The 71,232-nt window shown below is 46.1% G+C and overlaps 2 protein-coding genes and 1 non-coding gene across 3 annotated transcripts; 1 reads left to right on the forward strand and 2 right to left on the reverse strand.

Annotated features, from left to right (window-relative positions):
• Nucleotides 1-8,529: 8,529 nt before the first annotated feature.
• Nucleotides 8,530-11,719, forward strand: EPOP (elongin BC and polycomb repressive complex 2 associated protein). Its single transcript, XM_055579985.1, has one exon. It carries the CDS (start codon nucleotides 8,953-8,955, stop codon nucleotides 10,090-10,092), a length of 1,140 nt encoding a protein of 379 aa, XP_055435960.1. The 5' UTR covers nucleotides 8,530-8,952; the 3' UTR covers nucleotides 10,093-11,719.
• A 3,889-nt stretch (nucleotides 11,720-15,608) lies between these two features.
• TRNAW-CCA (transfer RNA tryptophan (anticodon CCA)) lies at nucleotides 15,609-15,681 on the reverse strand. The gene has a single exon. It is a non-coding gene; the product is annotated as a tRNA-Trp (tRNA).
• Nucleotides 15,682-35,176: 19,495 nt separating this feature from the next.
• Nucleotides 35,177-36,319, reverse strand: LOC129651273 (60S ribosomal protein L22-like 1). Its single transcript, XM_055579986.1, has one exon. The coding sequence runs from the start codon at nucleotides 36,313-36,315 to the stop codon at nucleotides 35,947-35,949; it is 369 nt and encodes a 122-aa protein (XP_055435961.1). The 5' UTR covers nucleotides 36,316-36,319; the 3' UTR covers nucleotides 35,177-35,946.
• Nucleotides 36,320-71,232: the final 34,913 nt, after the last annotated feature.

The raw sequence follows: 71,232 nt of genomic DNA on the forward strand, positions 1-71,232 counted from the left end.
TAAAAAAATTAATTACTAACAGTAGTCATATAGGTAATGGGTATATGGGAGTTCGTTTCACTATTCTCTACTTCTCTTTAGGTTGAAATATGCATAGTAAAGATTTTAAAATATATGTGAGTGCCAGTTATGTGGTAGTCACTGAGCTAAGGCAAAATCTAATGTGGCTCTTGGAACAGAGTGTGATACGTTTCAAGGGAGAGGAGAATAGTACTAATAAATGAATAGATGAGAAGCTTTGAAGGAAAGGTATACAGGTCTTGAGTGGGAAATGGTGATGAAAACTGACCTGGTCACGGTCTGGAGTGGTGGGGAGCAGCTTCCTCCCAGGAAGGAGTGAATGAATCAGTGGAGCTCTGAATAGAAGCAAGTGCGGGCCAGGCACAGGAGAAAGGAGGAGGGTAAAGTGTATGGTCAGAGGGAAACATGTGTGCTAAGAGAGCTGAGGGAGCTGGTTACTGGGGCGCTAAAGGGGGAGGGGTCTGAGTGGCTGAAAGGAGAGTGGACAGCACAGGAGAGCTAGAAGGTGAGGGAACTGGTCCCCTTGCCCCCTGCCCCCCCAGGAGGACCTGTGGGAGGGTTGTCGGTTACTGCTGTACCCTACCTGTGAGCCATTTAATGGCTTCATTCTTCATCCCAAAAGCAATGGGAAGCATCAGCAGGTTTTGAGCAGGGGTTAACACAATCCAGTTGGGTGGCTATATACAGGATATGGTAGGATGTGGGGGTCCTGCCAGGGAATGCCAGAATGGAGGTGGGGATAAGCAGACCTGGGGTGTAGTGATCACCTGACACCAGGTGCCAGGGTGCCACCTGGGTTTCTGACTGTGGGAGGGGGTGGAGGGAGGAGCCGTACACTGAAACAGGTTTGCCGGAAAGCGGAACATGTGGCAGATGGTGTGAGACAGGTTGGGTCTATGGGGCTTTTGAAATGCCTGAGGTGGAGGCCAAGAGGGCATGGTGTGTCTTGGTCAGTGCGGAAAGGCTGGTTGGTACTTGCGCAGCGGACACAGAGAGAGAAGAGGGACGTTCTGGACAAGCCTTAAGGAACCCTGCTGTTTGCTTGGGCCAAGGAGGGGAGAGGGAGCCTGGGCTGAAGACCGAGTGAGAGGGAGCAGCTAGTGAGGCAGGAGGACACCAGGCAGGTGCAGCACCCAGAAGGTGAGGGACTAGAAAATCCCTGGAAAGAGGAAGTGGCCGATCATGTGGGAGGTCAAGACGGGAGGGCTGAGGAGAGCCTGCCAGTTTTGATGAGATGGAGGCCACTGGAACCTCAGCAAGAGCTATTTTGGTGGCCAGTGGGAGTGGAAGCAGATGGAAGCGGGTTGAGAAGGAAGTGGGAAGTGCAAAAAGGAAGACAGTGTGTAGACAGCTCTTGGGGGAAGTTTGACTGTGAGGGGGTGGAGAGATGGGTGGGGTAGGGACTCTGGGGTCAAGAAGGAGATTTAGCTCCCTAGTGGGACAGACACGCTGATGGAGTTGGTAAGAAAAATAATAAGGGGTGCCTCTCAGAGGGCATTTGGCACTGGACCAATGCCAGTCCCCCTTCAATTTAGCAGGAGGGAAGATGTTGATGGCGGGTAGTTGGCAGCACACGGGTAGGCACTTGCTTGCCTCTGGTCCTTGCCCTCAGCGCTTTCTCAGCTGGAACTCTCCCATGCCTCCTTTGAGTACTTTTGTTTATCCTCTAAGAGCCTAAGTGGTAGATTACTATCTTCTGTGAAAAGACTTCCCTCTTCCACCACCACCCTGCCTCTATCAGTCCAAGGACCATGGTTGTCCATTGATCACTACTTCCCAGATTAGCCTAGAATGTCCATCTCTCCCACCAGACCCTGTCTTTATTGCCTAGTTCCTAGCTTAGTTCCTAGGGTCTAGTAAGGGGCTTGCTACAAGGGAGGTCCTCAAGGAATGTGGAGGTGAATAGATAAATGAACTAACTACATGCAGACATGCAGAAGAAGTCTAAACAGGAGGAGCGCAAGCCCAGAGTAATGAGGTGGAGGGGGAAGGATATGAAGCAGGGATGGAAAAGGGAAGAAACAGGAGAGGGGACAAGGCTAAGCTACTGCCAAGAGCTCTTGCATTTATCAACGGCTTTTATGAGCCATGCACTAAATATATGGGTTTCTCTTTTAATCCTCACAATATCCCCAGAAGGAATGTTGTCTGCTGGCATGTTACCTGGCTCCTCCTAGTTAACTAGAATGTATCCTCGAGGTGGAGTGGAGTTTGTCTGTCTTGCTCACCACTGTGCCTCCAACAAAAGCACATAGATAAGGTGTCAGATGAAACATAGGCTGTTCAGGTAAATTTGAATTACAGAGAATAGCGCTTGCTTCAGTAGCACATATACTAAAATTGAATTATAGAGAAATAATTTTGTTAGAATGTGTTTTGTATTTTTGTGTGTGTGCTAAATTTGGCGATCCTGTACATAGTAGATGCTGCTGCTGCTGCTGCTGCTGCTAAGTCGCTTCAGTCGTGTCCGACTCTGTGTGACCCCATAGACGGCAGCCCAACCAGGCTTCCCCGTCCCTGGGATTCTCAAGGCAAGAACACTGGAGTGGGTTGCCATTTCCTTCTCCAATAGTAGATGCTAGTAGATGCTTAATAAATATTGCTGAATAAACATTGCTTATTAAATGACACCATGGGGATGCAATCAGTAAATTCCAGACAGTGGGAAATCTAGATGAGAGTAGGGTATCTTCACTGAATGGGTAAGTTTCAGGGAGAATATAAAGGAGAGAAAGGAGGAATGTATAGATTAAAAAAGAATTAAGAAACATATCAACCACGTGAAACTCTTCCTTGGATCCTAGTTCAAATAAACTAAATAAATTGTAGAGAAAAATATTTTAAGATATTAATAATTAGAAATTTAAACACTGGCTATTTGATGAAGTTAAAGGATGACTTAATTCTTTTTAGGTTTGATAATAGTATTGGGGATTTTATTTTCAAGAGTCTGCTTCTTGTAACAATATGTACTGAAATATTTTGGAATGAAATCATATGCTATCTGAAATTTGCATCAAGATAATATAGAATTATATTCTCTATCTTACTTGTGGTGCTTATGGGTATATTCATTTGTGAAAACTATTCATTCAAACTATACACCTAAAATGTGCATTTTATTATATGTAAATTGTACCTCAGTGAAGTTGGCTTTTGAAAAATGGGAGAAGAGAAGGAAATGGATGAGGATAAGGATGAAACAAGACTGGCCATCAGTTGATTAGTTTTGAAGTTGAGTGTTGGGTACATGGAGGTTCACTATATTCCTCTGTAACTTTTGTATGGGTTTGAAAGTTTCCATAATAAGTCATTTTTTTAATTGCATAAAGGAAGATGCTATTTTGGGCTTCCCTGGTGGCTCAGTGGTAAAGAATCTGCCTGCAGTGCTGGAGCCTCAGGAGATGGGGGTTCAATTCCTGGGTCAGGAAGATCCCCTGGAGAAGGGAATGGCAACCCATTCCAGTATTCTTGCCTAGAGAATCCCATAGACAGAGGAGCCTGGCGGGCTACAGTTCATAGGATTGCAAGAGTTGGACACAACTGAAGCAACTTAGCATATATGCATTTCTATTTTACATACGAAGAACTAAAGCAGAAGCTGAGACTTCCCTGGTGGTCCAGTGGCTAAGCCTCCACACTTTTAGTGCAGGGGGCTCAGGTTTGATCCCTGGTCAGGGAACTAGTTCCCACGTGCCACAACTAAGACCTGGTGCAGCCAAATAAATAAAAAAAATACAAACAGAGGCGCAGTAACTTGACCCCAGTCACACCACTGGTCAAATGAGGAGTCTGGAATATGAAGAGACCCATTTGACTTCAGAACTTTCGCTATTAACCTCAGCATGTTTCCAGAGCGAAGTATAGATGTTGTCTAAGGGATGGTACAACCCTCTTGGTTGGCACAGTCTGACTTAGGGAATTCTAGAAGCAAGATGAACAAAAATGGTGGTGGCTGTTAAGTAATGGGACAGGAAATGGCTTCCCTCTTACATTCATCACCTGGAGGCAGATGGACTGTTATCAGCATCCACTTGGGACCCAGATGACTCTGACATTAGTCGGCAGCCTGAACTCGGGCAAGTCACTTAAAATCTCTGTCCCTTATTAATAGACATTTTGACGATTTCTTTAAAAGTTAAACATAAATTTACCCTAGGACCTTGCAATCCTACTCTTTATTATCTACAAGAGACATGAAAACATGTCTGCACAAAGACATGTACACCAAGGACTTCCATACTCCGAGTGCAGGGGGTCTGGGTTTGATCGCTGGTCAAGGAACTAGCTCACACATGCCACAACAGAGAGTCGGCGTGCTGCAGCTAAGATCTGGCGCACACAAATAAATAATAAATATTTGAAAAAAAGACTTGTATGCCAAAATTCATAAAATTATTTATAATAATAAAAAAGGAGAAACAAGCCAAATGTGTTTGGATCAACAAAATGGGGTATATCCATACTTCAGCAATAAAAAGGATATTTCAGCAATAAATAGGAACAGACTACTAATATATGCTACAACATATATTAACCTCACAACAGTATCTTTTTGTAAAAGAAGTCAGATGCCAAAGACCACTTAGGGCCTTTGCATTTCTATGAAATGTCCAGAAAATGCAGATCTATAGAGGCAGAAAGTAGTTCCCTGGGGTGGGAACAGGGAGGTACTGCAAGAGATCCTGAGGGATCTCCCAGGAAATGTAAATTTTTTTATAAGGGAAAAGAAAAAAATATAAAATCATAGTGAGACATTAACATTTTTCTGAGAAAATTTTATCAAGTGCAGAAAAAAAAGAAAAGGAGCATCTTGAATGATGTCATTAATAATTTAAATATAATATATTTATATTTATTTTATTAATAATTTTTAAACTCTTGCATCTCACACATTGTCATTAGATTTCCATAGGACATTTAGAAAAGCTGGAAAAAGATAAACATTACTAAATTTCAAAAAAGCAGAATTCTTTTTTTTTCTGTGATTCAGTTATACATATTCACATATATTATTTTTGAAATTAGGGAATGTAAAATTGAATTGTGATGGTTGTATAACTGTAAATGTACTGAAAATCATTGACTTGGACACTTAAAGTGGGTTCTGGATAGTAAGTAAATTTTTTAAAATTAAAACTATCTACCTCATGTGTAGTATCTCACACCAGTCAGAATGGCGATCATTAAAAAGTCTACAAATAAACACACACTGGAAAGGATGTGGAGCAAAGGGAACCCTCCTACACTGCTGGTGAAGATGTAAACTGGTGCAGGCACTATGGAAAAAAGTAGGGAGATTCCTTAAAAACTAAAAATAGCATTGCCATATGGTTCAGCAATCCCATTCCTGGGCATATATCCAGAGAAAACTATAATTTGGAAAGATACATGCACTCCAGTGTTCATAGCAGCACTATTTACAATAGCCAGAACAGGGAAGCAACTTAAATGTCCATCAGCAGATGAATGGATAAAGAAAGATGTGGTATATATACACAATGGAATACTACTCAGCCATAAAAAAGAATGAAATAATGCCATTTGCAGCAACATGGATGGACCTAGAAATCATCATACAAATTGAAGCAAGTCAGAAAGAGAAAGACAAATACCATATGATATCACATACATGTGGAATCTAAAATATGTCACAAATGAACTTATTTACAAAACAGAAACAGATTTTAGACATAGAAAACAAACTTATGGTTACCAAAGGGGAAAGGAGGTGGGGAGGGATAAATTAGGAGTATGGGATTAGCAGATACAAACTACTGTATATAAAGTAGATAAACAACAAGGTCCTACAGTATAGCACAGGGAACTATATTCAATATCCTGTAACAAACCATAATGAAAAAGAGTATGTACATGTATGTATAACTGAATCACTTTGCTGTACACTAGAACTAACACAACACTGTACATCAACTATTACTCAATGAAAAAAAGTTGTTGTTTAGTCGATAAGTCATGTCCGATTCTTTCTAACCCCATAAACTGCAGCACGCCAGGCTTCCCTGTCCTTCACTATCTCCCGGAATTTGCTCAAACTCATGTGCATTGAGTCAGTGATGCCATCCAACCATCTCATCTTCTGTTGCATCCATCTCCTCCTGCCCTCAATCTTTCCCAGCATCAGGGTCTTTTCCAATGAGTCACCTTTTCACATCAGGTGGCCAAAGTATTGGAACTTCAGTACCTCATAGAATTATTATGGGGATTAACATAAAGTTCTTAGGACAGAGATTGGAATGACATCAGTACTATAGAAATTACTATTCCCCACTGTACCTTCCTCTGGGGAAAGTGGGCAGGTCCCCCACTCCCAAATCCTTGAACACAGGCCTTTGGATGAGACTCAGATGAGCCACAGAAAGGGAAGCCTGGCATCCGGGTCTTGAGGGGCCCTTCCTATCCCTTATTCCTAAGAAGTCAAACGGGGTCCTGTATCCAGCCTCTGGGAAGGAGGACAGGTTTCTGAAGAAACTGGTCTCCTCATCCAGGCTGAGGACGGGGTCGAGTGTCCTCTACCGTAGGCAACAGGAATTGCAACAGCTGGGTCAGCCCACACATCATTTCCACTCCTGATAAGGTTTGTGAGGAAGTTACTGTTGTGTCTTTTCACTGATAGGGACACGTTGAGACTCAGAGTGCCCAGGTAACCTGCCCAGAGTCACACAGCTGGCACCCCTGGTCCAAGCCTTCCCAGAGGTAGGAAACTCAAGCCCACTGGTGGGACCCAAGCCCACTCCCCTGGCATCTTAGCTGCAGAGTGTGGAGTAGGGTCAGATTGAAGCACATGCACCCTCCTCCATAAGCAAAAGAAATTTGGTATTGCAGTCTCCAGGGTAAAAGTTTTCAGCACTGTCCACCAAAAGAGACAACTGTGAAGATCACCATCCTTCCAGAACTTTCCTCCAAACCTTTCAGGATCCCAGCATCCTCCCTCATGGCAACTTCCCCGCAGACTTCTTCTATAGAAGATGCTAAGGGGTGAGTGCTTCAAGCAATCGAACATCACGGCCCCTTGTTCCTCAAATGCTAGCCTTACCTTGGGATCTTCACCTCCAGCTTCTGCAAAAGGGTTGTAAGGGAGGCAGAGCTTTCTGATCCCTTTCTGCCCAAATGTTATGGGATAACATGTCAGGGAAACAGTACTTCTGTTGTCATCACCAGAAGGACCAGGATACAAGCTGCATTATTTGTTTCCTTACAGAAACCCTCTCTTACCCTTGCCGGGGAATAAGATATTTCTCTTTCTGACCACCCATCACCCCCACACAAACATACCCTTATTCCATGTCATCGTATCAGTCTCTCAATATTTCTGGGGATGGGAAGCAGTCCAATGACCCTATTTTTATCAAGAGAGTAATATTCCAAGGATTCATTCATTCACTTACAAATATTTATTGAGCACCTATTAAGTCTGGGCACTGTTTAAAGCACTGAGGCTGCAGAAGTGATCAAGACAAACTTCTCATTAGCTCATTTCCAGACTAATGGAAGAGGCAGATAATAAAGAGAAATACATTCACAGATTTTCATATATTAGTGAGCTCTAACGCGAAACAAGGGTAAGAGGATGGAATGTGCTGCGGGTACATGGTCCTCCCTTAACCAGGTTTTTAATGGAATTCACTTTCTTTGCTTTACTCTCCCTAGGGGAGATAAGAGTGAGGGTCTATGTATCTCCTCCTAGGGTCCCCTCAACCTATTTTGGCAGTTCAAGCCTCACAGGGCATAATCTTGGGATTTGAGGGGGTACGGCAGAGCCAGCCCCTCAGAATTTGCTCAAGGGGCCGGTTATAAGTTAAGTGAGAAATGGAAACAGGTACTGAGAAAGTCTATTTATCATCTTTCGTGGGTGTAATGATACTCCTCCTCTCCAAATTTAATTCTTCCTTTTTTCATCTTGCACACACACTCACTGAATTCCTAACTATTCATTCAACGTTTTTTGAGCCCTCTGTGTACCAGGCACTGTTCTAGGCGACCGAAACAGAGAGGTAGGGAATGTTCTCTGCCCACAGGAGTCCTTGCTGTGCAAAGCTGCTAAACAACCTCTTTTCATCTTTTCTTTTAACTTCGCTTTGAGATTCACCTCTGTTTGACTCACGCAGCCCCAAAGGGGTAGATGTGAACATTCCCATTTTACGGATGCGAAAACCATGACTGCTGAGGGAAAAAATGAAGTGCTTTGCGGCTACTAAACACTGGGACGCCACTGCGCCACGTGCAGCGGCGCATTTAGCCCATCGATATCCCACCCGCGCACGCACCCTCCTTCCCTCCCTCCCAGCCGCCGCCGCGCCGGGTCCACGTGTGTGTGTCTGTGTGCAGAATGGGGATGGGGGCGGTGCCGCGGGAGGGGTGGGGTCCCGGCCAACGTCACAAGCAGTGCCGCCCAATCAGCGGCGGGCTCGCGGCCCCGGCGCTGGTATTGGGGCAGCGAGGGGGCAGTTCTCTATAACGCGGTCTCCGGGAGCCAGCGGGGAAGAAAGAAGCCGAGCGGGCGGAAGGCGCCCTCCCCGCCGCCTGGGCCCCGGCACCGGGTGCCGGGCCCGGGGTCCTTCCCGCCTCCTGCGGCCGCCGGCCGCTTTGTTTTCCCAGCCTCTGCGCTCCGGGCAACTCAAGAGGGGCTCCCGCCAAGGCTGCACAGGGCTCGCGGCGGCAGGAAGGGCGGCCGACCGCGCCGGGACTCACAGGGACCCAGGAGTCCGGCCGCCGAGAGGGCCGCGTGACGAGATCGAAGAGGGACCCGGAGCTCCGTGGCCCACGGGTGCGGGCCGGGGGCGCTAGCGAGCAGAGACCTCCCCGTCGAGGGGGGGCGATGTTCCCCTCGCCCGTGGGCTCTTCGGGCAGTCAGGGCATCCCGCCGCTGGGACCAGGGCCCCCTCAGTGGGCACCCCCCCGGAAAGTTCCATGGAGACTCTGTGCCCCGCTCCCCGCCTCGCAGTGCCGGGGTCCCCGCGAGGGTCACCCTGCTCCCCCACACCCCGGAAGCCGCGTCGGGGGACCCAGGAGTTCTCTCCTCTGTGCCTGCGTGCCCTTGCCTTCTGCGCCCTTGCCAAACCCCGGGCGTCCTCTCTGGGCCTGGGGCCTGGGGAGCTGGCGCCGCGGGCTCCGGTGCTGCTGGGCCCTTGCGCCCCGCTGTGCACCGGCGGCAGGGCCCCGGATGGCCTGAAGCACCTCGCGGGACAGGCCGGGCGGTCCAGCGATCCCAACTCCCCGGCCCGCCAGGATGCCGACGCCGCAGTGTGCCGGGGCCGCGGCGAGGAGGAAGAGGGCGGAGGCAGTTTCCCGCACTTCAGCGCTCGCTCCGGCGTACCTCCCGGCCACTGCCCGGCGCCCCGGCGCCCTCGGGAATCTCCGACCAGCTCCGTCTCGGCTCCGCCTAGGCCAGCCCTGGCTCTCGACTCTCAGCCTGGCCCCGCCGCTAGCCCGCATCAGGAGCCAGGTTCTCGGCCTCCGCCGCCACCTGCGGGCCTCTCTTCTGAGCCCATGGGGCCTGGGGCCGCGCCGGAACCGCCCCCGCCGAACCAGACGGCCCTAGTCGATGGAAACCCTCCGAAGGTCGCCCCCGAGGCACCGGCCTCCAGCCCCTCGACGGCCAGCGAAGCTCCGGCCGCGCCCGGCGATCTCCGCCAGGAACATTTCAATCGTCTGATCCGCCGCTCGAAACTGTGGTGTTACGCGAAGGGTTTTGCCCTCGACACTCCGAGTTTGCGCCGGGGGCCCGAGCGGCCCCCAGCTAAAGGGCCCGCCCGAGGAGCCGCCAAGAAACGCCGGCGGCCGGCGCCCCCCCAGCGCAGCGCGCAGCCCCGCCGACCTACCCCGACGCTCCCCACCACGAGCACCTTCAATCTCCTCGACTGCTTCCCCTGTCCCCCGGCCCTGGTGGTGGGGGAAGACGGAGACTTAGGGCCGGCATCCTCGCTTCGCCTCCAGGGAGACGCTAAGCCCCCGCCTGCCCACCCGCTGTGGAGGTGGCAGATAGGGGGTCCCGCTGTCCCTGAGCCCCCCGGCCTCAAATTCTGGGGAATCAACTTGGAGCAGCCCTGAGCGTGAGACCTCTTCTGCCAAGGGGAAAAAGTGGGGGCCACCGCCAGACTGCGGGCTCGAGAATAGAGCCTCATTTCTCACCTTTGCCTGTCCTCTCTAGGTTTTATGGGCTGTGGTCAGAAGGACCTCAAATGACAGTGATCTTCAAGCACCTAACTGGTTGCAGTGACACCCCCTCCCCCTCATCCTTTGGAGAAGAACCAAGGCCTGGAGTCGGGAGAAGGCTTAACCGAAAAAGGCTTAAAGACGTAGATTCCAATCCCTCCCCTCTTGCATCTCGGATCTCTGGGGGCAGGGCCTTCACCCCAGGGGGAGTCGAGGAGGCTACAACTCAAAGAGGAGGAAAAAAAAAAGAGGGAGAGAGACCTTGGTGATGGACAAACCGGTTGTTTCTGTGGGCGAGCCTGGGGATGGGTGGGGGCTGTGGTGGGGGTGGGGAGGTGATTGGCAGCTCCCTGGGGGCATCCTCTACCCCCACCATCCAGGCCTTTAACCCTTCACTCCCCTCAGGCCTTCCCTAGCCTCCAAGCACCACTGTAGCCTTCATGGGGACTGGAGCAGCTTAGGCAAGGGTAAGATCACGCTCTCCCGGTTCTTTCCCTAGGGTCCCCCCAGTCAAGTGACCCCTTGTTACCGAGGTCTTCATTTTCAGCCACCAGTCTTTCCCCTTTGTCCAGTTTTGGAGTTTCCTTCAGTATTCCATTTGCTTTCAGGTTATAAGATCTGATGGGTAAAAGAGGACACCCCCACCCCACCCACCCCCACCCCTGCCATGAGTCTACCACCTCCTCTAGTTTAATCCTGGTATTAAGAGGAGCAAGGCTGAGGAACCTCCTGCCCTTCAGAAGTACAAACTGCCTGGGGAAGGAGACCATCCCAGGGAAAGTAATGGAAGGTGGAAGAAATCAATAAAATCAGACCAAACAAGTTGCCCTTCCTTCCAGGTCCTCTCCACCGGTTAAGGATGGAGGGCGTGGAGGTGGAGGGCACGCCTAGGGCCATTCTTTGAACACCCAAACTCAGCCTCCTTCAAGGCTAGAAACAAGACAAGCTGCTCTTTGTGGAGGGGGTAGATGAAAGGGCTCTTGGCCTAACCACAAGGTCCAGTGGGGTGTTTGAAGGGGCTCAGTTTGAGTCTGGATGGGAACTGGGCTGAGGAACCTTTAGCATTCTCCCCCCACCCAACTTCAGGCATTTCGGGAGTTGTCAGGGACCTGATGGATCCGAAAGAGGCAGGGCCGGGGATTAGTTTTGAGGTCAGAAGTTCTGTTTTCCTGGGGGAGGGGAGGGAGTCAGAGGGGAGTGGACTTACTTTCTCCACCCAGGTGAGGTCTGGGAAGTTTAGCTCTTAGGGAAATTCCAAGTTTAGGTTTGAGGGGAACCTGGGGGTTGCCGATCTGCCCAATAGTGAGGGATCCAGTGACCCTTCTGCCCACACTAGTGAATATTGTTTTTTTCCCCTTTTCCCCCAAGAAGGGAGGAGGGAGGAACAATTCCCATATATGATACTGGGGAAGGACTTGTCTCCTTTTCTGTGAAAATGCTTTGTAAAAAGTTGTTAATGTTTGCATAGAGCAGATTCTTGAAAAAAACAAAACAAAACAAAACACTGTTTTGGACCACAAAAGTTTTGTTTGTTTTAAAAGCTGTCTCTTTTCATTTTTCTTTTGCTGGGGGTGGGAGTGGGGGTGGGGTGGGTGGGTGTGGGTTGGGCAGTGCTCTCTTTCTCCTCAACATCTGGCCTTTATGAACCCTGCTGACCTCCCCTCCCCCTCCAGCTGTGTTGTAGGGAGGAGGGTGGGGGAGTGCCTTCCATGCCTGTGCTTCAGGGGTATCCATCTTAACTTGCCCCCCAAGAATGGGGAAGGCCGAGGAAGAAGGCAGATGTGAGGGGTGGGGAGAGAGTCGCTGTGAAGAGGGGGTGGGGGTGTGCGCAAGGTTTGCAAGGAGAAATTGAGAAAGGCAGACTCCAGTTTTTAAAGAGCTCCTCGCTTTTTGTCAGGTCAGTTTTGGCCCTCTCGACCAGCCTGGGTGGGATGTGTGACCTCTGGGCGAAGGAGAGGAGCGGTGGGTCACGAAATACTCTTTGGGGACTCTTCTTTGAGGAGTGGGCGAGGATGCTGTTCCTTTGGTTTTCCTCCTCCTCCAAGTCAAAATATTAATCTTCACCCTGGAAGGGGGCTGGGCAGTGAGTTAAAAAACACACCTTTGTCCAGACCTGGAACTCCTTGCAGAATGGAGACTCTCAGAAGTACCCCTAGAATCTTTCTAGTCAGTTTAGAGAGTAGGGAACTATGTTAACTTTCCCTGGGCTGCGGCAACAAACTGCCAAAACCTTGGGGGGCTTGAAACAGCAGAACTGTATTCTTTCACAGTTTTGGAGGCTACAAGTCCGAAATCAAGGCGATTGCGGGCTGTGCTCCCTTTGGAAGCTCTAGGGGAGAACCCTTGGCCTCCTCCAGCTTTGGGTGGCTCCAGGCTCCAGGCGTTCCTTGGCTTGTGGCTGCCTTCCTCCAATCTCTGCTTCCGTCTTCACACGGCCTTCCCCACTTCTGTCTCTTGTAAGAACACTTGTCATGGGATTTAGGGCCCACCTGGATAATCCAGATGATCTCTTCTTGACGACTTTAATTTAATTACCTCTGCACAGACCCTTTCTCCAAATAAGGTCACACTCACAGATTCTGAGGGCAGTGGAGTTCCGTCGGGGACTTAGCTTTTTCAGCGCCTCCATTCAGCCCACTACAGACACTTAAGTCCCAGGATGGAGAAACTTGCTCAGACTTCCCGGGTAAAGGAAGCGTGTGCTGGGTTGGTGTGGGGCACAGCCCCACTAGAGCTGGGGCCACGAGCCTCCCTGAACTGGAGCCCTTGCTTTCCTCAGGTTGAAACAAGGATGCCGGGACTCTCCCTTCTCCTAACAGAGGCGGGGTGGGCGGACTGTCCCCAGGAAGGCCCTGAGGAAGCTCTCCCTCCCTCCCTGATTTCCTCCACTCTCACTCCGGGTCTCTCTCAATGTCTCCAGCCCCCACTCCCTCCCGTCTTTCCGTCCTTCCCCTCCCCCAGCTCTACCACGGGCCACCCTTGTTTTTGCCTGGATGTGGAGGTTGAAGGGTCTTGACTTCTGCCTGGGTCTCTAAGTTCCCTTCCTGGGTTATCTCAGGTCCTTTAGTCCTAGAGGGTCTCTACCTCTCAACAGCTTTGGGACCCGGTGTCTGCCCCTGGGCCACCTGCATGACCCTGAGAGGGGGCGCTTCTTTCAGTTTTCTTTCCAAGGCACCTTGCCTGCCTTCCCCTTAATCCTGCTCTGCTCATCATCACCTCCCTCCTCCTGAGAGCCTCCCACTGCCCCACACTCTGCCTCTTGCCTCTTAAATCTTTGCAGCTTGATTCCTGCCCCCGAAACTGCTCTTTGCAGGGTCACCCATGACAACCCCCAATCACACATCCAATGGTTGCCTCTCAGCCGCCCTGGCCCCTGAATCACTCCATGACCTGTGGTGCTGCTGGACGTGCGCCAGGGTCTCCTGACTTTCTCCAAAGTTCCTTCTGTCTTCCTGGCCGCCTCATATTCCTCTGTCCCCAGGAAGCTTTAATACGAGGCAGACCTGTGACATCTGCCCTCTGTCCCCACATCTCCCCACATGACTTTTTGTCTTCTCCCAAGTCTTTCACTGGCACAGGCATAAGTAAGTGACTCCCAATGACTGTACCTGCCCCTTCCCTCCAGTCCAGCCCTTCTCCTGAACTTTGGTGCCATGTCTCCGCATGGACGCTGGCAACTCTCACTCACGGAGCTCATTGTCTCCACTCCCTACTCACATCAGTCCCCAGGTCAAGTCCACTTCTGGTTACAGCTCTCCTTATCATCTCAGCACTGTGAATTCTTCCCTGACTTCTCCCATTTGACCCACTTTTATAAATTTCCAAGCCTCCCCCTGCTTCTAGCCACACCACAGAGCCATCAAAAGGAGCTTTTAGTTGCACAGGAAAAGCAGGACACATGGTCCCCTCCTTAGGATGTGTATCTCTTATTCTCTCCCTCATGGTGCGGCTCCCACGAGTCTGGTCTGGACTCTTGCCCACCGAACTAGTTTCTGAATCTCTGGTTCTTCTCTGATACCCTCGGATCATGTTACCTTCTTACTCAGTGGCTCCCCTGATTTTATTAAATGCAGCCTCCTTGGCCTGTCTATTCTGTCTGATTTGGCTCTAACTCCCTGTCCAGCCTATCCCTGTTACTTTACTTTATACACCGTGTGGTCCATCACACCAGAATGCCCTTCCTTCCCCAGCCACCCACTCTTTCTCTATTTTCATTTCCCATGTACGATGCCATCTCCTCCATGCAGTCTTCCTTGATTCGTCTAGTTGAATGTGATCTGTGCCACTGCTAGACCTTCTTCATTCTTTTGTGTCTGGGGAGAGGTAGTAAAGTGTGGTGGAAGAACATGGGCTTTAGAGCCAAACACTCCCGCTTTTCCTCTCCGTGGAGAGCCGGAAGCTAGTCGGGCTTCTCTAAGGGAATCACCTTTCATTTCATTGCTTTGACCTTCACTGAGAGTCATTGACATGAAATGGCGGCCACTTGGAAACCACTCCTGTGAGTAAAAACTTCCCAACAAGACACTGTTCAGTATGCCAAATCCCCCTACGAATTTTAAGATAGAATATTAGGGTATTGATAAGGTTCTAATTGTGATTTTTATTGCACCCTCTACAGTTATCCCGTGTATCTTGCTTCATTTTATTTAGGTCCTGTACATCGCAGGCACCTAACGCATTCTTGTCCAATGCAAAGTGCATATGGCCAGTGCAAGTTGGGAAGCCTGCAGTTCCAGAAATGTCCACTAGATGCTGCTGTCTGCTAGCGTGAGAAGGAGGACAGAGGCAGGCGAAGGCTGGGTGGGGAAGGGCTCGTTCTTCCAAGCAATTGAACACCTCCCCGTGCTGGGGCTTGGGAAGAGAGATGTGGAAGACTTGGCCTCTGCACACAGGAACTTAGCCAGGGGATTTGCAGGCATTATTTTGCTTTTATAACAATAGATAGATATTATTATCTCTGATTAATAGATAAGGAAATGGAGGCTCAGGAAGATTAATCAACTTGCCTGAGGTGGCACAGCGAGTGCAGAAGCAGAGTTTCACTCTGAACTGTCTGCTTGGGTTTTTCTGAATAGAGATTATCATAGCAAACACGTACATGGCTTGAGCCAGGTACTGTTCTAAGGGTTTTATACTTAGTCACTCATCTAATTCTCAGAACACAATGAGGTAGGTACTATTATAATCCCCATTTTGCAGATGAAGAAACTGAGGTACAGAGAGATTGAGCCCACACAGCTACAGAATTGTGCCCTTAGAGTTTGTGCTCTTTTAAAAATTTGTTTATTTGGCTGTGCCAGGTTGCAGCACATGGGATCTTCAGTCTTCCTTGAGGCGTGCAGGATCTTGAGAATGTGAAATCTTTTTAGTTGTGGCATGTGAACTCTTTAGTTGCAGCGTGTGGGATCTCGCTCCCTGACCAGGGATCGAACCTGGGCCCCCTGCACTGGGAGCAGAGTGTCTTAGCCACTGGACTACCAGGGAAGTCCCTAGAGTTGGTGCTCTTAATGACTACCCTGCTGCTATGTTTCAACACCCCAGTGGCAACCAGTTACAGACTCAGGGTGGTCCCCCACCATTTGGAGACCTTTGAGCTCTGTGCCAGAAACACAAAGACACACAGCCTACCCCATGGAGCTTTTCGTTGCACGGGAAAAGCGGGACACATAGTCCCCTCTTTAGGATGTGGGCTGTCCACAGACATGCTGGGCGACTCTACCTGAGTGGATTACACTCTCTGGGCTTCATCAGAAGAAACTGTAGCAGAAAGTGACTGTCAGACACAGGAGGGCTGTTATTCATATTTTTTTTGCAAAATGATAGTACTTAAAAAATAGAGGTAACGTTATCTACTTTTTAAATTTTTAAAAATTTCCTGGCTGTGTTGGGTCTCCATTGCTGCTGGGTCTTCGCAGCTACGCTCTAGTTGCTCAGGCTTCTCACTGTACTGGCTCTAGAGCATGTGGGCTTCACTAGGGCACGGGGGTTGCACATGTAGGGTCTTCCTTGAACCAGGGATCCAACCCATTTCCCCTGAACTGGCAAGTGGATTCTTAACCACTGCCCCTGCAGGGAAGTCCCCAAGGTGTCTACTTCAAAGTGCATTAAAAAATCCAGCTTGATTGATATTTACACATGGATATACCTGTATGATCACCACCCAGGTGTAGATTAGCAACATTTTCCAGCCCTCTAGGAAACTCTGCCAGTCAATAATCACCGGAGATAATCACCATGCTGCCTCTATTAACCAGAGATTTATTTTGCCTGTTTTTGGCCTCATAGAAATGGAAGGCACTTTCTGGGTCTGGCTTCTTTTGTTCAACCTTATGCATGTGAGCTTCATCGTGCTGTTGTGTGTGGCAGTGGTTTATTCTTTTCATTGCCGTGCAGCAGGATTTCATTGTATGAATATTCTACAATTGATGTATTCTGTTGATAGATGTTTGGGTCATTTCCAGTTTTTAGCTTCATGCATCAAGCTGTGCAGCACAGTTTTAAATGAATTGGGAGAGACAGTGAAGAGAGCTAACATTTACTCAGGCATTAACTGTCCTGGACAATGGGCTATGAACTAGAGATAAGAAATGACAAAACTCCCATATTTTTCTCCCCAAAGCTCACAGCTTAGGAAGGGAGAGAGATGAGTGCATAAACAGTCATAGGACAGCATGACTAGCATGGAGATGGAGACCCATGTGGCTGAGGGGACAATGGAGCACTCAAGGAGGACTTGCCAGAGGAGGAGGTTATGTGAGTGGAGGCATGAAGGGTAGGGAGGAATTCGTGGCTTGAGTGAGTGGGCCTCTTGAACAGATCATATTGCCTGGAACACAGGGCTCATGTGACAAGCAATGAGGGCAGTGGTGAACAAAATGGTAGGGTCCTGACCTTCTTGTTTGTGTGTGTATGTGTGTGAAAAAGACCAATCATCAATAATCATGCAGCTGAGACAAGTGTGAAGGAGATTAGTATAAGAGGCTGCACCAGGAGGGCTTGCCCTGGTCAGGGAGACAGAAGAGGCTTCTCTGGGGGAAATGAAGCTTGAGATGAGCTTGGAATGATGGCTAGAGGTTAACAACAAGGAGAAGGAAGGAAGAGTGTTCCAGGCAGAGGGAACAGAATGGGTAATTGTCCTGGGGCTGGAGCAGGGAGCAAGGGTCATCAAAGAGCCAGGTATAGCCAGGGCTGAGTCAGGGGAGAGGGTGGGCAGAGGCAGGTACGGTCTTGGAGGCCAAGGTAAGGATCCTGGCCTGTTCTGCCAACACCAGGAAGATAAGAGATGGGTTTTAAGTAGGGCTGTGACAATCAGATTTATGGTGTTTGGAGAGGATCACTGTGGTGTTGGTGGGGACAAAGGGGGACAAAGGCAGGTGTAGGAAGGCTGGTGAGGAGGCCACTGTCAGAGTCCAGGCAAGAGATAATGGTGGCCAGCCTTGGGAGGACGGATGTGGGGGGATGTAGATGTGGAGTGAAGTGGATGCAGGTACAACTGACTGGATGTAGTGAGGGTAAGACCCGGGGAATGAGGGAGAGGGAGGTGACAAGAGCAAGTCCTGGGACTGTGGCTTTAGACGCTGGGTTGGCAATGAGACAGGAAATGCTGTGCTGGGTGAGAGCAGAGGGAAACCTCCTGAGCTCGGGTTTGGGCATGTAGAGTCCAAGGTGCCTTTGAGCCATACAAGTGGCTAGATGGGTCTGACGGTCAGAGAAGCGGGCAGGGCCAGAGATGCACTCATGTGAGTCACTTGGGTGTCCTTGGGAATGGAGGTTGGGAGGCTGACTGGGGGCTCTGGGAAAGACTAATAAGTGGGAAGAGAAGAGGGCTCAGGACTGGGAGCCTCACGTGGCACTGGAGAATGGTGTGAAGTAGGCAGAGGCAGGGAGATGAGTTTGGAGCCTGTGAGAGAAAACGAGGGAGTTTGCGAGGAGAAGGAGAGGAGAGGCCTTTATAAAGCAGAATTGTAGGCCTTGGTGATGGGTGAAGTGTGGGGTGAAGGCAGGAGGAGTCTAGCTTGAATCTCAACTTTTGGCCCTGGTGCCCAGGTGGGTCTGCTGTTCAAGAGAGAGGTTTGGGCTGGGGATAGAAGTGTTTGGAGTCATCAGTGTATGTCTGAACAGGAATGATCAGGGAATGTGTGTCCAGTGGGAAAGATCCAAGAATAGAACCCTGAGCGACGTTAATTAAGATGGCAGAAAGGATTGGAGGGGCGCCACGGAAGCTTTGGCGACCCCTGCTGGTCATCCACCGAAGTCTGCGCCCGGAGGCTGCTCAGGTGGACTTGCTTCCCAGTTCCCCCCTGCCAAGCCTGGCTGTGTGATTTCACCCCCGCAGTGGGAGGCCAAGGGAGGCAGTGTGGGCCCTTCTCTGCCCCGGCTGTAAGACTCGAGGTATATCCTCCCTACATTCCCCTTCTCCTTCCTGAGGCTGGAGCCCCACAGGGCGGTCACCCAGTTTTGGTCTTGAGTCACTGGTAAGCCCTAGGGGGCAGTGCAGCAACACCACAGAAAGAACCTACGTCTCCAAATGACTATGTGAGGGGAGTTCCTCACTGACCTGGAATATTCACTCAGAATGTGAGCGAGCCTAACATTTTTTATTAGGCTAACTAGTTACATTAGCTGGGTTAGGCTAAATTGTATTAGCCTATTTAAGTTGTATTAGTTAGGCTAAACTCCTATAACAAAGTGACCCAAAAGAGACAGCAGCTCAAAGAAGCTAAGGTTTCTTTCTGTCTCTGGTGGTTCAGCCAGTAAAGAATCCGCCTGCCAACGCAGGAGACCCCGGTTCAATCCCTAGGTCAGGAATGTCCCCTGGAGAAGGGAATGGCTACCCACTCCAGTATTCTTGTCTGGAGAATTCCATGGACAGAGGAGCCTGATGGGCTACAGTCCACGGAGTTGCAAAGAGTCAGACACCACTGAGCGACTAAAGTTTTCACTTTTTCTTTTCTCACTTTTCAACCTAACTAGTACAACAGAAAAAACAGAAAGCCTAACGAATACAATATAACTTATCCTATCTAATAAGAGAACCAAGGGGAAAGTGCATCAGGAAAGAAAAAGTGGGAAACCGTGCTGAATGCTGCCTCTGCGTGTGTGCTTCGTCGCTTCAATCATGTCCAACTCTGCGTCCACCACTTTGTGACTAGCCTGCTAAGTTCCTCTGCCCATGGGATTCTCCAGGTAAGAATAATGGAGTGGGTTGCCACGTCCTCCTCCGGGGGATCTTCTTGACCCAGGGATTGAACTTGCATCTCCTGTGGCTCCTGCATTGCAGGCAGATTCTTTACTGCTGAGCCACAGGGGAAGTCACACAAGGATCAGCTAAAATAAGGGATGAAGAACATCCACCAGCTTTGGCAACCAGGAAGTGACTGATGACTCTCGTGGCCCCTTCCAGTGTAGCCCTGGGGAGCGGGCTGGGGGATGGATGAATGAAACAGGCAGTAAAAAAGTAGATTCAGCAAGTTTAGACATCTCTTTGGAGGAAGCTGGATGTGAAGGAAAGAGATGGGGAAGGATCTAAAAGGGGACTCAGGATCAAGCATGATTACAGAGGACCTGGGGGAGAGGGTAGGGTTAAAGATGCTGGAAAAACGATGAATGAGGGAGTGGGGCCTCTGCTGACGGGGAGGAGCTGGGACCCAGAACTTGGTGACAGGGCAAGAAATGTGGGTTCTCAAACACGTGTGTGTGTGTGTGTACATGCACATACACGTGTACATTCAAGGCATATTGGCAGCTGTGGGAGAGGGAGGGAGTGCTTTCTGGAGAGCTTCCATTTTCTCTGAGAAGCGGGACTAAGTTAAGGAGTACAGTGTGGGGCGGGGAAGGGCTGGGTGGAGGATTGAAGGGATCAGAAAAAGTAAAGTTGAGAGAAGGGATCTGCTAACAATACAGAGACAGTTGGAAACTGGGAATTGGTGGAGAAACCAAACTTCCCAGGTGAGGGTGCTTTTTCTCCAGCTGAGCTTGGGCTCTGGGGCTGGGGTCCAGGATTGCAGCCGGCAGGCGGTGGACCCAGCGCAGAGGAAGTGCAGGACCAGAAGCAATGCCTTCAGGGGATGGACGGGACAAGGTTGAAGGCCAAGTAGGGACAAGATCTCAGTAGGAAATGGAGAAGTGTGAGAGGGTGAGGGTGCCCAGAGGGCACAGGGCAGCTATGGAGGAAGCAGGGAGGCTGAGGGCCGGAAGGAGGGGAGGGTGGCCAGAGGAGGCTGCCTACTTTTGGGGTTCTGCAGGAACCCCACGGCTGCCCAGGATGACAGCAGGACTTGAATTGGAGAGGCATTCTGGGAACTAAGAGCCAGAGTCTTTGACATTTGAGAGATATGGGCAAGGTGGCTGATGGCCTGAGCCTTCCCTTGGCCCACCACACAGACATCACATCAGCAGGCAGAATAAACAGTGACTTCTTGCATTTGTGTCATGGAGCCTAACCATTTACGGAGACTTTCATTTTCCTACCTGTGCGATTTGGCATTTAACAGAGGAACAGCTGAGAGGGATTAAGATTCTAAAGGCCCCACAGTGCAGCTGCCTTACCCCGCTTCCTGTGATCGCCACAGACCCAGGTCACAGGACCTTGTCTATTGCCATGAAAACAGATGGGAAGTGTCCGCCACCTTTGGTTCTTCCCATGGAGGTACAGGGTCTTGTGGGAAAATAAGGTATTACTGCCTATAGTTCTAAAAGGTGGGCGTCCTGGAGAGAAGAGGGGAGACTGGAGAGAGGAGGATACATTCCCAGGTTGGGAGTGATCTGGATCTCATGGCCCGAGAAGCCATGAGCCTCCTTTGGTGTTATTTTGGCTAAGAGGATGGGGACTCAGAAGCAGGCGCTGCAGACAGTGGGGCTGTGGGGAGGCCCCTTGGTGCCCCCGTGGGGAATTACCTATGGCTTATGGGGACCTGTTTGCCTGTCTGCAGGTCTGTTAGTCCTGTGTGTGTCTGTGAGCGGGTCCCTCATAAGTTTCTGAGTTGCGGAGGTGTCTCTGGAGGTGCGGGCGGGTACGTGTTGAATCTCGGTGTGTTTGAAGGAACAACGTAAGTTCCTGCATCAGGCTATCCTGAACGCATGGAGCATGCATTTCTCGGCCAAGCACGGCTCTACGTGTAAGGACGAGTCCCTTCTGCACTGAGGCAGAAACTAGGTCAGCGTGCGGCGAAGTGGAGCTAGGAATCGATTCTCCAGTAGTAACAGGCTGAGTGGGGAAAGGGGGCAGGGTGGAGGAAGGGGAGAGGGCAGAGAAAGTACCCTTGGAACCTGGGAGCCTCCTAGCCTCTTTGGAACACCTGCCCTTGGGGGAGAGCACCAAAGAAGGGAGTGTGAGCCCTGGAGAACCTAACCACCCAGGGACCAGGACTCGGGGTTGGGAGGCAGGCCCAGAGGCAGAGATGTTGAGGGTCTCTGGGCCTGGGGCTGGTGGGATTTGGGGGGTGGTGCAGATGTTGCATGGAATAGCCAGCTGCCTGGGGCTTTGGTTAAGAAAAATGTCTTTTTCCCTGGTGTTCCTCCTGCCTGACACTACCAGGTCTACTGTAGCAAGAACCCATAGCAACACACCTCCCTCCATCCCTTCCTCCTCTGCCTCCCTCTGGGCATAAAGAGAAGCTGCAGGTGGACCCGGAGTAGCCCCTCACCTGGCTGGAGAAGGGGGCTGAGGGTCGTCTTATCAGTGGGAGAGTGAGGGTTAGATTTGGTTAGGAAAAAGATGGTCAGCATCTGCCTCCAGATATTGTTGGGGGGTCTTTGGGGACCTGGGGAGGTGGAAGTTCCATTTTTCCCCTGGGGAAGGGCACAACAGTATAGGGTACCCTGCCTGGGGCCTGGTTGCATGGGAAGGGTATCTTATCCCAGGGAGGGAGAATCTTTACTCCTCTGGGACCTGAGTCCCCCCCAACCAAGGGAGATGCTCTTTTGTTGGCTCCCCTAGTGCTAGACACCCCTTGATCTGGGATCCCTAAGCCTATGACTCCCCACGTCCTTGTGTATAATGGGATCAGGAAGTGTAAATACCCGGGCCCTGGAGAGGTCAGTGGGCCCTTCGAATGCCAGGCGTTTCTAGGAGGATGTGCTCGCCCGTGTCAGGGCCCCGTGCCTGCCCTGCCTCCAGCTTCCCACTTCCTCCTCCATCTGAGCTGTTGCAGCAGCAGCAGCAACTTCTCTCTCAACACCTTCCAACCCGGGGCCCAGCCAAGTACCACCCAGCCCACGGCAAGCAGGCACACAGCAGCTCCAGAGCTGGCACACTCCTTGGCTCCTGCCCCTCCCCTCTGCAGGCTCCTCCAGCCCCTCCCTTCCTCCCTGCTGCACCTTGGAGGGGCTGTGAAGAGCCCCCTGCTCTGTCAGGGCCCCACTTCAGGTCCCTTTAGAGCTGGGGCTTTGTTTCCAGGGCCATGTCAACCCTTGTGGGCTCCGTGTCAACTTGGGCACCAGTGTGGCATCACCTTCGTCCTTTATGGTTCCAAGTCCGTGCAGACCCCTGTGACTACTGTGGGCTCCATCTCACTCTGGGCCAAAGCAGGCTCCACTTGGATCTCCTTCCCTGTGGGCTCCATGGTATTCCGAAACAACATAGGCCCTGTATTAGTTAGTTCAAAACCACCCCCATCAATGCTCACCGCCTTCCGCAAGCTCCAGGTCCTGTGGGTGGACTGCTGTGGGCTCCTTGACATTCTGGACTAGGAGTTGTGCCCAGGCAGGTGCCGTATTATTCTAATTCCTTGACCCACTGGACACCATGGATATGCACCATCTTTATCAGCACCCCAGGACTACTGTGGGTTCTTTGTCCATTGAGCCAAAGCGAGCTCCATGTCCTTCCTTGCAGATCATGGTTGCTCAGTTTGACCAGTAGCACTGGCATCACCTAAGATTTGCTGAAAATGCAGAATCTCAGGCCCCACCCAGACCATCTGAATCAGAACCTGCATTGTTAACAAGACCTTTGATGCATATGCACATTAAAGTTTGAGCAGCACCGTCCTCAAGTTCATGCCGATCTGGATCAAAGTGGAACCACACTGACCCAATGCTATGTGAGCTCCATGACCCCCCGGGCCAATGTGGGTGCTGTATTAAAGAGCCCCCCGTGCCACATGGGAGTTCAGGTGTTCTCCCTGTGGTTCCCCAGGCCTCTGTTTCCTCCGTCTTTCACCTTTCTTTACTTCCTCCTTGAGACCTCATCTCTAACCAACATCCTTCTTCAAAACCAAATGCTCCTTCCTCTGTTCTGAGTCTCTGGCCCCCTCCGCACAGAACCCAAGCACAGAGGGCTTTTGTCATCCTCCTCTCTGAGCTGGGCTTTGGGGATACTCCTGACCCTCCCTCCCTACCAGCCTCCTGCCGACCTCAGGCCACCCGAGCTGGAGGCTGCTGCTGTAGTTTTCCATCCCTGCTGTTCTCTGCCTTATACACACGTTGCACGGATAGATCCAAAGTCTATATCTATATATACTTCTCACCCCCCCACCCCCGGACGGCATGCGTCTCCTTTGCCAGGCTGTGGTCGTGCAGTCTGTCGCTCGTTAAGGCACTGTCTCAGATTTGCATCTTTAATATTTTATCCAGGAAGCGCTCCTGGCTGGGGCCCTGGGAGCTGGTGTGAAGCCGACAGAATGTCAGGCCCCGGAATGGTTGCTCACGGGTGGTGGCGGTGGGACGCGCGTCTGGGGGACAGGAGAATGGTGACGCCAGTTCTTGGCTGCTGGTCTAGACGTCAGTATTAAGGTGGGGGTGGGGAGAACACATCAGAGATCAGCAGCTCCAGCCTGCACAGAGAGCCCCCTTCCTGGGGCAGAGCCATCGACCTCTGATGTGAACTTGCTGTTTAGGTTCAGTGACTCCTCCAGGTCTTGGTCAATTTCAGTGTCTGGGGATTTTCCAGCGGGGAGAAGCCCTTACTCCATGGGGAAGCTGCAAAAAACTCATCCTCTTATCTGGCTTCCCCCAGACCCAGGGTAGACCAAGGAGGACAGAGGACGACAGAGTGGGAGGGAGGAGCCGGGCAGGAGAATGGCAGGTCTGGCTGGTGCTGTGTGACCTTGCGGTGTCATTGAGCTGGCTGGTTTCTGTGAGTGACAGGGAACAATCAGCATCTTCCTCCCCTCCCTGGCATGTTGGAGATCTGAGTTAGTAGCAAGCAGTGCAGAATATTGACAGCAATCCCTTCTGTTCCCAGATATTTGTAAAGAATTTAGCTGGCAGGAGTGGGAGAGGAGGGAGAAAGATGAGGCTCTGGCCCTAGGGCAGATGGAAAAATCTGAAGATGGAAGAGGGGGAGGGGAGAGCAGACAGACACAGGGCTTTCATTCTGACCCTTACAAGGCATGAAATGCCTGATTGTGCCTGTGTCCTGAGGGCTCAGGGGGGCCTGGAGGTCGGGAGGTGGGGGGCAGGGGAAGGAGAGCCTGCTCCATCCCCTAAGCCTCTGGGGAACAAGATCCCCACTCTTTCTGCTACAGTCTGGCAAGGCTCCGCTAGACAGGGCTTCTCAGAGAAGGAGGATGGGGCGTGGTCCCAGGCCCTGCTCCCCCACCTCTTGCCAAGTTTCAGGGCCTGGAGGTTTGCCTGTGAGGGACTCAGCCCTGGTTGGGGGCAGGGGCCAGTGTGTGTGGGTGGGTGTGTGTGATTATCCCTCAGCCTACAGCTGGGACACCCCTCTGCCCCAGAGCTGGCTGCTCCGCCCTCAGGGGCTGCATGGGAAAGTTCTTCCTGGTGTCTTGCCGCTGTTCTTTGTGCTGCCACTTCAGAGCAATTACTCTCTATTTTGCTCTCTGGGGGGATTAGAGCCCTCATTTCCTGAGGTTTATTCTGCCTCCTCCACCCAGGAAGAGGCATCATGATTTAATAGGGAATACTGAAGGCCTGGTCTGCTTCTCCGGTCCATACCTACATACCTAGAGGGCTTGGCCTCTGTGTAAAGTGATATCCTCCAGTGAGCATCCCCAGCATCCATTCACTAATAAGGAGCTGGGAGGGAAGCTTAAATGGCCTCAAACACCCATGAAGGACAGCACCAAGCACAGACATTTTACATGTTAGGGAGCCCTCTACTTTTGCAGTGTCCCCTATCTCCATCAACAGTTTGCAAATGCTTTTACCTTGGGATTTTTGGTCCAAAGGATAGCAGATAAAAGCAGAGAGAAACTAAACTGAGAAAAGTACAGCTGCTGTGGCAGAAGTCAGGGGTGGAGGGCCAGGGAAACCTGCCTGCCCTGCTCCTTGGAAACCTTTCCAACTGCTCCCACCATCCCCTAGGGGCTCCTGAGAGGCCCTGCAGGACTCCCAGCGCTTGGCAGAGGACAGTTAGAAAAACACTGATCTGCAAATCTAGTTTCTTAACTCTTGGAAGTTACCAATCAAAGGGAATGGGGGCCGGCAGAGACAGGATTGTATGTGACAGTCCCACAGGTGACAACTTGATGACAAAGGAAAAAGAGGTAGAATAATGCTAAAAAGCAGACATGCAAAGCCTGAAGGGCTCAAGGCTGGGGCCATTTAGTTTTGGGGCGATCTTGATTACTCCTCAAGAATCTCTGGGGCCTGGACTCATGCTCAGAGTAGGGGCCTGGTACATCTGGGAGCCTGCATGCTTGGTGGAAAGGAATTAGATGAGAAATTTGAAAAACTGCTCTCCACAATGGTTAAAATATAAAAATATGGAACAATGTGGATCCTTGAAGGTGAGTCCTGAGCTCACTGAGTATGTTGACTCATTCAAAGAGCTCATGACAGTGGTTCTCAGCTGGGGTGATTTGGGTCCCCCACCCCCAACCCAGGAGACATTTGGCACTGTCTGGGGACAGTTTTGGTTTTCACAACTGGGAAGAGGGTGCTACTGGCATCTAAGGGATAGAGAGAAAGCAGGGATGCTGCTAAACATCCTATAATGCATAGGACAGTCCCCCTCAATAAAGAATTGCCCAGCACATCAATAGTGCTGAGGGTGAGAAACCTTGGTCTAGACTCAAGACGATACCAGAGTCTTTACTGTATCTATTTATCCCCCCACCAGAGTATGTTCCCAGAAGCTGGAAATAATGCCTTCTATTTGTCTAGTGCATCTGCCTCTGGACTTTATGCAGAGTAGGGGTGTTGTGCTGTGCTTAGTTGCTCAGATGTGTCTTAACTCTTTGCGACCCTATGGACTGTAGCCCACCAGGCTCCTCTGTCCGTGGGGATTCTCCAGGCAAGAATACTGGAGTGGCTTGCCACACCTTCCTCCAGGGAATCTTCCCAACTCAGGGATTGAACCCAGGTCTCCCGCACTGCAGGTGGATTCATTACCATCTGAGCCACCAGGGAAGCCCAAGAATACTGGAGTGGGTAGCCTATCCTTTCTTCAGGGGAATCTTCCTGACCCAGGAATCGAACTTGGGTCTCATGTATTGCAGGCGGATTCTCTACCAGCTGAGCTACCAAGGAAGTGCCAGGCATAGTAGGTGCTTTACAAGTATTATTAGGTGAATGTGCGAATAAATGACCTTCCTGGACATGGTGAGCAGTCCTCTTCTTCCAATCCAGAGCCCAGTTTGCCTTGGAGAAGGCATATACTACTTCTTCACTTTAGTTAATAGATCTTGCAAGGGATCTTGACCCTGGGCAACCCTGGGAGAAAGCTGGGGAGGGCTCACCCAAAAGTGCCTGAGCTGTTGACTCAAAAAGAGCAGATGCTCATTCGCAATGCAATTTACATATCATTTGCATGTTGCTTTGAATATAATTTGCATGCTGCTCCTTTAAAGTCATAAGGCACAGATTTGGCCTGGGCTTGCCTTTTCCACCTCTGTCCCTCCACTCTTTTTTGCTCACTCTCTGGGGAAACGTTCACCTGTTGGGCCCATATTTACTTAGATTCCCCAGGGCCTGGCACAAAAATCTTAGGAAATCCATTCATGGTGAGATGCAAAAAAAAAAAAGAAGAAGAAGAAGAAAACCAGCAGACCCCTTGCATTTTGCCCATTTCTTGTGGTCCAGATTCTGGCCTTTGGTGTCCCACATGTTTGAATTTCAACTCAGCCTCTGCTGCTCCACAAACTGCATGATTTTGAGCAAATTATTTAATCTCAGCCCCTCAATTCCCTCATCTGTGCAATGGGAATAATGATGGAGTTGATGAGATGATTCAATGAGAGAATCTATTAAAGTGCCAAGCATCTGGTAGGCATGCAAGAAATTGTGACTGTTGTATTTACTATTAAACCTGGGTTCTTTGAAGCAGCTGTCGCCAGGAGAAGTTGCTTTTCTGAACTTCTTGCTCTGCTGCTGGTCCCTTAGCTGATCTCTTTTTCCTTTTTGAAACTCTCCCTGCTCTTGGCTTTGTATTCTGGATTTCCTCCCATCTTGCTGGCACTCTTTCTTATTCTGAGTCCTTCCCTGTCTACCTCTAAGGTTTGGAGGGTCCTAGGGCCCCTCACCTTTTCTCCCTGAGTGTCCCTGGCTTCAACCACTGGCCCCATGGCAGGAACTCTCAATTATTTTTCCAGCCTGGAGACTTATAATCCTCACCTACATGGCATCTCCACTTGATGTCTGAAAGGCATCTTAAAATCAACACTGTGATTTCTAACCCTTTTCCTTTCTCAGGCATCCCTACTTAGGAAAATGATACTGTCATCTCCCCAGTTGCTCAAGCCCAGAAGCCCAGAATAAGTCTTTGATTCCTTTCTCCCTCATCCCCTGTTTTAGTTATCTCTTGCTATGGAGCACATTATTCCCAAATTTAGTGGCTTAAAGTAATAAGCATTGACTATCTCAAATAATACATGCTTCTGTGAGTCAGGAATCCAGAAATAACTTAGCTGGGTTCAGGGTCTCTCATGAGGTTGCATTCAAGGTGTTAGTGAAGGGGACTTCTCTGGTGGTCCAGTGGTTGAGAGTCTGCCTGCCAATGCAAGGGACATGGATTTAGCTCAGCTGGTAAAGAATCCACCTGCAATACAGGAGACCCCAGTTTGATTCCTGGATTGGGAAGATCTGCTGGAGAAGGGATAGGCTACCCACTTCAGTATTCTTGGGCTTCCCTTGTGACTCAGCTGGTAAAGAATCCGCCTGCAATTCAGAAGACCTGGGCTCGATCCCTGGGTTGGGAAGATCCCCTGGAGAAGGGAGTGGCTACCCACTACAGTATTCTGGCCTGGAGAATTCCATGGACTGTACAGTCCATGGGGTCGCAAAAAGTTAGACACAGCTGAGTGACTTTCACTTCACTTCACTTGGAGAAGATTTCACATGCCGGGGAGCAGCTAAGCCTGTGCAGCACAACTTCTGGAGCCCGTGCTCTGCAATAAGAGGAGCCACCACAGTGAGAAACTGGCACGCAGCAACTAGAGAAAGCCCTCACACGGCAACGAAGACCCAAAGAAAAGCAAATAAATAATAAATAAAATTTTAAAAAGATGTCGTTGAGGATGCAGGCATTAAAAGGCTTGCCTGGGCTGGAGGATCTGCTTCCAAGGGGACTCCCTCACATGCCTGTTAAGTTGATGCTGATGGTTGGCAGGAAGCCTACATTCCTTGCCATGCGGACATCACAGAGCTGCTTGAGTGTCCTCATCCCATGGTGGCTGACTTTCTCAGAACGAGTGATCTAAGAGGGAGCAGAGAGCAAGACGCAGTCCCTTCTCTGATCTTGTCTTGAAAGTCTCACATTTACTTCTGTCATGTTCTATTCATTAGATATGAGTCACTAAGTCCAGCTCGCATTCAAGTGGAGGAGAATTAAGTTCTGTTTCTTGAAGGGAGGCATGTCAAAGAATTCATGGGCATATTTTAAAACTCTACCTGAGTATATCCTGAATTATCTACTCTGCTGCCACCATTCTAGTCTTAATCACCCTCATCACTCACCTCTGCTATGGCAGTGGCCTCCAGACTGACATTTTTGGAAAAATATTTTAAAACTTTTTATTTTATATTAGAGTACAGTTGATGAACAATGTCGTGATGGTTTCACCTGCACAGCAGAGCGACTCAGCCACACATATACACGTATCCATTCTCCCCCAAACTCCCCTCTCACTCAGGCTGCCACATAACATTGAGCAGAGTTCCTAGCGATAGACAGCAAGTCCTTGTTGGCTATCCATTTTAAATACAGCAGTGTGGATATGCTGATTGAATTTCTTGCTACTACTCATGCCCCTGTACAATCCATGCTCCTCAAAGCAGCAGGTTGACTGTGCGACCATGGCACTCCCATGTGGGGGTTCTAGTTAATGATGATGAACTGCATCTCCTTTCCCTTGTAAGATCCCACGAAGATGGCAGTAAAGAAAGAAGGAAGGTTTAAATCCATAAGGACAGAGTAAACGATATCTCAGCAGATAAAGGATTTTAGCAAGGTTTTGTAAGATTAGAAGTGGATTGAGGAATAGTCATAAATTTAGCCATGAGGACAGAGGAAGACAGATGATAATAAGGGGTAAAGGGATTCAGAAGTATCAGTGTAGGCAGAGGTGCAGGGGTGAGTCATGGGGTGGACGAACAGTTGACCTTCTGCACAACTGCTCTGCACAGAAAGGCAGAAGATTAGAATTTTCTCACCTGGAGAAACTAAAAGGCTCTGAAGAAAAATTCCATAGAGGAATATTTGGAGGGTTTCCAGCAAATCAGCTGGCTGTTTGCCCAATCACTAAAAAGCAAAATCCACCAGTAAAAAAACCCTTACCCCTGCCTGTGGAACTTCCAGTCTGCTTTTTAAAGCTTTTCATTAAATAGAAATGGTTGAGCAAAGATCACCTGATGAAGTAAGAAAACTCTTGTGTCCTAGGAAAGACATCAAGTGCAGTTAGAAGTGCACGAAATTTATTGTGGGTAATGCTGATGGAAAATCTTCAGACTGTGATGTAGGACTGACCTCTGAGAAAAAGTGAGGACTGGGGAGGATGCATTTCAGTCTGTGGTGGGACGCAGAGTCTCAGCCAGAGCTTCAGAGTGACAATTGCCCACTAGGGGAGACCCTGCTGGGCTGAAATGTCCCGGTGGTAAAACCCCCCACTGTGCTGGGTAATTGGCTGGAGTTGCCTGAGGAGAGTGTCCTCAGTTCAAACACTGCAGTTGATTCAGAAATCATGGAAGCTGTCGTTTGTCAGCTGACAGCCCTCGTCAAGGATGGCTTTCTTGAGTGAGATCTGAGTGGTGCATTTCCATGGCTGCTACAATCCCAGCATGAAAGAGAAAGACAAAACAGGAAAGACTGAGGAAATAGGGAAAAAAACCCAAGCCAACTTAAACACACCCCTCCCAATAATTAGTATCCTCTAATAATTATTTTAAAAAGAATAGAATGCAGTGAAAAAGAGCTATAAAGAACAAGAGAGAGAGAGTTCTTTAATAAATAGACAACAGAATGGTTGGAGAAGTAAAACAAACAAAAATCACTTGGAGAGTAGCAGAACAAAAAGACAGAGATGAAATTCATTGAGCGCCACGACATTCTAGTCTCTGATGAGAAGCAGCAGACAGAATCCAAAGTGCTTGCACTTGAGAGACTCCCAAGAAGAGAAACAGGTGGGGAAGAAGGTAGCAAATACTTGGGTGGACCAGTCCAGTAGGTTCAATGTTCGACTGATAGGGGTTTCAGAAAAAGAAGGCAGAAATGAAGAGGGAAGGAAATAGACAAAAGGTTAACAAGAAAATTTCACAGACTCGAGGGACGTGAATGTCTGAAATAAATGATCTGAACTTCTGCATTGGCCCAAGATGGAGTGACAGGGAATAGGTTTACTCTCCCATCTGTAACACCTGAAAAGCCAGACAAAACATATGAAACAATAAAGTTCAGATGTTAGAAATCAGGCAGCACAGGACAGTGATCCCTGCGAGAAGAGAAAGCTATAAGCTCTACAGTTGTCCCCGCCTACTGCCTGGAGTGAGTTTCCAGGCCACAGGACAGGGAAGGGTAACTCAAGTAGAGCCTGGTGGTCTACTTGAGTTTTAGCAAATTTATACAGTTGTGTACCTGGGATAGTAGGTTTAAACTCAACCATTTCAGTAATTGCAATCAACATACATGGTCTAGGGCTTCCCTGGTGGCTCAGTGGTAAAGAATCTGCCTGCCAATACAGGAGACTTGGGTTCTATCCCTGGGTTGGAAAGATCCCCTGGAGAAGGAAATGGCAACCCATGACAGTATTCTTGCCTGGGAGATCCCATGGACAGAGGAACCTGAGTGGTTAAGGCCCATGGAGCTGCAAAAGAGTAGGACACAACTTAGTGACTAAACAATAGCAACAATGCATTGTCTAGATAACCTAATTAAAAGGCAGATAAAAGGAAAGACTCAACTACATGCTGTCTATAGGAAGCTCACTTAAAGACACAAGTAGATAAAAAGTAAGAAGATATACCATACTAACACTAATCAAAAGAATGCTGAAATGGCTATATTAATATAGGATATGTCATGCTAATACTAATCAAAAGGGCTATATTAACATCTGATAAAATAAATTTCAGAACAAAGATCATCACAAAGGATTAAGAGGGCCATTTCATAATGATAATAGGGTCATTTCAATGAGAGGACATGCGTTAGTTGCTTAGTTGTGTCCGACTCTGTGTGACCCCATGGACTGTAGCCCACCAGGCTCCTCTCTCCATGAGATTCTCTAGGCGAGAATACTGGAGTAGGTCGCCATTCTCTTCTCCAGCGGATCCTCCAGACCCAAGAATCAAAGCCAAGTTTCCTGCATGGTAAGCAGATAATTTTTTAATTTAACTATAGTTGATTTACAATATTATGTTAGTTTCAGATGTTCAGCTTCAGGTTCTTTTTCATTATAGGTTTTTACAAGATATTAAATATTGTTTCATGTGCTATACAGTAAATCCTTGCTGCTTATTTTATATATAGTGGTGTGTACCTATGAGCCTGGTAGGCTGCCGTCCATGGGGTCGCTAAGAGTCGGACACGACTGAGCGACTTCACTTTCACTTTTCACTTTCATGCACTGGAGAAGGAAATGGCAGCCCACTCCAGTGTTCTTGCCTGGAGAATCCCGGGGAGCCTGGTGGGCTGCCGTCTATGGGGTTGCACAGAGTCGGACACGACTGAAGTGACTTAGCAGTAGCAGTGTATCTATTAATCCCATATCCCTCATTTCTCTCTCTGCCTCCTCTTTCCCCTTGGTAACCATAAGTTTGTTTTCTATATTTGTGAGTTTGTTTCTGTTTTGTAATTAAGTTGATTTGTATTATTTTTTCAGATTCTACATATCAGTGATATCACACAATACCTGTCTTTCTCTGTTTGACCTGTTTTACTTAGTATGATCATCTCAAGGTCTGTCCAGTTGCTACAAATGGCAATGTTTCATCCTCTTTCATGGCTGGGCAATATTCCATCGTGTATGAATTCACTCCATCTTCTTTATCAGTTCACCTGTTGATGGACATTTAGATTGCTTCCGTGTCTTGGCTGTTGTAAGCAGTGCTGCTATGAACACTGGGGTATATGTATCTTTTTAAAAAATATTCACTTATTTTTGACTGTGCTGGGTCTTAGTTGCAGTACACGATATCTTCACTGAGGCGTGTGGATTTCTGTCCAGTTGTGGCGCCCAGGCTCCAGAGCGCGTGGCCGCTGTGGTTGGCGGCAGGCAGGCTTCGTTGTCCCACGGCATGTGGGATCTTAGTTCCCCAACCAGGGACGGGACCTGAGTCTCTTGCATTGGGAGGTGGATTCTGAACCATGGAACCACGGGGGATATCCCTGAGGTATATGTAGCTTTTTAAATTAGAGTTTTCATCATTTCTGGATATATGCCCAGGACTGGGATTGCTGGATCATACGGTAACTCTATTTTTAGTTTTATAAGGAACCTCCATACTGCTTTCCATGGTGGCTACACCAATTTACATTCCCACAAGTAGTTTAGGAGGGTTCCCTTTTCTTCACACTCTCTCCAGAATTTATTATTTGTAGGCTTTTTGATGATGATTCTGACTGGTGTGAGGTGATACCTCATTGTAGTTTTGATCTGCATTTCTCTAATAATTAGTGATGTGGAGCATATTTACATGTGCCTGTTAGCCATCTGTATGCCTTCTTTGGAGAAATGTCCATTTAGGTCTTCCAAAGAGGACATAATTCTAAAGGTTTATTTGCAAAGCTTCAAAATACATAAAACAAATACTGGTAGAAATAAACATTTAAAAGTACAGTCAGAGATTTAAACACTCCTCTCTCAACAAGTGATGAAATGAGAGAAAATCAGTAAGAATATAGAAGGTTTGACCAGCACTATTAACTAATTTGACATATATACATAATACATATTTGTATTATGCTTGGACTTCCTTGGTGGCTCAGTCGGTAAAGAATTTTTCTGCAATGCAGGAGACCTGGGTTCAGTCCTTAAATTGGGAAGATGCCCTGAAGAAGGAAATGACAACCCACTCCAGTATTCTTGCCTAGAGAACTCCATGGACAGAGGAGCCTGGCTGGCTATAGAACATGTGGTCACAAAGAGTTGGACATGACTAAGTGACTACCACTTTCTTCATATTTATATTATATAGTTTTCTATGTGTGTATTAAAAGACTCTTGCTGCTTGGGAGAAAAGCTATGACAAACTAGACAGGACATTAAAAAGCAGAGACATTACTTTGCCAACAAAGGTTCATATAGTCAAAGCTATGGTTTTTCCAGTAGTCATGTATGGATGTGAGAGTTGGACCATAAAGAAAGCTGAGCACCGAAGAATTGATGCTTTTGAACTGTGGTGTTGGAGAAGACTCTTGAGAGTCCTTTAGACTGCAAGGAGATCAAACCAATCAATCCCAAAGGAAATCAATCCTGAATATTCATTGGAAGGACTGATGCTGAAGCTGAAGCTCCAATACTTTGGCCACCTGACGTGAAAAGCCAACTCATTAGAAAAGACCCTGATGCTGGGAAAGATTGAAGGCAGGAGGGGAAAGGGATGACAGAGGACAAGATGGTTGGATGGCATCAGTGACTCAGTGGACATGAATTTGAGCAAACTCCAGGAGATGGTGAAGGACAGGGAGACATGGTGTTTTGCAGTCCATGGGGTCGCAAAGAGCTGGACATGACTGAGCCACTGAAAAGCAACAGCATGTGCACTGTTATCTGTGAAAATGATTATTTCTTCCTTTTTAACCCTTATACCTGTTATATAATTTCTTGTTTATTGCATTGACTAGAATTTCCAGTACAATATTAAGTAGTGGTGATAGAGACATCCTTCTCTTGTTTCCTATCTCAGAAGTAGGCTTTTGATAGTTTTGCACTTATCAGATTAAGGAAATTTTCTTCTCTTCCTACTTGCTAAGAGTTTTTTTTTTAAAGATCATGAATCGGTGTAGAATTTTTTCAAGTTCTTCTGCATCGACTGAGATAATCAGATGCGTTTTGTACTTTATTCTGATGAAGAGACAAGTAACTATTTGATTTTTCTAATGTTAAATAAGTCTTGTACTCCTGGAATAAACCCAATTTGGTAGGTATGTACTATTCTTTTATATATTATTATATTGGCTATGCTAATAATTTGGTTTAAATTTTTTTTCCATTTCTGTTCAACAGAGAGACTGACTTGTATTTTTCTTTTCTTTGTAATATCTCTATCATGTTTCAATATCAAGGTTATAATAGCCTCATATAATGGATTGGGAACTGCTTCTTTTCTTTCTCATTTTGGAAGAGTTTCTTGAATAAGGTTTATATCTCTCCTTTAAATATTTGGAAGAATTTACTAGTGAAGCCATCTGGGCCTGGGGTTTTCTTTGTGACTAGGCTTTCAATTACTGATTCAATTTCCTTCATGGATATGGAACTAGGCAGATTTTTAAATTTAGGTAAGTTGTGCTTTTTAAAGAATTTTCTCAATTTTTCCAAATTTACAAATTTAGTCATATAGTAATTAATAACATCCTCATTATCTTTTTAAAACTTTTTAGTGGAGGCGCAACATGCAAAGTGCACACATCTTACAGCTTGATGAATTTTTTTTCCAAATCTATATATTTTATTATATAGTTACACCCAATTGTGTTTTTGATATATACTTTTGACTTGAGGACATCTGTAAAACCAGTACATTAGATAAATCCTGAAATTCCACTAGCTCTAAGCTATTTAAATATTGCTTATACAAAGTATTTGGGGTGGGGGGGAGGTGGACAAAGGCTTATTTACAAAATGGAAGTCAGATGCAGCAAACTTATGATTACCAGAGGATACAGGGGAGAAGGATACCTTGGGAGATTGACACTGGCATGTACACACTACTATACATAAAACAGATAAGAGTAGGAAATGGCAACCCACTCCAGCATTCTTGCCTGGAGAATCCCATGGACAGAGGAGACTGGCGGGCTACAGTCCGTGGGTTTGCAGATAGTTGGACACAACTGAAGCAACTTAGCATATAACTAAAAAACTGTATAGCACAGGGAACTCTACTCAATACTCTGTAATAGTCTATATGACAAAAGAACGAGTGGATATCTATGTATAACTCATTCACTTTGCTATATACCTGAAACTAACACAACATTGTAAATCAACTACACTCCAATAAAAATATAAAAAAGTATTAAAGGAAAGCCAGCACTATATAAACAGCATACACTTAAATAAAGATGAATGTTTAACATACAGAGTAATGTTTTTTATTCACTGATAAGCTAAAGGTCCATTTCAAGATGTTTCTTTCTTTTGTATGCGTAATTAGTTTTATTAGCAAGCAAAGCCCTGTGAAGGATGGCATCATCTAGTCCTCAGACTCAGATTCATCTTCATCTTGACTAATCTGGAAGTAACGAAGCTCATAAGTCTCCTTGTCAGATGCAACCACACGAAGCCAATCACGAAGATTGTTCTTTTTAAGGTATTTCTTGGTAAGGTACTTCAAATACCTTTTAGAGTACTGTTTCTCAGAAACGACTATGATTTTATTCTTGAAGCGTTCAATGTGAACGACATTCCTAAAATTTCCAGTTTTTCCATTCACTTTAACCTTCTCCCGCAGAAACTGTTCAAAATTTCCCGAATCAAAAATTCCATCTTCTACTGGATGAGTAAGATCCAAATTAAACTTCCAGGTTGACTTCTTAGGCTTCTTGTCTTTCTTCGGCTCCATCTTGAAGGCTTGCCGCGCGATGCGAGAGGAGCTTGATGAATTTTTCCCTTGGCATATGGTGTAACCACTCCCAGATAAAGATGTAGAACTTTTAAATTTATTTATTTTTTGGTCACACGGTGCACAGTGTGTGAGATTTTAGTTCCCTGACCAGGGATTGAACCTGGGCCCTCTGCAGTGAGAGCATGATGTCCTAATCTTTACTGGATAACCTGGGAATTCCCTTCTTTTTTGTTATATCCACTATTTCATTTTATTATTTCAGTTCAGTTCAGTTGCTCAGTCGTGATTAACTCTTTGTGATCCCATGGAGTGCAGCACACCAGGCTTCCCTGTCCATCACCAACTCCTGGAGCCTACTCAAACTCATGTCCATCATGTCGGTGATGCCGTCCAACCATCTCATCCTCTGTTGTCCCTTTCTCCTCCCGCCTTCAATCTTTCCCAGCATTAGGGTCTTTTCCAATGAGTCAGTCCTTCAGATCAGGTGGCCAAAGTATTGGAGTTTCAGCTTTAGCATCAGTCCTTCCAACGAATATTCAGGACTGATTTTCTTTAGGATGGACTAGTTGGATCTCCTTACAGTCCAAGGGACTCTCAAGAGTCTTCTCCAACACCAAAGTTCAAAAGCATCAGTTATTCTGTGCTCAGCTTTCTTTATAGTCCAACTCTCACATCCATATATGACCACTGGAAAAACCATAGCTTTGACCATATGGACCTTTGTTAGTAAAGTAATATCTCTGGTTTTTACTATGCTGTCTAGGTTGGTCATAGCTTTTCTTTCAAGGAGCAAGAGTCTTTTAATTTCATGGCTGCAGTCACCATCTGCAGTGATTTTGGAGCCCTGCAAAATAAAGCCTCTCACAGTTTCCATTGTTTCCCCATATTTGCCATGAAGTGATGGGCCTGGATGCCATGATCCTAGTTTTCTGAATGTTGAGTTTTAAACCAACTTTTTCACTCCCCTCTTTCAGTTTCATCAAGAGGCTCTTTAGTTCTTCTTAACTTTCTGCCATAAGGGTGGTGTCATCTGCATATCTGAGATTATTGATATTTCTCCTGGCAATCTTGATTCCAGCTTGTGCTTCATCCAGCCCAGCATTTCTCATGATGTACTCTGCATATAAGTTAAAAAATCAGGCTGACAATATACAGCCTTGACATACTCCTTTCCTGATTTGGAACTAGTCTGTTGTTCCATGTCTAGTTCTAATTGTTGCTTCTTGACTTGCATACAAATTTCTCAGGAGGCAGGTCAGGTGGTTTGGTGTTCCCATTTCTTGAAGAATTTTCCACAGTTTGTTGTGATCCACACAGTCAAAGGCTTTGGTGTAGTCAATAAAGCAAAAGTAGATGTTTTTCTGGAACTCTCTTGCATTTTCAATGATCCAGCAGATGTTGTCAATTTGATCTCTGGTTCTTCTGCCTTTTCTAAATCTAGCTTAAACATCTGAAAGTTCACGGTTCATATACTGTTGAAGCCTGGCTTGAAAATTTTGAGCATTACTTTACTAGCGTGTGAGATGAGTGCAATTGTGCAGTAGTCTGAGCATTCTTTGGCATTGCCTTTCTTTGGGATTGGAATGAAAACCGACCTTTACCAATCCTGTGGCCACTGCTGAGTTTTCCAGATTTGCTGGCATATTGAGAGCAGCATTTTCACAGCATCAGCTTTTAGGATTTGAAATAGCTCAGGTGGAATTCCATCACCTCCATGAGCTTTGTTTGTAGTGATGCTTCCTAAGGCCCACTTGACTTTGCATTCCAGGATGTCTGTCTCTAGGTGAGTGATCAAACCATCATGGTTATCTGGGTCATGAAGATCTTTTTTGTATAATTCTTCTGTGTATTCTTGCTACCTCTTCTTAATATCTTCTGTTTCTTTTAGGTCCATACCATTTCTGTCCTTTATTGTGCTCATCTTTGGATGAAATGTTCCCTTGGTATCTCTCATTTTCTTGAAGAGATCTCTAGTCTTTCCCATCTTATTGTTTTCCTCTATTTCTTTGCATTGATCACTGAGGAAGGCTTTCTTATCTCTCCTTGCTATTCTTTGGAACTCTACATTCAAATGGGTATCTTTCCTTTTCTCCTTTGCCTTTAGCGTCTCTTCTTTTCTCAGCTATTTGTAAGGCCTTGTCAGACAACCATTTTGCCTTTTTGCATTTCTTTTTCTTGGGAATGGTCTTGATCACTGCCTCCTGTATAGCATCACGAACCTTCGTCCTTAGTTCTTCAGGCACTCTGTCTATCAGATCTAATCCCTTGAATCTTTTTGTCACTTCCACTGTATAATTGTAAGGGATTTGACTGAGGTCATACCTGAATGGTCTACTGGTTTTCCCTACTTTCTCCAATTTAAGTCTGAATTTGGCAATAAGGGGTTCATGATCTGAGCCACAGTCAGCTCCCAGTCTTGTTTTTGCTGACTGTATAGAGCTTCTCCATCTTCGGCTGCAAAGAATATAATCAGTCTGATTTTGGTGTTGACCATCTGGTGATATCCGTGTGTAGAGTCTTCTCTTGTGTTGTTGGAAGAGGGTGTTTGCTCTGACCAGTGCATTTATTATTTAGACTCCACGTATCAGTGATACCATACAGTATTTGTCTTTCTTTGTCTGACATTTCATTTAACATAATACCCTCCAAGTCCATCCATCTTGCTGCAAATGGAAAAATTTCATTCTTTTTTTTTTAATGGCTGAGTAGTAATCCATTGTATATATATTCCACAGCTTTTTAATTTATTCATCTGTTGATGGACACTTACATAGCTTCCTTATCTTGACAGTTGTAAATAATGGTGTTATGAACACTGAAGTGTGTGTATCTTTTCAAATTAGTGTTTTTGTATTTTCTGGAAATATGCCCAGGAGTGAAATTGCTGAGTCATATATTAGTGCTATTTTTAGTTTTTTTGAGAAACCTCCATTTTGTTTTCCACAGTGGTTGCACCAATCTACATTCTCACCAATAATATATGAGGGTTGGTCCATATTCTTTTGAATCTGGTTTCTTTCACTTAACATTATGTTTGTGAGATTCACCCATTTTATTATATGCTGCAAAATTTCATTCATTTTCATTGTTGTATAACATTTCATTGCATGAGTGTTATACAATTTATCCATTCTACTATTGATGGACACTTACCTTTTTTTCCCCAGTTTTTGGCTCTACATTTTTTTTTACTAGAAATATACTTCATATTTCTCATGTATCTAGGAGTGGAGTTGCCATATCATAGGGTAAGCTATGTTTATCTTTCATGAAAGTTGTCAAGTAGATTTCCAGAGTGATTATGTCAATTCACACTCCCATCATAAATTCTAGGTTTTAAAAATTTTAGCCATACTTGCATTGGTATTTCACTGTGGTTGTAATTTGCATTTTCCTGATGCCTAGTGATATGAGCACTTTTTCATATGTATCTGTTGATATTTGAATATTCTCTTTTTAAAGTGTATTCAGGTGTTTGGTTTTTTTTTATTGGCTTGCTTGATTTTTAAAAGTAATTAGTAAGAACTGTTCATGTGTTCTGTGGTTTGCGTTTTCAGCTTTCTTTATGGGGTCTTTTTTATTTTTCAAATTTCTTTATTTATGACTACATTGGGTCTTCATAGCTGCTTGAGGGCTTTCTCTAATCTCAGTGAGTGGGGGCTACTCTCTAGTTGAGGTGTACAGGCTTCTCATTACGATGACTTCTTTCATTGTGGAGCACGGGCTCTAGGCACACAGGCTTCAGTTGTTGTGGGTAGTGGGCTCCAGAGTGCTGGCTCAGTAGTTGTAGTTCAGGGATTTAGTTGCTCTGCGGCATGTGGGATCTTCCTGGACCAGGGATCGAACCCATGTCTTCTACATTAGCAGGCAGATTCTTAACCACTGGACCACCAGGGAAATCCTATGGTATCTTTTGATGCACAGAGTTTTTACATTTTTTTTATTAACTTTTTTTTGGCTGCACCATGCAGCATGTAGGATCCTAAGGTCCTTGACTAAGGATTGAACCCACGCATCCTGCACTGGAAGTGTGGTATCTTAACCACTGGACCACTGGAGAATTCCCGAGGTTTTTAATTTTAATGAAGTCAAACATATCAATGCTTATTTTATCTCTAGTGTTTATTGTGCCTTGATTAAGAAATATTTGCCTTCCCCAAAGCCATGTAAATTCCTTTCTGAAATCTTTTTTTTCAGAAGCTTTATTTGTTTTCTCTTCCACATGTATATCTATGATCCATCTCAAGTAAAATTTTGGATATGTTAGCGGTAGGAGCCAAAGTTTCATTTTTCCTATGTGGATATTCTATTACATTAGCACAATTCATTGGAAAGTACCATCTTTTCCCCCACTGAATTGCAGTTGTGCATTTGCTGTATATTAGATAATGATATATGTGCTGGTCTGTTTCTGGGCTATATTCTGTACCAATGGTCTATTTGCCTACCCTTGTGCTAATATATTACTGTAGATTTCTCTATCATCTATCTCTTTTTTTTTAAATTAATTTTTGGTCGTGCTGGGTCTTCATTGCACAGGCTTTCTCTAGTTTTGGTGAGTGGGACTACTCTTCGTTGGGGTGCACAGGCTCCCCATTGCAGTGGCTTCTCTTGTTGCAGAGTCTGGGGGCTCTTGGCACTCGGGCTTCAGTAGTTGTGACTCTCGGGCTCTAGAGCACAGGCTCAGTAGTTGTGGCACACCGGTTTCAGTTGCCCGCAGCATGTGACATCTTCCCAGACCAGGGATGGAACCTGTGTCCCCTGCATTGGCAGGCGGATTCTTATGCAGAGGACCACCAGGGAAGTCTTATTTATTGCTTGTAATAAGTGCTGCTACCCGATCCTGTAAGTCTTTCAACTTTGCACTTCAAGATTTCCTTGGTTAATCTAGTGCTTTTGCATTTCCATGTAAATTTTAGAATCAATTTGTCAATATCTGCAAGAGGTCCTTTCAGGATTTTGATTGGTATTTCATTCAATTTATTCAAAATTAAGAGAATAATTGACATCTTTACAATATTAAATCTCCTGATTGTGAACATGGTATTGCCAGTTAGGTCTTCTTTCATTTCTCAGACCAGTTTCTACTTTTCATTAGTATTTTGCACATCTTTTGTTATGTTTATTTCTACATATTTGATTTTTATGTTGTACTTTCTGTTAAACACTATTTTCTAATTATTTATTGTTAGTATATAGAATATTAATTGATTGGATATCGATCTTGTGTCTAGAGACCTTGCTAATTTGACTTATCAGTTCTAATAGTTTATCTACAGGTTTGGCTAGATTTTCTACATACAAAGTTATATCATCTATTAATTACAGTTTTGCTTTTTTTCATTCTAACCTTCATATCCTTTCCTTGCCTAATTGCACTGGCTAAAATCCAATGTCATGTGGAATAAATGCCTTGTTCTTAAATTAAGAGAAGAACTTTCAATATTTTTCGTTAAGTATGAAGCTAACTGTAATTTTTTTAACCAATGGTTTTAAGCTCCTTGAGTGAGTGGAAGTCGCTCAGTCGTGTCCGACTCTTTGTGACCCCATCAACTTTTCAGTCCATGGAATTCTCCAGGCCAGAATACTGGAATGAGTAGCTTTTTCCTTCTCCAGGGGATCTTCCCAACCCAGGGATCGAATCCAGGTCTCCCACATTGCAGGCAGATCCTTTACCAGCTGAGCCACAAGGGAAACCTAAGAATACTGCAATGGGTAGCCTATTCCTTCTCCAGGGCATCTTCCCAACCCAGGAATTGAACTGGGGTCTCCTGCATTGCAGGTGGATTCTTTACCAACTGAGCTCTCATATCCTAAAACAATTTGTATATAATTGACATGCTACTTATATATATGATTAAAGTTTTATTGAAGCCTAATTTGCAATAAAATGCACAGATTTTCAAGTATATAGTTTTGACAAAAGTATATATATCTCATATGTATATTACTACCTCTAATTAAAAAGTAGAACATTTCCATCACCCTAGTAAGTTCCCTTATGCCCCTTTTCAGTTAATCTCCAGAGGAGGACTTTCCTGGTGATCCAGTGGTTAAGAATCTACTTTGTAATACAGGGGACACCAGTTCAATCCCTACAACTACTGAAGCCTGTGAGCCCTAGACCCCGTGCTCTGCAACAAGAGAAATCTGCAAACTATGGCTAGAGAGTAGTCCCTGCTCACCGCAACTAGAGAAAGCCTGCATGCAGCAACAAAGACCTCAAAATAAATAAGTAAACAAAATAAAACAATAAAAATAACCAAAAAATATTCAAAAGAAACTACTGTTCTTATCCTTCTCCCCACAGGTTGAAATTTGCCTATTTTAGAACCTCATATAAATGGAATCATTCAATATGTACTCTCTGTGTCCGGCCTTTTTACTAATCATAATATTTAGAAATGTATCATATTCTTGCATGCAACAGTAATTAATTCCTTTTTATTGATGAGTACTTTTCCATCTTATGAATTTCTCACAGTTTATTTATTCACTTACCTGTTGATGAACCTTGAGTTGATTCCAGTTTGGGGCTATTCTGAACACAGGTGCTATTAACATTCTTGTACAAGTCTTTGTGTGGACATATGTTTTCAGTCCTCTTGGATAAGACCTAGGCATGCTGGATTATAGAGTTGACATATGTTTATTTGCCCAACTATTTTCCAAAGTGGTTGTACTATTTTACATGTAGGAGAGTTCTAATCGTTTGCATCTTCTCAATATGTAGTATTTTCAGACTTTAATTTTAGTTATTTTGATATGCATACTGTTGTGCTTTTAGTTTGAATTTCACTGGTGACCGAGGACCTTGAACATTTTTTCATTTGCTTATTAGCCATTCCAGTATCTTTCCTGAAGTGCCTCTTCAAGTCTTTTGCCTATTTGAAAAATGGATTGTTTGTCTTTCTATTACTGAGTTTTGCAACTTATTTTCTTATTCTGTATGTAAATTTTAGATCAGATATATGTTATGATTATTTTCATAATCATATCATCACTCAGTGACTTCGTTTTTATTGGGATGATATCCTCATTTGGTGAGGATCATTTGGTGAACAGAAATTAAAATTTTTAAAGAATATTTTTTTATTTGGCTGTGCCAGGTCTTAGTGGTGGCACACAGAATCTTTGATCTTGGTTGTAGAATGCGGGATCTTTAGTTGTCGTAGGCGAACTCTTAGTTGCGGCATGTGGGATCCAGTTCCCTGACCAGGGATGGAACCCAGGCTCAATGCATTGGGAGCGTGCAGTCTTAGCCACTGGACCACCAAGGAAGTCCCAGAAATTTTAATGAAATCCATTTATCATTTTTTTTTCTCTTTTATGGTTAGAACTTTTTGTCCTAAGAAAATGTTTCCTACTCTGAGGCTGCAAAAAGATTCTTCTATGTCTCTTTGTAGAAGCTTTATAGTTTTAGCTTTTGATATTTAGGTTTATGACCTATTTTGAATTAATCTTTGTGCATGGTGTGAGGTGAGGGCTGGGGCTTATTTCATTGTTTCAGCATCAGAACTTTCATTTTCCCATTGAATTGCCTTTTGGCTTGTCAAAAACTGATTTTCATCATATGTCTATGGACATGCTGTCCACTGATCTATTTGTCTATCCTACACTACTACTATACTATCTTAATTGTCGTATCTTTGTAGTAAGTCTTAAAATCTGATAGTGTAAGTTTTCTAAGTTTGTTCTTCAAAATTGTTTTGGTTATTTTAGGTCCTTTGCATTTCCCTACACATGATAGAATCAGTTTGTCGATTTCTATTTTTAAAAATCTGCCAAGATTTTTTTATGATGGCACTGAATCTATCCATCAACATAGGAATCATGACACCTTAACAATGTATCTTCCAGTCTATGAACATGAGATGTCTCTTTATTTGTCTTTTATTTCTTTAAGTAATATTTTGTATTTTTGGTGTAGAGATCTTGCACATTTTCCATGAAATTTGTTTATTAGTATTTAATGTTTTTTTATATTGTCAATGGTATTTTTAAATTTTAATTTTCCTGCTGTCAGCTTATAGAAAGACAATTGATTTTTGTATGTTGACAATGTTGTTGCTAAGTTCACTCATTAGCTCTAATAGTTTTTATAGATGCTTTAGGATTTTGTATGTACACAATCATGATTTACTTCCTCTCCAATCATTTCTTCAAGTTGTTTTCTTTCTTTATTGAGCTAGCTAGTATAATGTTGAGATAGAAGAAATAAAAGGAAATCTCTTCATTTCTTCCAAGTATTAGGGGAAAAGCACTCAATATTGCACTATTTAATATGATATCAACTATAGGGGTTTTTCTGGGATAATGGTTATCAAATTGAGGAAATTTCCTTTTATTTCAGTTATCTAAGAGTTTTAAAGTTTATGAATGGGTATGAAATTTTGTCAAGTGCTTTTTCTGAGTCTATTGAAAATGGTCAGGTAGTTTTTCTACTTTATTTTGTTAATATGATGAGTTACATAGGTTGATTTTGGAATAACAAACCAACTTTCATTGCTGGACAAAACTGCATTTGGTCATTACTATGAATAATAATAAATAAATATGAATTTGATTTGGTATTTTTGTGTAGGATTTTTGTGTCTCTGTTTTTTAGAGATATTGGCCGTAACTTGCCTGTCTTGTAAGAAGCTTATCAGGTTTTGGTACCAAGGTTATTCAAGTCTTAGAAAATGAGATGAGAAATGCTCCTTTTTTCTCTATTTTCTGAGTTTGGGTAAGGTGGTATATGTCTTGCTTAAATGCTTGGAAGAATTCTCCAGAAAAGCCATCTGGGCCTGGAGTTATCTCTGTGGGAAGAGTTTAAATGAAGAATTCAGTTTCTTTACTAAATGTAGGCCTCTTGTAACCTCAAAATTCAGAGTATTCTTTTGATATTTTTGGATATTCCTGTGACAGTTTTGGTAAGTTGTGGCTTTTTCTTTTGGAGGAATTTTCCCATGTTACTAAAATGTTCAAATGTTGACATGAGGTTGTTTTTAATATCCTTGTATTATTTTTTAACATCTGTAGGGTCCATAGTAATGTTTTCATTTTTATTCCTAATATTACTTATTTGTGCTACTCCCCCACCCCAGTTATTTTTATTGTTAGGTGTTTTTGTTGTTGTTGTTGTTTTAAATCAATTTTAGTGGTCTTTTCAAGAACCAAATATTTGACTTTTGTTGACTTTTTTATTGCATTTTTTTTTTCTATTTTGTTGATTTCTACTCTTGTCTTACCATTTTCTTTCTTCTGCTTTTTTTTTGGAAGGGTGGTTAATTGCTGTTTTTTTCTAAAGGTTCTTCAAATGGAAGCTTGTCATTGATTTTTATCTTTTATGCTTTTTGATATATAAATTTAAGTCTATACATTTCTCTTTAAGCATGGTTTTAGCTGTATCCCATTATGATTCAGTTAAAAATATTTTGTAATTTCCATTGTGGTTTCTTCTTTCGCTCCATTGGTTATTTAGAGGCTTATTAATTAATTTCTAAAGTTTGGTGGAAAGAAGTTTCTAGTTATCTTTTAGTTACTGATTTCAATTTCACTGAGTTCCAAGAATACACTAAGCATGATTTTAATAACTTGAAATTTGTTAAGACTTGTTTTATGGCCTAGCATATGGGCAATTTCGTTAAGGTATAAATTGATATTTGAGAAGAATGTGCCTTCTGTAGTTGCTAGCTTCCTCTTTTTTTAATCAGTTCAGTTCAGTTGCTCAGTTGTGTCTGACCCTTTGCGATCCCGTGAACTGCAGCACGCCAGGCCTCCCTGTCCATCACCAACTCCCAGAGTCCACCCAAACCCATGTCCATTGAGTCGGTGATGCCATCCAACCATCTCGTCCTCTGTCGTCCCCTTCTCCTCCTGCTCTCAAACTTTCCCAGCATCAGGGTCTTTTCCAATGAGTCAGCTTTTCACATCAGGTGGCCAAAGTATTGTAGTTTCAGCTTCAACATCAGTCCTTTCAATGAACACCTAGGACTGATCTCCTTTAGGATGGACTGGTTGGATCTCCTTGCAGTCCAAGGGACTCTGAAGAGTCTTCTCCAACACCACAGTTCAAAATTCTTCTGTGCTCAGCTTGCTTTATAGTCCAACTCTCACATCTATACATGACCACTGGAAAAACCATAGCCTTGATGAGACAGACCTTTGTTGGCAAAGTAATGTCTCTGCTTTTTATTTTTATTTTTTTTCTTTTCTTTCTTTATTTTTTTTTAATTTTATTTTATTTTTTAAACTTTACATAATTGTATTAGTTTTGCCAAATATCAAAATGAATCCGCCACAGGTATACATGTGTTCCCCATCCTGAACTCTCCTCCCTCCTCCCTCCCCACACCATCCCTCTGGGTCTCTGCTTTTTAATATGCTGTCTAGGTTGGTCATAATTTTCCTTCCAAGGAGTAAGCGTCTTTTAATGTCATGGCTGCAATCACCATCTACACTGACTTTGGAGCCCAGAAAAATAAAGACCCACTGTTTCCACTGTTTCCCCATCTATCTATCTTTTTTTAATAGTGGTCTATAAATGTCAGGGAAATTCATTAATAATGTTGTTCAAATTATCCATTTCTCTACCAATTTTTAAAATCTACTTGTTCTCTCAGTTGCTGAGAGACAGATGTTAAAAATATAAACTAAAATTGAAGGTTTATCCATTTCTCCTTTAATTATGTCAGATTTTGCTTTATGTATTTTGAAATTATATTGTTAGGTGCATAGAAGTTTAGGACTGTCATGTATTTCTGTTGGATTAACCCTTTTATCATCATAAAATGTACCTGTTTGTCTATGGTAATACTACTAGTCATAAAATTTACTTTGTCTGATATATAAAAATATCTTAATCAAAATAAACACCAACTTTATTTTGGTTGGTGCTTGCATTGTATCTTTTTTCATCCTTTAACCTTTCTGTATTTTTATATTTAAGATATGTCTCTTGTAAATAGCATATAATTGGATTATTTGTTATAGTTTCACATCTGTCTCTTTTAACTGGAGTATTTAGCCCACTTACATTTCACATAAGTACTAATATGTGTGTGCGTGTTGCTCAGTCGTGTTCAGCTCTTTGTGATTCCATGGACTGTAGCCATGGAGAGGAGCCAGGCTCCTCTCTCCATGGATTTCTCAGGCAAGAATACTGGAGTGGGTTGCCATTTCCTACTGCAGGGGATCTTCCCAGGGGATCTACTCCAGGGATCAAACCCGAGTCTCTAGTGTCTCCTGCATTGACAGATGGATTCTGCACCACCTGGGAAACCCAAGTACTAATATAGTGAGGTTAAGCCTATCATAATCTATTTGTCTTCTACTTGGTCCTATATTCCCACTGGCAAAGGGCACAGATTGAAGTGTGAGGATTTGATTGGAGAAACACTTGAATAGAAACAGGAATACCAGTTAAGAGATTGTAGCAGTTGTTTGGGTGAATAAAAAGGGCAGCTTGGATTAGATTCATGGCAATAAGGTTAGAAGAGATGTGGACAAATTAGTTTTTACAGGTAAGAAATACAGAACTTAGTGATTGGATTTAGGTGTGGGGTGAAAGAGAATAAAGAATCAAAGAAGACTCTTAGATTTCTGGTATAAGCAGCTTGGCAAATGATAACTATCATTTAATTTAAAGATTCAGAAGGAGAAAGAGGATTAAGGGAAAAGATGATGAGACTGGTTTTAAGAGAGGCCTGGTATGCAATTGAATATGGGCTTCCCTGGTAGCTTAGATGGTAAAGAATCTACCTGCATTGGAGGAGATCTGGGTTCCATCCCTGGGTTGGGAAGATCCCCTGAAGAAGGGAATGGCAACTCACTCTAGTATTCTTGCCTGGAGAATTCCATGGACAGAGGGGCCTGGTGGGTATAGTCCATGGGGTTGCAAAGAGTCAGTCATGACTGAGTGACTAACATTTTCACTTTCATATAGGACTGGAGGTAACATCTGAGCTGGAGATATTTTTTAAATATTTATTTATTTATCTGGCCGCACAGGGTCTTAGTTGTGGCAAGTGGATCTTTTAGCTGCAGCATCTGGGACCTGGGCCCCCTTCACTGGGAATGTGGAGTCTTAGCCAGGCTGCAGTCCATGGGGTCGCTAAGAGTCGGACACGACTGAGTGACTTCACTTTCACTTTTCACTTTAATGCATTGGAGAAGGAAATGGCAACCCACTCCAGTGTTTTGCCTGGAGAATCCCAGGGACGGGGGAGCCTGGTGGGCTGCTGTCTATGGGGTTGCACAGAGTCGGACACGACTGAAGCGACTTAGCAGCAGCAGCAGTCACCAGAGAAGTCCCGGAGTTGGGGATATTAAATTGGGAACTACTAGAATATGTGGTAATTAAAGCCACGGAATGTTAGGGAATGAGGATAGAAGCAGGAACTTGGAACAAAAACTTGAGGAACATCTAATATTTGAGACGAGCCAAGGAAACTAAGAAAAAGTGGTCAAAGAGATAATAAAAGGAGAACCAAGAAAGTATAGTGTACAGGAGGCTGGGATGAGAGTATGTTTTAAGAAGAGCGCAATAGGGACTTCTATGGACAATAGGGATTTCCATGGACAATAGGGACTTCCATGGCAATCCAGTGGTTGGGACTTTGCCTTCCAGTGCAGGGGGCACAGTTTGATTCCTGCTCAGGGAACTAAGATCCCACAGGCCTCAGGGCACAGCCATAACGTAAAGAAAAATAGAAGTGGGCAATAGGTAATTGCTGTACGCTGCTGAGAGTTCAAATTAGATAGGAACTAGAACAACGGGGAATTCTCTGGTGGTCCAGTAGTTAGGACTCCGAATCCCAGTGCAGGGAGCACAGGTTTGATCCCTACTTAGGGGAACTAAGATCCTGTATACTGCAGGGCACAGTAAAAAAAAAAAAAAAAAGCAAAAAACGACTAAAACAGTTATTCTACAGCATTAGAAAGAGTAGTTTGATTGGAGTCAAGGGGAAGGGGAGGTGTGGCACAAGGCTGGAGTAGGTGGTGGAGGGGGAGGTGAAGAAAGAAGATACACTGAGATCACTACACCAGTCAGAACAGTCAGAATAGGCTAGGTTTTACTATGGCAATAAACAACCCTCAAATTGCAGTAGGTTAAAGCAGAAACTGGCAACTTTTCCTGCCAAGGGTCACCTAGTAAATATTTTAAGATCTGCAAGCTGCATCTATTACCACAGGCTACAGAGACTCTGTCACAACTACTCAACCTGGCCATTGTAATGTAAGAGTAGCCAAAGTGTAAGCAAAAGGGTGTGGCTATGTTCCAACAAACCTATATTTAGGGAAAAAAGGCAGCAGGGTGGACTTGGCCTGTGGGCTGTAGTTTGCTGACCCCTGGGTTAAAGAACTCTGAGGATCATTGAAAAGTGTTGCTCAGATTTCCTTCAGGTAAACCTGCCATGTAGAGCATAGTTGACGGACAGCCCCAGCTGCCACCCCTATGAATCCTTCTTTGCTTTGTATTGAGACCGTGTTTCCCCTCTCTTCTCAGTCACTGGGGTTCTAGTGCTGGCCGATTCCTGTGGGGTTTGGGACTCTTCTAATGGGTAATCCCTCCATCAGATTTCTGAAAGCTTCTCTTTCTGCCCAATCCTTCTCACCTCTCGTGTCAGATTTTCCTTGTGGTCTGATGACTCTCCACGCATACTGTGGCTCCTAACCCTTTCTCCTTCACAGGCATTTGCCCCAATAAATGTCTTACACATCTAACCCTATCAAGAATTCTGCTTTTTAGAGAAACTATCACAGCATCATGGCTTGTTTCTTGCTTGGGCTTCGTGGCCATCATGGGTTGACATGACGCTCTGATTCACAGTATTCTCACATCAACCCCGGTTGGATGGAGCCTCCATCAGCTAGATTACTGATGGTCACTCTGGCAGGGGGGATGGAACATGGCAAATTGTGCATTAGTTCTTAAAAGCATCCACCTTCAAAGTGTTAGTTGCTCAGTTGTGTCCACTCTTTGTGACCCATGGACTGTAGCCCGCCAATCTCTGTCCATGGAATTCTCCAGGCAAGAATGCTGGAGTAGGTAGCCGTTCTCTTCTCCAGGGGATCTTCCCAACTCAGGGATCAAATCCAGGTTTCCTGAATTTCAGGCAGATTCTTTACCACTGAGCCACCAGGGAAGCCCAAAGAATCCACCTGGAAGTAACACATGTAACTTCCATCCACCTTTCATTGGCCAAAGCAGGTGACATAGCCATCCCTAACTTCAAAGACTGGTGCAGTGGAATCTTACCATGTGTGAGGAAAAAAGAGACACAGAATAGCGGTGAACTGTCCTCGTGACAACTGCAATCAGTCTTCTAAAAGTATAAGGAGAAGTGGGAGACATTGAAAGTGCTTTAGAGATCAAGAGACCATCAAACATAGGAAGAGTGTCAAACCATGTTCAGGCTCCATGTAACATCAAGAACCATCCTTTTCTTTGGTCCCTGTCTTTTCGGCTGTGTGTATTTGTCCAGTAATACTCAGCTGCTTGGATGCAGGCATAGTGAAAGCAGAGAGTTGGATTTATTCATTTTTTTGATACTTTTTTTTTTTAATGATGCCTCCACCTACTCTGAAAGTGGGGGTTTTGTTTAATTTTATGCCCCAAGCCTAACAATGATTGGTCAGTAAAGGTACTTAAGGGTTAAAAGTGGATTCCCTCTCATTGCCACTTTCTTAGGGATTACAAATTGTGTGGTGTATGTGTCCATCCAAACCTTTTTATATGCATAGACATATATTTAAAGATTAAAAACAGAACATTTATACAGTTTTCTGAAACCCCTCCTTCAAAAAAACTGAGTAAATATATATTTTTTTGTTTTTTACAGGCATGCACCGCTTTATTTACTTATTTTATTTACTTGGTTGCACCGGGTCTTTGTTGCTGCACGTGGGCTTTCTCTGGTTGCAGAGAGCAAGGGCTACTCTCGAGTTGCGCTGCACAGGCTTCTCATTGCAGTCGCATGGACTTCAGTAGTTGCAGTACCGTGGCTCATTAGTTGTGGCTCGCAGACCCTCGAGTATGCAGGCTTCAGTAATTGCGACTTGAAGGCTCTAGAGCATGGGCTCAGTAGTTGTGGCACATGGGCTCAGTTGTTTCAAGGCATGTGGAATCATCCCGGCCCAGGGATCGAACTCGTGTCCCCTGCCAATGCAGGGGATTCCTAGCCACTGTGCCACCAGGGAAGTCCCTGAGTAAATATTTTAAAGGATAGATTCAATATTAGAATCGTCTCAGTTTGTAAGGGACAGAAATGTAATTTAAATTGGCTTCAGCAGAAACAAAACATGGGCAAAAAGGCTTTATTTATTCACATACTAAATTCCTATGGACAGCTGACTTTAAGCCCAATTGGGTCCAGCTGCCCAAACTTTGTCTTCATGAATTTTTCACCATTTCATGGCTTTGAGTTCCTTTGTTTGGCTTCTTGGATCAACTGTTCTATGTAAAGTCAAGATGGCCATTGAAGTTCCAGATGCACTCCACTGGCTCCTCTTTCTGAAAACTGGAAAAGTCACAGGGTGTTCTCTAATTTGATCCTCATTCTGATCGCATGCCCTCCCCTAAACCATTCAATTTGCTTTAAGGAGGATGACTACACTGATTGATCAAGTTGAAGTTGCACGCCTGGGACTGGGAGGTGGAGCCGGCCCCACCTAAGGGGTCTGTGAATAGGAGAGGAGGGGTTCTCCAGAGAATGTTGGGTGGAGGGGGGCTGTTTCTAGCAGGAAGGGAAACAAGTGCCAGAAAGCTGAAACAACAGATTTCTATTAAAAGTGGAGTTGTTTTTCTCAAAGGATTTATTTAACATTTTGATGAGTACTAATAAATTGCCTCCCAAAGTGTTGCACCAGTTCATATTCCCACCAACAGCAATGTATGTATTCTATATTTATCCTTACTCATGTGAACACTGAACGTTATCAGCTGCATTAATTTTTTGCCAATTTAATGGACAAAAATGGTAGTTCATTATTGTCTTAATTTGCATTTCCCTGACCCTAGTGAATGTGAGCAACTTTTCTTATGTTTATTAGCCTTTTGTATTTAGTCTATAAATTGTCTTATTACTTTTGCCCTTCTTTTCAATTGGGTTTTCTAACTTTTTCTTACTGATTTACAGAAGCTTGTTGTATATTAAGGGTGGTAATTAACCTTAGCTATGTCTTAAATGTTGCCAATACTCCCAGCTTAGCATTCAGTTTTTAACTTTGTGGGGCTTCTCACTGTAATCAAATCTGTTGATATTTTTCCTTATGGTTTATGAATTTTATGTCTCATAGAAGTCCTTCCCATCCCCAAATTATAAAAAAATCCTTCTATATTTCTTTTTGGTGCTTTTATAGTTTGACTCTTCAAACTTAGATATTTAATCCATCTGGAATTCATTTTTATGTATGGATTTCACTTTTTTTTCCATAGATAGATAGCCACTTGTTCTAGCACAGTCTCCTTTCCTTGTTGGTTTGAAATGCTGTTTTTATCCTGTGCTAAATTCCCATGTGGTGGGAGGGGGAGACTGAGAGACAACTCAGAAGATAAACTGAATGAGAGTGAGGAGGAGAGAGGGATGCAGGGTGGCCACAGGGCGAAGGTGTGAAACTGTGAAGTAGGGAAAGGAATGTGAATAGGGAGAGGGAGTGAGGTGCTTAGGTCAGTTTGGGGCATGTTACTTTGAAGTGTTCGTGGACATGAAGGACTTTTTAATAGAAAAACATAATAAAGGTTTATCTTATTATACAATATTCACCATACGCAGACTGCTTCTGGATCTTTCTGTTGACCTATTTGCCTATTCAGGTACTTGGTCATTCTGAGACAGGCTGGGACCTGAGCCCTTTTGCTGCAGTGCTACTGTGCTTGCGCCTGGACAAACGTCTCCTTGAGCAACAAAATACAAAGAAATTATAAGGGACTAAAAATAACTGCATGCATGCGCAGATGGGGCAAATTCTGGATAACAAGATAAAAAAAACAAAACCCAACCACCACTTCTGAAGAGCTAGGAACAAAAGCAGAGTACTGTGAATGCCCCCTGCTCTCAACACCACCCAAGGGGTGGGCAAACCACCTAAGTAACCTCTCTGTGCCAATGCCTAGACACATCCCAACCCCCTCCCCATATAGGGAACCAGCCTGCACCCCTCCTTGGGGAGCGAGCAAGGGAAACTCTCACTTGTTTTCGCTCCCCCCTGCTAGAGCAGGGGCCCCAATAAAGCCTTGCCTGAATTTCTTGTCTGGCCTCTAATAAATTTCTATTGATTGAGGAAAGCCAAGGCCCCTGGTCGGTGCCAATTCTATGAACGTTTGGGAAGGATCTACTATGGATGCAGATAAATCTTGTTCTTACGGTAACAGCAACTGTTTGATGGTACATTTCGATTAGTGGCAATGCAAGCAATCTGCACCCAGCCCATTATCCACATTTTTAAAAAACATTTTTTCCTCTTGGTACTCATTTATTCTTCCAGATGAATTTTAGAGTTATCTTTCTAGTTTTCATCAAAGGAATTGGAATTTTAATCTGAAGTGCACTGGATTTATAGAGTAATTTGGAGAGAATTGACAGCTTTACCAAAGCTTTCTTCCATTGCAAGAAAGTGGCATACATCTCTCCATTTATTCAGGTCTTCTTGTAGGTCCGCAGTAAAATTTATTCCTCTGTATTTCAGCTTTAATTGCTGTTATGAATAAAATCATTTTTCTAACATTTTAAAATTGGTTTTTGTTGGTAAAAAAGAAAGCTATTGATTTTTCTATATTTTTCTCTTAACTGGCCATTTTACTGAACTTGCTGATAAGATCTACAAGGCTTCAGTTGAATCATTGACTTTTCTAAGTAGATGATAATGTAATCTGCTTGCAGTGATTATTTTACTCTTTTTCCAATATCTATATCTCATTTCTTTTCTCTGATTAACTCTTTTGTTTTATTTGATTATTACTTCTTTTTATTGACCTTTGTATAGCTTTATTGATGAATAATTGATAACACAAGGAACTACTTGTATTTAAAATGTACACTTTGATAAGTTTTCATATATGAGTATAACTGTGAAGGGGCTTCTCTGATGGCTTAGTAGTAAAGAATCCACCTGCCAATGCAGAAGTCTCGGGTTCGATCCCTGGGTCTGGAAGATCCCCTGGAGAAGGAAATAGCAACCCACTCCAGTATTCTTGCCTGGGAAATCCCAAGGACAGAGGAGACTGGCTGGCTACTGTCCGTGGGGGTCACAAAGAGTCAGATATAACTGAGAGACTAAACAGCAACAACGCCTGTGAAGCTATCACCAAGTCAAGATAATGAGCATATCCATTGCCCCAAGAAGATTCCTTGTTTCCCCTTTTAATCTCTTGCTCTTACTGTCCTCCACCTTTTCCTCGCATCTGTAGGAAACCACAGATGTGTTATCTGTCCCTATAGATTAGTTTGCATTTTCCTGATATTATTAATTCATGGAATCATACAGGGCACAGTGTTTGTTGTCTGGCTTCTTTCACGTAGCATAATCATTTTGAGATTCATCTGTGTTGTGTATCAACAGTCCATTGCTTTTTGTTGCTGGGTAGTACTCCATTGTCGGAGAAGGCAATGGCACCCCACTCCAGTACTCTTGCCTGGAAAATCCCATGGATGGAGGAGCCTGGAAGGCTGCAGTCCATGGGGTCGCTGAGGGTCGGACACGACTGAGCAACTTCACTTTCACTTTTCACTTTCATGACTTGGAGAAGGAAATGGCAACCCACTTCAGTGTTCTTGCCTGGAGAATCCCAGGGATGGTGGAGCCTGGTGGGCTGCCGTCTATGGGGTCGCACAGAGTCGGACACGACTGAAGCAACTTAGCAGCAGTAGCAGCAGCAGCAGTATTCCATTGTATGGATATTATAATTTGTTTATTCATTCACTTGTTGATGGGCGTTTGGGTTTCCAGTTGTTGGCTATTACAAACAAAGCTGCTGTGAATGTTTCCATAGAAGTCTTTGTGTGGTTATATGCTTTCATTTCTCTTGCATTGAGAACTTGTGAGTGGAATTGCTGGTCATAGGGTAGGTATCTGTTTAACATTTTAAGACACTGGCAAACTGGTTTCCACAGTGGTTGTACCACTTTACTTTTCCGCCAGCAGTGTATGAGAGTTCCATTTGCTCCACATTCTAACCAACACTTGGTACTGTCATTAAAGAAATTTTTTAAGCTATTCCAGTATTGATATATCATTGTAGTTTTCATGTGCATTTCCCTAATGACTGATAATGAACATCCTTCCATATGCTTATTTGCCATCTGTATATCTTCATGGTCGAAGTGTTTGTTCAAATATTCTGCCCTTTTAAAAAATTCAGTTATTTGTTTTCTAATGAAGTTTTAGAGTTCTTTATTTATTCTGAATGAAACTCCTTTATCACATACATACTTTGCAAATACTCTCTCCTAGTCTGAGACTTGTCTTTTTATTCCTATAACAGTGTCTTTCAGATAGCAGATAGCTTTGATTTTTATAAAGTCCAATTTTTCAATTTTTTCTTTTAAAGTGTTTTATCTGAGAAATCTTTGCCTAACCAAAGGTGGCAAAGATTTTCTCCTATGTTTTCTAGAAGTTTTATACTTTTGGGCTTATGTTGAGGTCTCAGATCAACTTTAAATTAATTTTTATATATGGTGTGAGGTATTTTATTTTGAATATGGATATCCACTTCTCCCAGAACCATTTGTTGAAAAGATTATCCTTCTTCCCCTTAGACTGCCTTTGCATCTTTGTTAAAAATTAATTAATCATACGTGTGTGTGTCTACTTACAGACTTCCTACTCTCTTCCTTTGGTCTATTTGTCTATCTTGATGCCAACATGCAATAGCTTCCTGATAACCTTGAGTTTATGTAGTGTAAGTCTTTCAACTTGTTTTCTTTTTTATTTATTTAGTTGGCTGCATTGGGTCTTAGTTTCAGCTCCAGTTGAGGTACGTGGTCTCAGTAGCCCTGCAGCATGTGGGATCTTGGTTCCTTTGTAGAGAATCAAACCCATGTCCCTTGCACCAAAGGCAGATTCTTAACCACTGGACTACCAGGGAAGTCCCAACTTGTTTTCTTTTTAAGTGAGGCAATTTATTAACCCAGCATTTGTTCTGGAAATGTTTATTTTATTTATTTATTTATTTTTGGCTGTGCTGGGTCTTCGTTGCTTCTTGGGTTTTGCTCTAGTTGCAGTGAGTCGGGGGTACTCTCTAGTTACGACGTGCAGGCTTCTCACTGCAGTGGCTTCTCTCGTTGTGAAGCAAGGGCTCTAGGGCACGTGGGCTTCAGTAGTTGTGGCTCCCGGGCTCTAGAGCACAGGATCAACAGTTATGGCCCATGGGCTTGGTTGTTCCGAGGCATGTGGGATCTTCCCTGATCAGGGAAGGAACCCCTGTCTCCTGCATTGGCAGGTGGATTTTCTACCACTGAGCCACCAGGGAAGCCCCCCAGCATATGTTCTAATGCTTCTCATTGGCAGCTGCCCTGTCTGGCATTCTGTCCATATCTCTCTATCTCTGAGTGCCAGCTTGTGATCCCCATTTGCTCTTTGTCCACCATTTTCAGCCCTTCCAGGGCTCGGAAGAATTGACAGGCCACACTCTTGGAGCCCCAGTGAAGCTGCTAGATGTGATGTGGCTTCTCTGATGTCCACATAGATCTTGGTCATAGAACCTACTTGCACATCTCCAGAGATAGAGGTGCAGCACTATGGAAGCCATTCCACAGCTCTCACTGTAGTTAGTAAGGTCTTTAGCTTGGCCATCTTGATGGTGTCCGCTCATCCAAGGACTTTCAGCTTCCTGGAAAAAGGCTGCCAAAGCCCTGATGAACTCCTGCTGGTTCACCTCTTTTACAGTAACTCCAGGCACTGTGGCTTCCTTGCTGCCCGCCATGGGGAAGGGCTCTCCAATATTCCCCTCCCCTTTCCTTTTCGAGGTTGCTATGTCTATTCTAAGTCCCTTGTGTTTCCCTAAGAATTTTAGAATCAGCTTTTCAGTTTCTAAAAAAAATCCTGCTGGGAATTTGACTGGGGTTGTATTGAATATATAGGCTAATTGGGGGAAAATTGATATTTTAACAATATCAAGTCTTCTGATCCATGAGTGTGGTATATCTCCATCTTATTGAGTCTCTTTTGATTTTTCTAAACAGTGTTTTGTAGTTTTCAGTGTACAGGTCTTATGCATCCTTTGTGAAACTTATCTCTAAGTAGTTCATATTTTTTGTTGCTACTGTACATATTTTTTTAATTTAAAAATTTTTATTATTATTATTTTTTGGCTGCATCACATGGCATTCAGGATGTTAGGTCCCCCACCAGGGACTGACCCCACACACCCTACAGTGAAAGCATGAAGTCTTAACCACTGAACCACCAGGGAAGTCCTGGTGTTTTTTTTTTTTTAATTGCAATTTCCACATGTTTGTTGCTAGAATGTAGCATTGCTAGACTATTGATTTTGTAGATTGGTCTTACACCTCACATGCATGTGTGCTAAGTCGCTTGAGTTGTGTCCACCTCTCTGTGACCCTATGAACTGTAGCCCCCAAGGCTCCTCTGTCCATGGGATTCTCCAGGCAAGAATACTGGAGTGGGTTGCCATGCCCTCCTCCAGGGGCTCTTACCGATCCAGGGATGGAACCCCAGTCTCTTATGTCCCCCGCATTGGCAGGTGGGTTCTTTACCACTAGCGCCTCCTAGGAAGCCCCATCTCACAGTCTTGCTAAACTCATCTGTTAGTTCTAGTATCTATTTTTTTAGGTTCCATCAGATTTTGTATATGGACATTCATACTGTCTTCACATAAAGACAGTTTTAAGTCTTCCTTTCAATTCTAGATGCTTTTCCCCCCTTGCCTTAGCACACTGGCTAGAACTTTCCAGAACACTGAATTGTGATGAGGGGAGTAACATCTTTGCTTTGTTCTTGATGTTAGCAGGAAATCTGAGGTCCTGTTAGGAAAAGTCACACTTTGGGTAGCTCCCTCTATGGGGTCTTGGATTCTTCTTCTCTGTTGAGTCTTCCTATTAGTACAATGCAATGTGCTTTAAAACTCCAGTATATTTTTTCTCTGTCATTTTCAAACAGATTTTTGAAGATGGTGTGGTAAACACACGTAGCCTTCCTGAATCAGAAGTCCAGGGCTTTGTCAGGCAAATGTAAACACAAAAGACTGAAGGTAGAGAGTTAGATGATCTTATAAAACAGAGACTCTGGGCTGAAAAAGGAAGAGAATGAAGACAGAAGGGAGCTGATGGATGGGGAAAACATCTCGGGGTCAATTGTCAGGGGGTTGAAGAACAGTTGTCCAAAGAATAAGTGAACAAACAAACAAAAAAAAGAATAAGTGAACAAAAGGAGCAGAAATGAGGTCAGAGAGGAAAATGTGAGCACTTACAGGTTGGTGAAAATGTCCAGGATGTGAACAAGGGTGTAGGCAGAAGAGACAGTGATTAGACATGTGAAGGCTGTAGAATGCAGAGGCTGGGACTTTAGAGTTACCCAGGATGCACTAGGGGGTGGGACGCCAAAAGACTTCAATAAACTGAAAAGGCAAGGTCGGTAGACAACACCGGTGAAGACGGTAGAGGGTGGCACAGGGCTTTTACAGAAAGTGACAGAGTAATGGAAGCAGCAGTGGGGAGCTAGGAAGGACCTGACCTCACCTTCCAACCCTGGCCCTACTTCCTGACCCTGAGGTTGGGGATGAGATTGAGTGGGTGGCTGTCCCAAGAAGGGGTGACAGGACCAGCAATACCCCGGGAGGTGCAAGACTTTCCCCCACTTCTTGGGTCCCAGCTCCCCTGCCTTTGGATACACCTGAAGATTGGAATCCAGCCCTGACTCAGAGCCCAGGGAGAGCAGGGCTGAGCTCAGCTGTCCCGCAGCTAAAAGCAGAGAAGAGCAGAGTCTTTTGTTTCCCTCAGGGGCTCACTTCACTTTTCTGAGCCTCAGTTTTATCAGCTCTAAAATGGAAAGGTTTTAGGGAACTCCTTGGCAGTCCAGAGGTTGGGACTCCACCCTTCCATTGCAGATGGCAGGGTTCAATCCCTGGGTGGGGAATTAAGAACCCACGAGCCATGTACTGTGGCCAAAAATTTAAAAAACAAAACAAAACAAAACACTGTTGTTAATAAATAAAATAAGATTTTATACACAGAGGATTAAATAAAATAAAATAGTGTCCTAAGTGCTTAAGAATGGCCCCAACTATGATTATGTTATATTCCTTAGGTTAGACTCTAATTTCCCTGTTTCCCTACAAAGAGCTCCCTGATTTTGACCAGAAGCTCATCCACCCCTGACTCAGGCTGAATCCACCTCACCTCTTGACAGTAAAAAGCTGGGGCCCATTCCTCAGGGCTGCTTCCGAGCCGTGAAGGTCATCCCTGAACCACCAGCTGTCACAACCTCTAAGATACTAGCATCACATTTTGGGCTGGAGCCAGATGGAATCCACCACAGGACCAGGAGCAGGGGCTGCACATCCGTGAGGAGAGGGACCAGGAAGCAAAGTGACCATCCAGGCCACAGGGGCAGTCTAGGCCGGCATGGTGGGGGAGGAAGGAGCTTTGCTGGTTTCGCAGCCGGTGGACGAGTGTTGCTCACCTAGGGGACTGGCAGTGACAGAGTTCATGGCTGGTTACTCTGTGTAAAGTGTCTCCACTCTGCGATCCTCCTGTTTTCTAGATCCACAAGCAGAGAAGTCCAGAGAGAACTGCCCACGAGCTTAGTGGGAGCAATTATGGAGCCTGGCCTCTGTGCCTATGGCTCACTCCCCTCTCAATCCTTGCCTTCGTATCCACCTCGAGACAGCAGACGCTGCCTTCTTTTCCTCTTACCTCCCAGTGTCTAGAAGAGGGTCCTGCTTCTTGCAGATGCTCAGAAAACATTTCTTGGTCTTTGAAGGACTGTTGGGCACTGTACCAATTGTATCTGCGTGCTCTCTCTCTAATCTTCCCTCATTTTACAGATGAGGAAACTGGGGAACAAAGAAGCTAAGTGCTTAGGAAGGTGAGTAGGTGTGAGAAGAGATCTGGGTTTAAATCCTGCCTCTGCCACTAATTAGCTTTGTGTCCTTGGGCAAGTCACTTCACTTCTCTGAGCCTTGGTTTGCTCATCTGAAAGTGGCTCATCTCATGGGATTGGTGTGGGGCCCTAGAGTCCTGGCCCAGGGTGCAGACAGTGAGAGAGGGCTGAAGATTGGGGCTTGAGTGATTTCTTTGGGAGGGAGCCTTGCTTCTTTCCTGGGAGGTGGTGAAAGGTAAAGGAGACAGGTTTGGGAAATGGACAGACCTGGATTCTTATCCCATGCACACATTGTGGGACCTTAGGGAAGGGACTTATACTTCTTTATACTTTCCTATTGAAATTTAAATTCAGTTTCCACATTAGTAAAAAGGGGGAAAACCTCTTGGGTTTATTGTGAGAATTAAATGAGGCCATCTTGCGAGTGCCCATGCTGCTGCTGCTGCTAAGTCACCTCAGTCGTGTCCGACTCTGTGCGACCCCATAGACAGCAGCCCACCAGGCTCCCCCGTCCCTGGGATTCTCCAGGCAAGAACACTGGAGTGGGTTGCCATTTCCTTCTTCAGTGCATGAAAGTGAAAAGCAAAAGTGAAGTTGCTCAGTTGTGTTCGACCCTCAGCGACCCCATGGACTGCAGCCTTCCAGGCTCCTCCATCCATGGGATTTTCCAGGCAAGAGTACCGGAGTGGGGTGCCATTGCCTTCTCCGGCAAATGCCCATAGTAGGTGATTAATAAACACAGTGTCCAGGTGTCCCCTCTACCAAGCTTCCAGAAGAATCTCTCCAATGCAGCCTCTGTCCTGACCTTGTCTCCTTTAACCTGGCAAGTCTCTAACAGCTCTATAAAGAGTTCATTTCTCGCTTTGGTCTCCCCTTCCCCAATCTTGTTTGCTCCCCCAGCCAGCTAACCGGAAGAGGACATGCTTTAGGTGGCTGGCAGTTCAAAGAGAATGCTCGCTTGCTCACTCACTCCCTGCTCCCCAGCCCCTCCTTGGGTGACTCCTCCCTGTCCACTGCTATGGGTTCTTTCTGAATCGTGGCACTTAAAAGCCTCATGGTCATATGCAGGGCGCACCCCAAGCTTCTTATCTGGGCATTCACCATTAACAGCCCCTTCTCCAGTGTTAATCTACCCCCATCCAGTCTCTCTTGCTGCCATTCCTGCTCACCTTCTATACCCTCCATCTCCCACCTCAAGCATGCCCCTTGGCTGAGAACACCCTCCTCCATCTTCTCCACCCAGTAAAGTCCTGCTCTCCTTTCAAGGCCCACCTCCAATATCAATTCTCTCTAATAAAGCTTTTCAGACCCATTTCCCTGCAGGAAATTGCTTAACCTCTGGGCTGGCCATACACACTGTTCACAGGGGCAGCAGGATGGAGTCCAGGGGTGACTCTGTTCAGCTTTGGCCTCTCTGGGAGGAGGGCAGATACAACTGGCCTCCTGTCCGTTCCCCTTCATCCCTACCCCTGTCCAGGCAGCTGAACATGGGGGCGCAGAGCCCTCCATGGCCTCCTGTGCTTGCCCCACCCCCCACGTGGGCTCTGAGCCCCAGAGGTAGCAGGTGTACCTTTCATCCGGCAGGAAGGCTCCGACTCCACCCCACTTGGCTGGGTGCGAAGCTGTGTAGTACAGATGGGGATGTTGAAAATATCCGTGACATATTCCAAACTGGCCTACTTTCCTATCACGAGAGTCTGAGACGGAGACGGGCGAGGATGAGTGAGATGGGAGCTTGGGACCTGTTCCCACCTCCTTCTTCCTCTCTCGGCTCAGTTGTTAGACAGGAGAGGGGTTTGCAACCTCTTTCAGCCATCTCAGCCCAGTTCTGGGGCCATGTAGTTGGGGTGTGGTGGGGAGGCAGGCTTGGAGGAGTGAGGCTACAGTGGGCCTGGGGAGGTGGGTAGAGGAACCAAGGCCTGGGTCCTCTCTTGGGAAGCTTCCAGCCTTGGAGGCAGGACAGTGGAGGCCATCTCATTGGACTTGGGGGCTGAAGGCTTGGGTTCTAGCCCTGCTTCACCTGTGAAGACTCAGGCAATTTTCTTAACCTCTCTGGGCTTTGCTTTTCTCATCAGCAAAATGAGCTACTCAATCCTTGCTTTCCCTCCTTGAACCCTTGAGTATGGGGTTGCTTTGAAGACTGTTAAGGGCCCTGCTTTAATTAATCCACTTCTCCGCCTTTCCACCTTGGCTAGGCTGTGCCCCGACATAGTGGTTTAAGGGGTCACCAGTTCCAGCCTTCGGCCTCCCAGCAGGCCTGGTAAGGCCTCCACCCTTAATCCTGGCTTAATGGTCCCTGAGTAGGGAGTCACCACTGTCCCTGCCTAGTGCCAGGACTGTGCCTTGGACAGGAAGTTCACAGTGGAAGCTAACTTCAGTCTCTCTTGCTGACATGGAACCCTTTGGATGTCCTCTGGCTTGTCTCCTTCATATATGAGGTGATCATTATTTTAGATTTTCTCTTTTGGGGCTAGAAAGAGAAAGTGAAGCCGCTCAGTCATGTCCAACTCTTTGTGACCCAATGGACTGTAGCCTGTCAGGCTCCTCCATCCATGGGATTCTCCAAACAAGAATACTGGAGTGGGTTGCCATTTTCTTACATCCCCTTTTTCCCTGTTTCTCAAGATGGGCAGGATCCTTGGGGCATTTTTCTGACTCTGAGAAGCTGAATGTCTTCCTGCTTACAGATCACTTGCCCAACTTTGGATTCTCCCAGGAACAGGGTAGGGAGGTTGTTCACGTCTCTGCCTTAGTTTTTCCAACTCACACACCACAAGAGAAATAAGTGGCCAAATTGGGAAAAACTGGTTGCTATGGTGACACTTCCCTGACCTGGGTTCAATCCCTGGGTCGGGAAGATCTCTTGGAGAAGGAAGTGGCAACGCAGTCCAGTACTCTTGCCTGGAAAATCCCATGGACGGAAAAGCCTGGTAGGCTACAGTCCATGGGGTCGCAAAGAGTCGGACACGACTGAGCCATTTCACATGGTGCCATTAGTCAGGGCGAAACACACCCCTTATCCAGCTATTCTGCTTCTAGGAATTTATTGTACATATAAACTCACATTGTGTAAAATAAAGTAACTAGCAGGGTGTCTCTTGCACCACAGCCTAAACATCTGTCAACAGGGCACCTTCATATGTGCTTCTGCAGAACAATCTCTAGTTTATGTTGCTGAGTGTGTATTGTCTGCTGCCATTTGGATAAAACAACACAAAAGAAATGCTTGTGAACATATAGGCAGGCCCTGAAAGACCAAAGAAGCTGGGAATGATGTTTGTTTCTGGGCCTGGAGCTGGGTGACTGGGAACAGAGGCAGTGACAGGGAAATTGACTTTTCCTTTTGCACCTTTTGAATTTTGCATCACATACAAATAGAATTTTCTATTAAACAACAAATCAAGGACTTCCATGATGGTATACTGGATAAGAATCTGCCTGTCAATGCAGGGGACACAGGTTTCATCCCTGGTCTGGGAAGATTCCATGTGCCGTGGGGCAACTAAGCCTGTGCCTTGCTACTGAGCCTGTGTGCCTAGAACCTGTGCTCCTAAACAAGAGAAGCCACTGCAGTGAGAAGTCCGTGCACAGCAAAGAAGACCCAGGGCAACCAAAACCCATACAAAACAAACAAAAAAGAAAACCAGTCAAATTAATTTTTCCAGCCCTTAAAGTATGTATGTATTAATATTTGGCCCCAGTCATATACCAGTGGTTTTTACTGAGAAAGTCTGACCTCTAATAAGGCGAGTGAAGTCATGGATGGATGGCGCAGGGAGTGTATACGGGCCTGGGTCCTATCTTGGGAAGATGCCTGAAGCTCCCCCAGCATGGAAGGAGGGCACATGGATGCACAGCCACAGGAGGACCCCAGAGAATCAGGGCAGCAGGTTGCCCTGAATCCACAAGCACAGATGCTCTGGAGGGTGGAGAAGACGGGGGGACCAAGAGGACGAAAGCTCTGCCCCCAGAGAAGCAAACCAGATGGTCACAAATAAAGCTAAGTGAGTGTTAAGAAAACCCAGGGGACAGGGACTGTCAGCTAGAATGTTTGTGTCCAAGTGCCTGTGTGTGAGGAGGGCAGGGCTGGAATTGGGAAGGCTTTATTGAAGACGTGGAACTTGAGCTGGGCCTGGAAGTGGGTATTAGGTGTCCACAGGTGCAGAGGAAGGAAAGGACAACCCCAAGGTGGGGAACAGTATGGACAAGGGCATGGAGTGTAAAGGGAAGACACAGGACGTGTGTGTATGTGAGTATTATTGCTGGAGGTAGCGAGATGAGGCTGCAAAGAATGGGGCTAGAGCAAAACATTTCCAGCTGTGAACTCAGGTTTTTATAAAACACAGCAAAAATGGTCATGCATTAGGATGTGTGGCAATGTCAAATCATGATAAAGTTTTCTCAAAGATGAGTCTTCATTTCTGTACTCATCTTGTGGACACTTTGAGAAGCCCTGCCCTAGGGGTCCTAGGATGGGCTGCAGAGGTCAGGGAGGCCCACAGATTTCTTGCAGCTGGTCATGTATATTCATTTGTTCAGGGAAGGGGGCAAAGCTTTTGCCAGGACCTCAAAAGGTTCAAGATCTCCCAAGGACACAACCCTCTGCTCTAGGGAGTGGTCACTGAAGGTCTTTGAGCAGAACGATCTAGTGAGGCTTTAGAGCTGAGGGGAGCAGAAAATGTGCCTGATTCAGCCTGAGACCCCTCCCTTCCCTGCCCATACCCAGAGAGGCTAGCCCAGGGCCAAGCTCAAGAGAAAAGGATTTGGGGGGAATGAAAGATGCCAGAGAACAAGGGGCCCATTTAGGGGGTAATTAAAATAATCTGTGGGAAAGAAAACTGGAGGACTTTTTCAAGCTATGTTTGGAGCAAGATGATCAGGGAGGGGTGGGCCAGCCTTGAGGGCAGATGGCACGATGTTAGCTGAAGATGGGAAGCTGAGCTCCTCAACACTTGATCAGGCGTCTGCTGCCTGCCTGGGAAGCAGGAACCTGAAAGGGAGGCTCCCTTGGGATGGGAGCCAGGCAGAGCAGGAGGCTGTCAAGACGCAGTCTGGGTCCAAAAGAACTGCATCCTGGGGGCCTGTGAACATCTTCCAAGTGTTCAGAGTGGATGCCTGGTGCCCCAAACCCTGGGGAGTGGCTGTAACTCACGTGGGGACAAGCTTCTGTTTCCAAAAAAAGTAGACTCTGAAATCTGCAGATGGGTCTACTTAATGAACTCCCTGAAAAAATGTCTACTACATTTTTTTTTTTTTGAGGTGAAATTCACCTAACATGAAATTCACCATTATAAAATGAACAACTCAGTGGCATTTAGTGCATTCACCATGTTGAGCAACCACCACCTCTATCTGGTTCCAAAACATTTTCCCAAAAGGAAACCCCATATCCATTAGGCAATTGCACCCCATTTCTTCCTTCCCTAGACAAATCTCTATGGATTTACCTATTCTGAATATTTCCTATAAATGGAATCATACAATACCTGAACTTTTGCATCTGGCTTCTTTCACTTAGCACAATGTTGAGGTTCATCCACATTGAATCGTGTATTAATACTTTATTCCTTTTTATGAAAGAATAGTATTCCATCATATGGATACATCACAAATTGTTTATTCATCCATTGAAGGACATTTGGGCTGTTGGGTCATATAGTAATTATATGTTTATCTTTTTCAGGAATTGCCAATTTCCTATAGCTACTGAACCATTTTATATTCCCACCAGCAATAGATGAGTTTCATTATTAAATAGATAATTCTGTGACCCTGGAAGGTGGAGAGGGTTTCCAGGTACTACCATGGATAAAATAAGTGAGGGTGATCCAGTGCCCACCATAGGCTTATAAGGCTGGTTGGCAAGTCTGGGAAGGATGCTGGCTAGAGTTGGAAGGCTGTCTTTCCTTTCTTTCCCAAAACAGGTAGATCAGGTGGTGAAGTCTAGAGCCTAAAAGCCAGCTGGGTATGGTCCTGCAGGAGAGGGGCCTGTGGTCCGCCTGGGCCCCAGTGGCTCCAATATGTCCTCTCAAGGAGAGATGCAGAGCGCCTTCTTTCTCCCTGCTCTAGTCTGGTCTTCTCATCTTTCTTCTCTGTTCACTTTCTGTGTCTAGGCAACTGAGTAGGAAGGAAGGAGGTGGGATGCTACATGCATGTTCGTGGACTCCATCCACAAGCCCCTCTGTCTACTTAGGCCCCAAGAGGTCATCCCAAAGTGAGGTGGGGTGCTGGGACCCCTCTTCCTCACCTTTATTCCCTCCTCCTCCCATGAGAGGGGACCCACTGGCTTCTGCAGCACCAGCATGGCGCATGCAGCTGGGGAGCAGGAGATCCAGCTCTGGCCATCTGCAGCCCTCAAAGGTCAAGGTCAGGGGAGGAAGGAATCACCAGGGGCACTTATGGTGGCCGGGGTTGGCTTTGGTGCTGGCTTAAGGAAAGGAGGGGGAGGTACATTCATCTGTGTTGCAGAGTTCTCCTGGACACTCCCTGTCCACCGGGCCCTGAGGTGGCTTGCCAGGTGAGCGCCACTAGCAGGCAAAGCCTGACACTGGGCAAGCAAGAAGGTGGTCCCGACCTCACTGGTTCTCAAAGTGTGGTTCCCCCGCAGCAGTGGTAGCATCAGCAGTAGCCACACGAGAACTTTGTCAAAATGCAAATTCTCAGACCCCTCCTCAGACTTACTGAATCAGGAACTTTGTCACAAGTCCTCCAGGTGATTCTAATTCTTGCTTTGGTTTAAGAACTGCTGCCCTGCCCTGAGGGAGAGTCCTAGTTAACAGAGAGGGACTCAGTGCTCCCAGTCTGATGGGAGAGACAGGACACTCGCTGACCATCTGACAGGGAAGACAGAGTCTAGTGCTCAGAAAATTCTCAATCAGAGGGGGACACCTAGGTTTCTCAGTGCAAGTCCCTCTAGTGGGGTCCCTCCCTGCTGGAAGCACCACCATGAGTTTCTTTGGAGGGAGCTGGCTACAGTTAGGACCCCAGAGAAACCCCCTCTCTTCCACTTTTTCTAGCCATTCTTCAGAAAGCGGGTTTGATGTGCTAATGAGGACATCAATTATTGAGCTTCATTAGCATTCATTACAATAACAAGCAAGGGAGAGGGGACCGCAGGGAACAGAGGAGGGTCTTTTAAAACTTCCTGCCATTTACTCCTCTCCTTGGAGTGGGAGGGGGGATGGGAGAGTGAGGCACATTGGAGGAGAGGCTCGGGGTTCCTGGAGACTGGGCTGTGGTCAGAAGAAAGTAGCCTCCACCTCCTCGGCTCCCCAACCCAAACCAGCCTCAGAGGCCAGCTCACTGCCCTGGTCACTCTTTCCTGGGAAGAGGGCTCTTCACAGCCACCTCACTCCACCCTGGTGGAGTCTGGATGATCCAAGTGGGGCTTATGATGTGCCCTAGCCAGACAGTCACCCTCCTGGCAGGGTGCTTTCTCAGGGATCTGGGCTAGGGGCCTCCAAGGTGGCTGAATGAGCAGTTTGGGGTTTCCCAGTATCATTTTTCACATCACCTTTTCCCTTGTGGCTTTCCCTAGAGACTCGTGTGCCCCTCAGCCCACACCAGGCCCCTTCTCCCTCTTCCTGCCCAGATGTTTGTCCAGGCGCAACCCTGGCTCTGAACACCTCTGGGGAAGGAGAAGTGACGCTGAGAATTCTCACTTGTAGGGTGCTCCCTCATAACTTTGCTCCCTTGGTCTGGGTGGAGTGAGAAGGGCCAGGTGGGTGGTTACGATCTGCTGCTGATCTGCTGTTCCAACATTTCAAACAAGCCAGCAGCCCCCTCCCAACCAAGAGGCAGCCGGAGACGCAGGGGAGGAAGACCAGAGGGAAGTTACCTGTTGAGGAATGAGGGTGGGGGTGGGGTGGCACCTGAGGCATCTCAGGTGGAGGCAGCTGGCATATTTCTTGTGCCTGGGCACCACGCCAGCTTCCAGGAGCAATTCTGGTCTCTTAGCTGGAGAAATAATACCTGTGTTTCTCTCGCTCTGATCAGAGGCGATGGCTTCCTTCAGACTTCTCCCTAGGAGAAGGAGCCTTGGCTTTTGAGATTGGATAGGAAGGGGAGCAGGGACCTATCTTCCCTGGGGGGTGGGGGCAGAGGATTTGTTGCTGCTATTGTTCAGTAGCTAAGTCACGTCTGACTCTGCGACCCCTTGGACTGCAGCACACCAGGCTTCCCAGTCTTTCACCATCTCCCAGGAGTTCACTCAAAGTCCTGTCCAGTGAGTCGGTGATACTAGAGGATTGGGCGGGATCAATGAGGGTGGCTGGTGTCAGGCCATCTGCCCTCAGGCTCATCTCGGGCCTCAAGGGTCTGTGTTTCCATTCACAGCTGTATTCCTTCTCACCTCTCCACGGGACCCATGGAGTCCTGGATCAAGTGGAGGAAATCCTGGATTGAGGGGAGGAGGGGTTCAAATGAGCTCACAGCTATGAAGATGATCAGAAATGTTTAGGATCTGTCTCTAACAAGTGAGCCACACAAAAAACGCTACCTGAATCTGATTTAAGCCCCTCACTATGGAGTGGCCTTCGTGATGTGGGAGGTCACCTTAGGGTAGTGACTGATGGATGCATTATCCTGCTAACACATTTGAAACTATTCCCAATCTCTGGGGGCTAATTCATAGAGTCCCCCTCCCCAAGTCCCCAAGCCCGTGGCTTATTGGAATCTAGTGTAAAGGCCAGAAAAACCTCCATGTGACAGGACAAGCATCTTTCTAGTCTTCATCCAGGGGATAATGCCCAGTTCCTCAACTCTGACATAAATAATTAGTCTTAAGCTTCAGTCATGTTCCTGTGCCCAGTTCTCTTCCTTTCCTTTAAGGTCATGAGAGTGTGTCAGATGTTAGGCCTCACCTTTAGGCAGCCCACTAGGTTAGGAGATGGTGGTGGTGATATAAAAGGAGGCTGGGAGCTTTGGAGTCAGGCATGTCTGGATATGAATTTCATCTTTGCTACTCTTAGATTAGGCAAGTGGTAATGCCTCTCTGATCCTCAACTCCTTTCTTTCTGAGATGGGGCTGAAAATAGCCACTTTTGCAGGGTTGTTGAGATGCTTAAATTAGAGAATATGAATAAAGCATATTAGGTGGCATGGGGCGGTGGGGGGGGGCGGCTTCCCCTTTGGCTCAGCAGGTAAAGAATCCATCTGCAATGCAGGAGCCACAGAAGACACAGGTTTGATCCTTGGGTCAGGAAGATGTCCTGGAGGAGAGCATGGCAACCCACTCCAGTATTCTTGCCTGGAGTATCCCATGGACAGAGGAACCTGGCAGGCTACAGTCCACGGAGTTGCAAAGAGTTGGACACGACTGAATAGACTTAGCATGCACGCATATTAGGTGGGCACAATATGGAGGAGAGGAGACCTTGTCTCATGGGGGGGTAACCTGAGGGGGAAGGGAGGGGCAGCATCCTGTGTGGTTGAGTCGGGGGCCTGGATGGAGGAGGAGGAGCAGCAGCGTCAGTCCCTAGCCTCTGGGCTCTGAGAGGCTTGGGAGGTGGTGTCCATGCAGCTGAAGGGAAGCCATCCCTCCCCTTGCCGACCCCGCCTCTACACAGGGCCTACTGCCTCCCATGCCCATCCTGGGCAGGCAGCCAAGCCGGGAGCTGGATGAGTGCCCACAGCACGCTCAAAGGCCAAAAGATGGGCACCGTCCAGTTGGCAGAGGGAGAGGCAGCTGGCCCAGGAGGGGAGAAGTCAGGGAGCCGACTGCTGGGGTCGTGTGCCCAGACGGTGTGTCCAGGACGCGCTTGGCTGCCCTCCTGAGCTGTCCGTCTGGAGCCCCTCCTCTTCCTACCCTGGCCCGGCCACCTAAGTTACTGTAGCTGGAGGGAAATTTCTAAGGGGCGTCAGAGTTGCCCTGAGCCAGGCAGTGTGCTTGGCTCAGGGCAGGCCTGGGGGCGGGAAGGAAAGTGGAAGAGAGAGCCTGGATTAAGGCTGCAACTGGGTAGACCAGGAAGTGGGGAAACCGGTTTGTCATTTGGGCTGCTTGGGGTGGGGTCTCCTCTTCTGCCTCTCGGCCTGCCTGCCACTCTGCCTGGTGGCCTACAGCGAAGAGAGGTACTGTGTCCCTTCCTTGCTCATCTAAGCTGGCTTTGGGAATGCCAGGAGGAAGCAAAAGGGGCAGGGGTCTTGGCCCACTTTCCCCTCCCCAAGAGAAGTTTGGAAGAGAGAGGACAGGACAGAGAACCGGAGAGAGAGGTAGCAAGCAACCAGGACGGGAGGAGGTTACAGAGTCACCTGGAGAAGTCTGTGGAGCCAACAGGTAGGCTATGGTGGGACAGGGAGTCGGTGGGAGTAGGGCAGGGGTGGGGTAGAGCTGGCGCTTGGCAGCCTTCTTGGAAGTGACTACTATATCGCCAAGTGAGGTGTGAGAAGGGGCAGGAGCTAGAGCGCCCTCTTTTGCGGTCCTACTTGGCAGATGGGCAGAGACTCCCCTCACTCACAGCGCCGGCCCCTGCAGTTTCAGCAGACGCCCGCAGGAGGGGCCGCAACCCGAGCTGGGGTGAGGGGGTGGGAGGAGACAGCCCAGCAGGGGGCGCCGGGGGACTGGGTCCCCTTGGCCCAGCCAGGTCTAAGGAGGGGACGAGGGGAGCGTCCCGGGAGAGGAGGATCCAGACTCTCTCTGCATAGGGAGCTGAGCTGCGGAGGTCACCTTGGCTGAAGAGTAACCCCTGGTCCCTCCCTGCCCCGTACCTCCCCTAATGTTTCTTCATCCCACGGTGCGCCAGGGTTTGGAGAACAAGTTCCCACACCCTCGAGATGCACCCCTCTCCTTCGAGGCCGGCTCCCGGCTTTAGGCAATTGTCTCTATCATGGCTTGAGGACTGCTCAGGGTATGAGAAGCAGGTGCAGCGGGGC

The sequence above is a fragment of the Bubalus kerabau genome, chromosome 4 (genome assembly GCF_029407905.1).
Source record: "Bubalus kerabau isolate K-KA32 ecotype Philippines breed swamp buffalo chromosome 4, PCC_UOA_SB_1v2, whole genome shotgun sequence".
In the NCBI taxonomy this organism is placed as follows: domain Eukaryota; kingdom Metazoa; phylum Chordata; class Mammalia; order Artiodactyla; family Bovidae; genus Bubalus; species Bubalus kerabau.

Excerpts from the sequence above, each read along its gene's own strand:
- EPOP (XM_055579985.1), top strand. The coding sequence starts at position 8,953 with ATGGAGACTCTGTGCCCCGCTCCCCGCCTCGCAGTGCCGGGGTCCCCG.
- LOC129651273 (XM_055579986.1), bottom strand. The coding sequence starts at position 36,315 with ATGGAGCCGAAGAAAGACAAGAAGCCTAAGAAGTCAACCTGGAAGTTT.